We start from the raw sequence: 71730 nt of genomic DNA, 5'->3' as shown, positions 1-71730 counted from the left end.
AGTATTAATGAGCAACTTTGTATATTAATGTAGCCCATAAAACATGCTAAGGTTTGTTTCACACCTTTGAGCGCTGAAGCGTAAAGCACGACCAGTCCCGCCAAAGCGCAGCTCATCAGCAGTAATATAACGGACAGGCCGATCTCCACTACGGTCCAGTGATGCTTCCTCGGCTTGGTTGTTTTTTCCATTATATCCATTTGGCTCTCGGATTTTCCCATTCTGTGAGTTCTGAAAACCGCACAGTGGTCATATGTGTATTTGGTAAGATTAATTTGTACATTTGTGATAGAAGTCAGACTTACCTTGTTTTGTACGTTTATTGTATTGTAACTTAGCTACGGTTAGATTGAGGATGTGTCTGTCGCGTTAGCTAATGCTAACATTTTGTCATTTTTACCATCAGTCTGGCTTTACACTGTCCAAATAAAAGACTTAATGGCTGATCAATAGCTAGCTTAAATCATCAGCTGTATTTAAAACATCAAACCATTAAAAACAACATAAAACTGAGAAGATGACATGAAAGACAATGTGAAACAATAAATGCAAAATTTAAAATATTTTTAGATTTGTTAAGAATGCATATGACTTGGGTACAAACTGTTCTTAAATCTGGTGTATTTTTTTTTACATCAGATACATCAGATTTGATCTGATTCACCAGTATTTTTTTGCTGCCTGTCTGATGACAAGGTGGTGTGTTGGCAGGGTGGGAGGAGTCGTTAATGATACTGTTGGCCTTGCTGAGCCAGCGTGTTGCATACACAGCCTCTGCTGAAGGTAGGCTTGAGGTAGTCTTTTAGTTGTGAAGTGTGGTTTGGGACTTAGCCAGCGTGACCTACTTTTAGTTGATTTGTTTGCTCGCATGACCCTGTTGCTTACTGTTTTGTGGAGGTGGAATTGATGCGTCACAATTTTCACACCTGTCTACAAACCAAACCGTGTGGCTATGAATGTGTATAGTTGTGAAATGGGAGTGACTGCTACTATACGTCATCTAAATGATCTTAAAGGAGAAATCCACCTTGAACCAATGCATAATAATAATTCTGATAATTAAAATATGTTTTTCTTAGCTGACTTTTTTAAAACTTAATATTGGTAATTTATAGGTGATTCGCATTTATCAAAAAAAAAATCTGGAGGCAGTTTAGCTTACAAAAAAACATTTACACACAGCTTTACTAAATGATTAATACATGTTTTCGTAGGCTAAACTGACCTGATTTTCTGATTCTCTTCATACTCATGTGTCGATAAATGCCAAACAGCCAGAAGTTCTAAGTTCGTAGCATAGCTGAGTTACATTTAGCCACAACCAGAAAACTCCATAAAAGGCAAAGCACAAAGAGAGCTGACAAAATGGCGACTAAAGGGTGAAAGAGCGCCTCCTAAGCGTGATGTGCACAAAATCTTCCAGTAATGCAGCTCAGCCACTGCAACGTGTCGTCTACCACAGACACACACTAACGCTTCCTCCTTTTATAGGGTGCCATTATTGTTGTCCTAATGGAATGTCCAGTCTTATTTGTCTTATTTCATGCTTTATTTCAGATCGATAATATGAAATGGCTGCATTTTATAAAACGTCCGTTTGATTGGTGTGTAAAATTGAAATAAATTTTAAACTTGACAGCGTAATCTGTTTATAAAATCTCAGTCACACATCAACAATTATACCATTTGAAGCCAATCAAGGTTCACATTAATGAGTGTCCATATACATAACTTTACACAAACTCAGAAGCAAAATGAAGGATATAGGTTTTTCCCAACGAAGAGGAATTTCATAAACATCACGTTTCTTGTGTAAATGCTCCTGCAAACGATTTACGAATCATATCCTGCGAGACTAATGATGCCCAGTGTGTGTAGCTTGTTGTGTAATTTGACATATCACACACGAGCATTCAAATGAGATATACTTACTTCTTAATCGTAACCTTTTTACCGGTGTAATGGAGGCACGGAGCGTTTATATTTTATGTTAAATAGAAGCAGCATGCTTATGGCTCGGAGGTTTCGGGTGATAAAAATCAGGCAATGTGTGCCATCAGGTCTCGTTAACCCATGCTGATGAATACTCATGGACACGTATATACGTATCACACAGTGTGATGGATGTGTGTGTGTGTGTGTGTGTGTGTGTGTGGGGACTGTTGCTAGAAGATGCCAACACCAGCCAGCTGATAAACACAGTGCTGGCTTGGTCCCATGCCAGAATGTGACATCTAGCAATTTGTCTGATTTGTGTGTGTGTGTGTGTGTGTATGTGTGTCTCCTACTGACTCAAATTTAAAGGAAGACTTCATTTATCAAGAAAATCACATAATTCTCAACATAAATCTGAACAAAATACATAGTGACCCATGCTCTATATAGCGCTGATCTTAATTTATATTGAGCAATAGGAGAAAACACATTTGTATAAGAGTTCTCCGGGTTCTATGGTAAAAAACACGGTTGTATAAGAGTTCTACAGGTTCTACAGGAGAAAACATGGTTATATTAGTTTTCTAAGGGTCCTATAGGAGGAAACATGAGTGTATAAGTGTTCTACAGATTCTATAGGAGAAAAGGTGCTTGATGTTCATTTGAAATGTGTTAAATGGCATTGCGTGTCGACCGAAATACTTAAAGCTGGATGTGAAGGTCAAATAAATTTGTGGAAAGTATTTAAATCAAAATGAACTTAGATTAGATTAGGTTTAAAAATAGTAGCACGACCTCGTCAATCAATTCTAGGCTATGTAAATGCATACGACAGACATTAATATCTGAACTAAGCATTAAAAATGACAGAAGGAAAAACATGCATTGTGTGTTGCTTCATCTGTTCATTATGCAATCATTTTGTCAAATATATAATTAATGAAATATTTTCTTCTATAATAGAGAGAGAAAGAGAAAGAGAGAATCCTCTCGTGAGTATGAGTAACAGGTTATTCCGTTTAATCACCACGATGCCCTTCAGCATGACGACAAATCACATCTACTTCAGTCTGGGAAAAAAATGTTTGCAAACTAAAATCAGAAGCGTTCTTACCTCTGGGGTTTTTTTGGGGGTTGGGGGCCGACCCTCTCTGGACGCCTTTCAATTTCTCCAACACCCCTTCTAGGTTTTCACCCAGAGCTGGTGTGTGGAGAAATGAAGCAGCATGCAGACGGCTGGATGCCAGTGGGACTGTGTGTTCCTCTGAGGGAGGGAGCATAAAGTGAGGGAAGGATGGAGTGATGGGGAGGGGGGGGGGGGAGAGAGCGAGAGAGAGAGAGAGAGAGGGAGAGAGATCGAGGGAGGGATGCTGGTTGAGCCCCAGTGATAACATGTCATGATAGCCTCCCCTCGGCATGTAATATGTACAAAGCACTAAAATACTGCAATCGGAGTGAAGTCTTTCTCACATTACAGTAAAGCTCGGCTCATTAAGTCTGAGAACGAGAATCGAGTGCACTTTGCTGATGACTTTATTCAACTCTCGGCGAATGTGTAGCTCTAGGTTAATCTGTGTTGGCCTCATAAACCCGGCCAGGTGGAGCGACGATTGGCAGGAAGCGGCCTCAACTTGACGGGGGTGGAAACCTCGCTCTCGCCGGTGTCAGATTGAAATGGCATTGTGCCCAGGCTCATTCCCAGTCTGATTAACCGCTGTAATTAACGGATATTAGACGGATCAGGAGCTGGCGGTGCGGGGCCGGGCCAGGTGATCAGCGGTGATGCAGAACCGCCGCTTCACAGCCCAGCTGTCCACATCACTTAGTCCATCATAACACACACTGAAGCAGATAAATGCTACTGACTAAAATAGAAAGAGAACAATAGGGTATGTGGGTCAACGACTGCTAATCGTGCGAGTCCATTAACAAACCATTTCAGCAGACTAATGTGTATAAAAGCTCAGGCATGTACTGTATTGTTATTACTGAAGGTGTGAGTTCAAACACAATCCTAAGCACATAAATTCAGTTTTACAGAATAAAATGCATTTTAAAACCCTGCTCTGTGTGTGTCAAGGAATAATAACCATTTTGGAGAAATTAAAACACAGTAATGAACTCAAAAGGACCACTAAATGACACATCGTTGACATTTAGTCACATATTTGACAGCTAGCCTCCTGTGGAGGTTAGGCTATAAACATACAGAGTAATAATGCTTTATTTTGTGTTATAGCACAGTGCTGTTGAATTCTGGACTCTGATTGGTCAGAAAGTGTTGATTAATTCTCTATAACAGCAGCTCTGTCAGTAGTGCAGCTGCAAATCACAGGTTTATATTAATGCTCTTGTTCTTATAGGGTATCGTTTCTATAGCAACAGCTCATTCACAGGGACTTGTATGGTGAACAATCTACAACAGATTAAAAAATGTGTAAACACTGATATGGTGAGGTTTTCTGTGAGGACACCTTTTTTTAGCTTTTATGGAAGGAGTCTCCAGTGTCAGCACTTTGTAACAGTCAGAGGTAAAGCCATAACTTTTCGATTTTTCGGACATCTTCAGGACAGAGGATTTTATGCTTTTTGCGATTTCTCGGTAAAATGACTAGCTGTGGGTTGTTTTTTTTTTTGTCTTATTAACTTCGAGAGATAGAAAAAGAAACTGGTATAACGTAAGTGTGAACAGAAACTAACTTGTTCTGCAGATGTTCCAGAACATGTAACTATAAATGGATAAAAAGTATGTCATTCTTACTAAAAACTTGATTATAAAATTGTAGTTGTTGGCAAATTGCTGTGATAGGAATAAAACACTTGATTATTTTCCTATAACAGCACAACACCGTGTTTTACTTTGTCATATAAATGTGTTGTCCCTCATTAACAGACAAAAGAAAGGCAGAGTTTAAACAAGAACGTGTTTAATTTGTGTCCTACCGCATGAGGAATAAAATGATTAGAGATTTATTCGCTGTGCTTTGTATGACCTGATATATTTGCTCTGCGCAGACTCAAGTATATACTTTAGTGCCTCAGTGAAAACAAGCTGTAAAAGCTTTTTTAAATTAAGCTATTAAACTGGAACGTATTGTTAAAGGGCAAGTTTGTGCCGTTTTGCTAAAAGCCCATATTATGATTGTTACAGAAGATTAAATGTTCTGAGAAGAGCCGCTAGTCTGAGAGCCCTTTATAAATGAGTTTATTAATAATTATTCTCTAGGGTTGTTGTTTTGCTCTGTGTGTTTTCTCTGACAGATCATTTCCCCAGTTTGACTTGGCTAGAAAGATTGCCTTCTGATTATTCAAGAGCTGTATCATCATCGAGTCTAACAGCAAACACACAACAGCCTCTTAGGAAGACGGATTTTCACTTTCATTTGAGCTTTTTTTTTTTTAAGGAAATTAAGGAAATAAAGCATTATTTTATGGAACTATAGATTGAGCTTTATATTAGCAGAGGTGGCAACATTTACTGTTCGTGTGTAGAATTTACTCGATACTGAAGCTAGCTGAAAACGACACTTTTCTGCTTTTTCAGTTAAAGCAGCAGTCAGACCAAATACACAAACACAAAATAAAATTCACCGAGTGGAAAAGCCAAATCACTGAAGGGGAAAAATTGGCATTTGTTTCTGGTAGCTGTTACTTTCGCTTCATGTCAAATTTGACTCTTGAATTTGCGAAGCTAGGTTTTGTGAGCCAATAGAAAACGAGAAGGCGGGGCTGTGGTCTCTCGGGTGTCTCTGTCTGCCAACCAGAATGTCAATAATCTTTTATGTAAGAAATAAAACACTGTGTCATACTATTATAGGAAAATACTCAACATGGTGGTGGTGTGATGAAGCAGAGTTACTCCCCGAGTGTTTGACTCCTCTTATACCTCAGCAATTGGTCAATGATTACAATTTTATAAATTAATTACAGAATGTCATAATAGTCATAATACTCCTTCTATGAATGTTAAATAAACGTCTCCTTATAGCAAACGTCACCACATCAACAATTACACACGTTTCTGATCCGTTTATGTGGAGCTTCCCTCTACAACTCCCTGTGAAAGAGCTGTTGCTATAGAAACGATAATGTATTAGAAACTACAACTAATCTGCTCTTGCTATTGGTTCTTTTAGTCCACACGAGAAGCCTCCGAATCCACGACCATCCATTATCTCCAAAGAAGGCGCTACTCTACCCCTGCTCAGGCAGATACGGTTATGTAATCTAAAGTCAGGAACAAACCTCCGAAAGGTCAGCGTTTAAATAGAGAGGATGTTTCTCCATATCTGTCATGCGTTGTGATTTGTCCCTAACCAACTCTGTAGTTTTAATACACAAAAACCTGTCATTACTGTTTGTGTTACCAAGGCAATATGGAGACGTGACTGTGATTTCTCTGGACTGTGAGTTGACCCCTCTTCAGTAAACACCTACTGAGAAGACATTTTCCTCAGCACCGGTGTACTGTGTTAGTCTTAACGTTGGCTCATGTTTCCATTTCCGTTAGTATCAGAATAAAGGAATCAGAATGTCGCCTTACAGAAAAGTCATACAGATTTCACATGAGAATAATCGCATGAGGTTTGTAGACACTTGACATGTTACGTTTCACACATTTTCACATGCTGTGCATGTATTTTTATTTACACATGGCCTTTTTTCCCCCCATGTGATTCATTTATTTGGATATGTGATTTTTTTTTTTACATGCAGTTCATTTATTTATGTCATTTTTTTTTTTTTTTACATATGATTCATTTTTACACATGATTCATTTATGTACGTGTGATTTTTTTTTTTTACACACAATCCATTTTTAAATACAATTTTTTCCACATGATTCATTTTTTATGTGTTTTTTTTTACATGATTTTGTACACATATATTTACCCATGTGATTTTTTTGCATGCTTTGTTTATTTACACACATGATTGTTTACACATTTATTTACACATGTTTTATTCATACATAATTCAATGATTTGCACATAATTGTTTCAAATGATTCATTTATTTACATGTGATTTCACATAATTCATTTATCAATTATTTACTCATTTTCTTTATTACATTTTATTCACGTGTTTACTTGCGTTTACATGCAATTTCCAGGCACAACATGTTTAAATGCTGAGGCTTTCACATGTGCTCACACGTGCAAAACATATGATCACGTGTGAAATGCGTGTCAGTTTTCCGTTAGAATCAGAAAAATCAGCGCTGAGGTAAATGTTAAGATCTCCCGCCTCTGTAGGCCTGCTCATCCACTGTGTGTTCCCATTTCTCCATGTCCGGCTAATCTTCCTTATCTTAATAGCATCCCGACCCTATCAGCCACCAAGCAGGGAGCAATCGACCCAAAGTGTCTCTTTGTCAGCCGGCTCGATAGCAGTCTGTCTCCGGCAGCCATCCCCTCTCCTCAAATCGCTCGAAACCACCTGTACATCAATATTTTCTCATGTCGGTGTCATGGCAAACTTCTTTTCACGATTTCAACATTCACAAGGAGGCACTGACACTGTCGTTTGACTTACCTGACATGCCTTGCTCTTTAAAAAGTTACTGTGCCGGATTGAGCCACATTACATGGAAGACGTCATGCTGCAGTTTCTTGTCATTTTTGTATTTTTTTGTGTTACAGAACTGATGAGGGCTGCTATCAGTCACACTGCAGACCCTGCTGAGACCTTTCGAAATCTTGTTCCTCTCTCAAACCCCTTACATCCAAATCTTAGCCAAGAAATTGAATCAAAAGCCCTATTTGGATTGGATTAGTTTTACATAGGGAGGTAGGGTAATGAAGTTATCACTGGGATTTTAGTCCTGCCTGAATTTATCATATCAGTCATTTTTTATGGACTGTGAGTGTACACATCTGGAAGCATTACACTGTATTTTACCTTCTATAAAATGAACAGCTGAAATAACCCCTGACTGAATTGACATGCTGGTAAAGATTGTGTTATATCCTGTGCTTTTTCTTTGGTATAAAGACACTCCATGAAGGAATCGCTCATCTGCGAAGCAACAGGTATGGCCTAGAGATAAATGTTATGGTCATGTGACCTACTAACATTCAAGTGCAAGTTACATCGTCACACGCTCACAACAAACGTACTTGTTTTTTTTTTATCTATTAAAGAAAGGCACATCATATTTTAAATCCATTTATAGTTTGTTGAGAAGCAAATTATTTCCTGTTCTCACTTACGTTATAGCAGCTATAAATATAACCAGTCATTTCCTCACCAGCCTCTCTTTTTTTCCTCTCTTGAAGTTAATAAGACCAGCTTGTCATGTTACCGAGAAGCCACAAAGCGTAAACTCCTCTGACCTGAAGATGTCGGGAATCTTTACCTGACTGACTGTTACAAAGCACTAACAGTGGAGACTCCTTCCCTAAATGTTAAATAAACGTCTCCTTACAGAAAGCTTCACCATATCAACAATTACACGTTATTTAATCTGTTTATGTGGAACGTTCACTGTACGAGTCCCTGTGAATGAGCTGTTACTATAGAAACGATAACACATTAGGATGAGCTCATTGATATATACCTGTGCTACTGTCAGAGCTGCTGTTATAGATCATTAATCAACACTTTCTGACCAATCAGAATCCAGAAATCGACAGCGCTATGCTCTAATTTTACCTTTACTATATAAACAACATCATTACCCAGGGAAGCCCAATTCCAGTCAGTATTTTCACAGCACAGTTTTATGTTCTTCCTTCTCTAAACCCTGATTCAACTCACTAGTAAATTAACCAGGTTAACTAGTTAAAACTGTTGGAGCCCCTCATTCAGTTGGTCCTACTTGTTGCCAGATTGGTACTAATCCTCCATTTGGGTTTGTTTTAATCACTTTGGAATGAAAAGTGAAAGTACTGTAGTGATGGATTTAGTAGTGTCTTACATACAGTTTTGTTCCAGTCTGAGCTGTGTACAGGACAGTGTGCAGGTCTGAAACCCCAGAACTATTGATTAGTTAGGAAAACTCTGTCAGAAACATCTGGCAACCCTGCAGATTTACAAGAGTTACAAATATCGCCATCTGTTGGCTCAACATAGACAAGTTCAGGTTTCTACAGTGATCCTAAACCTCAAATCCATCCAGTCAGACATTATAAAGAAATATTCTATTCACCTGCTATTCTGCTAGCTGATATTCTCCAGTTTGATACTAAAATTTATTTAGAGAATAAAAACTATATAGCATGAATTTTTGGTATTATAGGACACTTACATTTTTTATTGTGTTTGGTCAGTGTCAGTATCATACTAGATGAAACAGTTCTAAAAATACTTACACTATGTAAAAGTCTGTCAGTTATTCAACTAAACCATTCCTGCTTTGTTTTGTGTGTGTGTATGTATGTATGTGTGTGTGTGTGTGTGTGTGTGTGTGTGTGTGTGTGTGTGTGTTTAAAAATGACATGTGTCCTTTGTTACATAGCTACATTTAGTAACAAGCTGAAAATGGATGTATAGTAAGTTTTTAGTCAATTTATTTGAAAATTTAGTTTTCTCTCTGCTTGGATGTTTGCCTCAATAAATTCTGACAAGTCCGACTTTCTTAATCGGATAAAGATTCAGTTATTGTGAATATTATGGCTTTAATGGCAAAATATTATATCCATAAGTGCAATTTTTGATCTTTCCTTAATCACTTCACTAATAAACACTTACAGACTGTTGTTAGTAAATAACACAAAAAGACAAAGAATTGTTCATGTTTAATATGAATGTCACATAATTGTTTTATTTTTCTTTTATAAATCTTTATGTAGTTACGCATGTTTTCATTTATTTCTTCCTTTTTTCTACTATTTGTAAATCCTTTTGTAAATAGCTATTTGTTGCATTTAATAGATAGATAGATAGATAGATAGTTGTTAGGATATGCTATATTACCTGAATTAATGTTGCATAATTTTTTACAAATTTTATTTCTTTATTTGAATCATTTTTTAGCTCCCCAGCTTAAGCTTGAATCATCAGCCTCTTTTATTTCTGAGCTATCAGTGTTGCCAAATGCCTCCTAATTACTCGTTGTGTTTTTCCACCGTGAATGCGACGTCTGATTATCTTCAGTAACACAGTGAAGTCTTCAGGCAGCAGGCAGTAAATTGTCTGAAGCACAACATGTTGTGGACAATAGACTAATTATGAGGATGGAAGATGAGGCTCAGTGAGTGCTGAGCAACAGAACACCAGCAGTGCAGTGTTTAGGCTTAATCACAGCACGCTTGTTTTTTCAGCGTCCACTGTGTAGGCCTAGTGAATAAGCAGTGACCATGCATGCACACGGAGATCCGCCTTTTGTGCATGCACAGTCATGTATATGATTACATTTAAGCAGTAAATGCACACTGATGTGATTATTGTCCACAAGGATGGAGCTGGGTCTGATGTCTGATGTTGATCTTTAAGCAGTGTAGTATTCTCACTCTCTCACCTTCAGTAACTGTTTTATCCTGGTCAGATTTACATACACAGATCTACACACACATTCACACCAATTTAACCTCTTAGGCATGTTTTTTAGGAGGTGGGAGGAAACTGGAGAACACAGAGGAAACCTGTCACAAACACAGAGAGAACATGCGAAACTCCACACAGACAGTAACCTAAACTCCAAGCCAGGACCCTGGAGCTGTGGAGCAGCAATGCTACCCTCTGTGCCAACATGCACAAGTCTAACTGCTTATTGCTTTGTAATCATTATGCCATAAATCCTAAGCTGTAGATTAATTAACAGAAAAGGAGAAAGGCACCTATTTTTTCATACTTTTATAGCTTTTAGCCTTTTTTTTCTTCACGCAGGTTAATATTGAGTAGAAAGACCATCCCAGGCCCTGCACAGTGTCACTACTCAAGACTGTTTTCATCACACTTCATGCCCTGCTCTACATTAACACAACCCAGATCAACGGTTTCAATTACATCAGTGTTAGAGAAACACTGAAGCCCCCAGAACGGATGTTTTTTCTTCTATAACCCAACAGTCATCTAGCTAAATGATTAACTTCGAGAAAAAATCCACCCTGAATGACTTGCATATTAAAGTGTGATTTCGACTGGCATCCATCCATAAGATTTACTTTAAAATGAAATTGCAGTAGTGCAAGAGTTAATGGCTGGTTTAGTTTAGGATTAAAAAAGTCAAAATTTCTTTGATCGAAATGTTGGTGTATTTTCACTTTAGCTTCACCTCAGAGCTGCTTAACGCTGGAATGTAAACTCCTACAGCAATTAAACTGATTCAGCAGACTGTTGTTTCACCATCTTGATGCCAGTAATCCTAAACTAAACCAGCCATTAACTCTTGCACCACTGCAATCCAGCCCCGTGAGAACGCTGTAGGAATTTGACTGATTTCCTTATAAGGCTAAAAGCTGTTAATGTCTGGCAACACCTGTCATGTACACTATATGGCCAAATGTTTGTGGACACCTGATCATAACTATGTGCTTGTTGAACATCTCATTCCAGATTTATTCCCCTCTGCTGTTATAATAAGCTCCACTCTTCTGCGAAGTCTTTCCACTAGATGTTGGAGCGTGGCTGTGGGGATTTGTGTTCATTCAGCTACAAGAGCATTAGTGAGATCAGGCGCTGATGTTGGGATGTCGAGGAGGTCTGGGGTTCAGTCGGTGTTCCAGTTCATCCCAAAGGTGTTCAGTGGGGTTGAGGTCAGGGCTCTGTGCAGGACACTCGAGTTCTTCCACTCCAACCTTCACACACCATGTCTTCATGGAGCTCGCTTTGTGCACAGGGGCATCGTCATGTTGGAACAGGTTTGAGCCTCTTAGTTCCAGTGAAGGGAAACTGTAATGCTACAGCACACAGAGACGTTCTATACAATTGTGTGCTTCAGACTTTGTGGCAACAGTTGGACGAAGAACCTCATATGAGTGTGATGGTCAGGGGAGCACCTACTTTTGGCCCTATAGTGTAGATTAACAAAAAAGGAGAAAAGTAGAATGAGCAGAGTGGGTTTTTTTTCTTCTTCATATGTTTATAACTTACATATATTAGCTTTTCTTTTTTTTACCCAAGGTTTATATCAAAGGCGCCAGTAGAGATCTTGTTAGAGAGATGATGAAGCCCCAGAAGGGATGAGCTTTCTTCTGTAAAGCAACATTCATCAAGCTAAATGTTTAACTTCAAGGAACGATATGCATATAAATCTTTATTAGCATGATCTTCTGTGGATTGATTTTTAATGAAAGTCTGAGTTTTAATTATTTCAGTTTAAACTTCTTTCATCCTCCATTAAACCAGACATTAACTCTTAGACCACTACTCCTTGAGGACGCTGTGGGAATCTGACGGATTTTCTTAAAAGGCTAAAAGCTGTTAATGGCTTAAATCAGCTGTAGTGTGTCTGTGTATTTGCATGTAGCCATGTTGTAGATTAAACTGAACAGAATTTAACTGGATATTTAGGCTATTATAGTCACAGGTGTGTAGATTTTAGGGTGAAGTTTGAAAGTAAACAGAAGTCTTTGTATAGCTTTACATTTTTCTGTTAATTCTTATATTTTATTGTCTTGTTACATTTCAGTTTTAACCTTTAAGAATTTTTTTTTGTTATTTGTAGTTAAAACAAAACAGTCACACATTATTTCCCTTCATACATTTTATTCAATCAAACATTGCAGTGCTTGCAAACGTTATATTTATATAAATAATTTATGCTACATCTGTCTCTTTAACAGAGAGGCCACAGGTGCATTGTGGGAAATCGCGTTAACCAATCAGAGACGTCGGCTAGGCGTTTTGGTCCCAAACTTAAAAAAAGCAAATGGATGCTGTTGTTCAATTTTTGATACGGAATCCAGTTTAACGATTTAAAAAAAAAATTGTTATTAAATCCGGACAAACTTTGTTGTATAACCCGAGGTTTGCTTTTATACTTTAAATTCAAATTGGGAACACTCGTCCGCGTCGTTGCAGCAGTTGCCATGGCAACCCGAGAGGCGACTTTAAATAGGCTAGCTCGGTAGTTAGCGGTCCAGTGTTAGCCAAACACAAGTCGTCAAGATGACGTCTTTTGAACACTTGGATGCTTTGCGAAGACAAAATAAGGAACTGTTGCAGAAACTGAAACATAAAAGCGAAAATCTACAGCGTTTAAATTTAGATTGTTCGAGAAAACAGCTAGAGTCCGTTTCTGGTGTTAGGAAAGAAATAAACACCAGCAGCGCACGCGACCGGACGCCTCTAACAGAGAGAAAGGAAAGTTTATTAAATGTCTCGGATGCTTTTATAAATCTGACTGTCAGCGGAAACCGTCCAAAAGTGGCCCGAAAAGCTTTGTGTAAACCGATAAACATCAAGAAAACCCCAAACCTGGCAGGTGAGAAACCGGAAACTGAGTTTATTTACATGGTTTACTTTGTCACTTCCGGTTTGTTATGTATTTGCATCTAGTGCTCCTTAAAGCAAAGTGAAGTTTCCGATTTGTATTTTTAATCCTGTGGTGAAAATCACAGCCCACATTACCTCAAAGCTCTTATATTAATTATTAAACTCTTATAGTTAATCTAAACTTCAAAAACAAGTAGCTTGTAAATAATATCTACCTGGAGCTCACGTGCTCTGTTGGTAGAAAGTTCAGAAAGAATTATAATAAAATAAAAACAAAAAAATCAATGGCCAAGATATTACTTTACACATTTAACCAATGAGCTTAATATTTATATGTTTATTTTTACAAATTACTGATAGCTTCACTGAGAGCCAGATCTCCTTTTCAAAAAAGACTTGTTACCAAAAAGATATAAAATTGTTATTGTAAAAAATGATAACAAAAAACAGACACGTCACAAGCACATGTGCATTCTGCAATAAAGAGCAAAAAAAAAAAACAAACGATCAAATAAAACATCTACAAAACATCACTAAGAAATAAAATCTTAGAAGGTATAGGTTTAGATGTTCGCGTGAAACTCGTAGTGGCCGGTCGAGGGGTGTTGAACGCCGTCTTCCGTTCATCCCCTTCGTGGATGCGGACCAGGTGACAGGCGTTCCTCAGGTCGAGCTTGGTGAAGATGGTGGCTCCCTGGAGTAGCTCGAAGGCAGAAGACATTAAAGGCAGTGGGTAGCGGTTCTTGACGGCGATAGCGTTGAGCCCTTGGTAGTCGATGCACGGGCGAAGAGACTTGTCCTTGTTCTCTACGAAGAAAAATCCCGCTCCGGCGGAGGAAGAAGTCGGGCGGATAATGTCTGCAGCGAGGGACTCCTGAATGTATGTGGGCATCGCCTCCCTCTCAGGTCCGATGAGGTGGTAAAGGCATCCACGTGGGGGCGGCGACGAAGCCTCGGCCTTGCTGAACACTTGTTTGTGGTCGTGGTAAACCAGCAGCACGGAGCTGAGGTCAGGGGATGGGTCTTTCACTGGGCTCCTGGCAGGGAAGGTTGGGCTGAGACAGCTCGTGTGGCAGGAAGTTCCCCGGTCCAGGATTCTGCCGCACGTCCAGTCCATGTGGGGATTGTTCCTGATCAACCATGTGAACGCAAAGATGATCGGCGCTTGTGGTGACGAAGAGAAAGGAAGGACAGCCACCCTTGGTGATGTTCAGCGATGGTCACCAGCAAGTCCTGCGTTGGGCTCGGTGCAGGATGTGGCCATCCAAGGCCCTTACCAGGAGATCTGAAGGAAGAGACTCAGTCTTGACGCCCAACTGCTCTGCTAGCTCCTCATCCATGAGCTCAGAGTCGGCGCCGGAATCAATGAACACGGCGAGGTAGTGGTCCTGGCTGCCCACCGTAATCCGAGCCTTTAACAGAGGTATCGAAGGGGCCGGAACGGGTCGGAACGGGTCGGCTCGCCACTGACTCCTCCTTCAATGACGAGCTTTCCCTTTCGATGGACGGACCTGTCCACTACGTGCTCTGAGCCACTGCAGTAGAGGCACAGGCCGGATGAGCGACGTCTCTCCCTCTCGGCGACGGATAGCTTGTGTCCACTGATCTTCATGGGTCCCGGTGCGTCCAGTGGGGATGCGGAGACGGGAGGCGTTTGAGTGGCGCTCCGAGTTCTGGATCGCCAAGTCGACTTCACCGGTCTGTCAGGACGACGCTCTCTGAGACGGCGATCGATACGGGAGGCCAGGTGGATCAGGCCATCGAAAAAAAGATCACATTTAGACATTTGCAATTTAAAAGCATTAAATGAGAACAGGATCCCGTTTCAGGGACTGTTGCGGGACTAACATGGGCAGGATTTAAAAGTATGTAATCCCAAGAGCTGTATTAACAGTACTGGTTTTAAAAGATATTAAAGATGAGAGAGTAAAAGGTGGTAAAATATACACTGCCCGGCCAAAAGAAAAGTCGCTGTTTAGATTTTAATAGGCAAATACATAAGAGTCTGTGAATGGATCATTATTAGAGTGATTATAATGTTTCTAGCATGTTATATGTTTGGCAACAGTTCTTTTTTTTTTAATCTTAAAAGATGAAGTGTGTAGATTTTTAGTTCTTTTATAACCATGTAGAAAGACACATCATGGCCATATTCCAGGATTCCACTGCCAAGATTCATCAGGGTTAAAACTGTGAAAGAATGGTTCAGAGAGCATAAAGAATCATTCTGACACATGAATTGGCGCCTCTGAGTCCTAAATGTTGTGATGTTATTTCCATCAAGAGGTGCATCAATTTTTTGGTCAAGATCTTGTACTGATAATGAAAGAGGTGAGCACTCTGTAAAGTCTCCTCCAGCACATTCCAAAGACTTTCACTGAGGTTAAGGTCACGACTCAGAGGCGCCAATTCATGTGTCAGAATGATTCTTTATGCTCTCTGAACCATTCTTTCACAATTTTAACCCTGATGAATCTTGGCAGTGTCGTCCTGGAATACGGCCATGATGCGTCTTTCTACATGGTTATTAAAGAACTAAAAAGCTACACACTTCATCTTTTAAGCCAAACATAGCATGCTAGAAACATTATAATCATTCTAATAATGACCCATTCATAGACTCTTATGTATTTGCCTATTAAAATCTAAACAGTGACCTTTTTTTTTTTTTTTTGGCAGTGTATAAAATTGTCTTATAAGTAAATAAAATACAACACAGTCCCATTCTAGTCGTTATACATTCACGAGGGCCAGACAGCGTTTTCTTGTAGAGCACAGTGGTAAGTTCTGAACAATTCATTGGTAGTAAAAATACTTATAAATGAATTTGTGCTGAATATTATTGTACCTGTGGATATTATTTTACAGTTCCCAGGCTGCAAAAAAAAACTTCTCACCCCATGTTTTTTCTTTTTTAAGCTCTAGAAAAAAGGAAATAGCTCTATATGAGTCTGTGAAGTCCAGTGTAATCGTTAGATGAAATCAAATCATGTGTTAAAGATGTGATGATTAATCTGAGTGTCTGAGTTTAGACATGTTTAGCTTGTCGTGGAAATTTACCTTTCACAAGGAAAGCTAGAAAAGATTCGATATTCATTTACATCTAAAATTTCCCTGCACTGAGTGACTACTATGTTAGACACACCTGTGCTTACCTGTAATCATTTACTTTTTTTCTGATGAAGTTGAAAACTGAAAATGGTGTGTTTTTAGTTGTAGGGGCACGTCAATGTTAACTGACTATCAAATGCAGGAACCGTTCAGATTTCTTTACCGATTCGATTCCACTGAAGTATTTCACACCATGGACGTTTGTGAGGTTGACTGAAGTTTTGCATAAGTGCAGCAGTCAGCTTGCTCACATTGAGGATGCTGGTTATCAACCGTAATCTGATTCTCAGAGCTCTGATGTGTGTTTTCGGTGTGTGTGTGTTATCAGAAATAACAGTAGGTGGGACACGTTGGTGATGTCAGCGTCCCTGCTGGGTTGAGAATTATCTAAAAGAAACAACACTGCTCCGGTCAGAAAGTATTCCCTAATTAAGTAAGGAATAAGACACTCCGTGTTGTGCTGTCATAGGAAAATAATCAACGATGGGGTGTGTGAAGAAGTGCAGTTACTGTTATGATTACTTTTTTTTTTTTTTAATTAACTCTGGCATTTTGCATTTTATCTGTTTGTAGTTCTATTTAAATGTGCAACATCCGGTAAACATGGTAGTTCCTGTTATCACTTTTCTGGACAGATAAAAGCAGTACAGGAAGTGAATACAGTGGTGAAAAAAAAAGTACACAGCATGCTTGAGGTATAGATGAATCCATTTCCTTAACAAAATCATGTAAACATAAACGGGGACTCTCCTGGATGTGATTCATATTTGCATGGAGTTGCCCAAGTGTGCTATGGATGTATACTCTAAACCCTCTAATAATGTTAGGGGGAATAACAGAGACAGTGGCATGTAAATCCTTACTTCAAGTCTGGACTTATGACAGCTTTGTTTATGAAGTGCTCTTTTTCTCAGAAGTGACGTCAGACTGTTTGACAGACGAAGAAGCAAAGCGTCCATCAGAAGACGCCACGTGTGAGGTCCTCCTCCAAGACCAAGGGAACAGTCGTCCACGTGTTCAGTTTAATCCTACAGGAACGATGCAGCCCAAGTCCGTTATCTCACAGGACAAGGGTCAAGTGAGTGGAAGTTTAATAAACATGCTCACGGAGATCTTCCTTCCTGCACAGTTCACTTCCAAACCTAATTTATACACTGCAAAAAAAAAAAAAAAAAAAAAAAAAAAAAAAAAAAAGATATCTAAGTGGAAATATCTTGAATGTGGGAAACATCTTGAAATATCTCATGTTTCTTATTATGAAATTATAATGAAACAAATATAAGATTATTCAGCCTGGTTTTTAGATGAATTTAACTCTTTCAAGCTTTACATTTTCATATTCTGTGGGCAGATATACAGTATTTGCTTCATTCTAGAAATAGAAAGAAACGCTTAAAATTAGAAAAATTATTAGAACAAGTCTGTTTCAGGTCTGACTATAGTAAAAATGTCTAGAAATAGGTTTAATAGTAATATATTTGCTTTATTATTTGAATCTTATAATAGGAAATACTTGATATATTTGACTATATTTAAGATATTTTCATTTTCTCTTTTTTACTTTTTCTTTTTTTTTTTTTTTTTTCAGGACAGAGTATTGTGTACTCGTAGTACATCACACTGCTATGAAATATATGAACCCACAGGAGCATGTTCCATGTCATTGTACGTCAAATCAAATTTGCTTTGCAAAAGTTAATCAGGAGTTTTTTTTCTTTTTTTTCCCCCCCTTTCCGTGGTTTGTAGACAAGAGGAAGAAACGCTAGTGTCCACGATATGAGCAATTTACTGGCCTAACTATAGGAAAAAAAAACCCGAACATGTAATCTGCTTGTCGCAGGTGGCCGGGCTAATCATTTAACTCTCCCTGCATAAGATTTTCCTATATTAAATAATAATCGCTTGACGTGGCAGTTCCATGCAGTCAGGAAAAAGTCATAAAACCTTGCCTACATGTTTATCCTCATTATGAAATCCACAGTAAATGAATATAAGAACTAACCCTACACCTCCCACCAACGTGCCACAGTAAACCAATGCTGCATGCCCCGCATTTGCATATTGGATCCTGATCGGAGTTTACATTTTATGATGCAATATCACTCAACTGCCACGTGTTCAACGTGTTCATTCATCAATAAGGTTCTCACATGTTATTGCACATAACACATTAGTGGCAAGACTAAACGAATGTCACCGATTAATAATTATAAAGATCGCTTTTTTATTTTACACTGATGATTCCATTAATGAGAAAAGTTGCAGCTATACAGTAGGTGATTTTGATTCTCGCGTGTGTTGTTACAGAGAGGTGCGGGCCGAGTCAGGTTTCCGCCTGCAGACGATGAGCTGGAGACTGTATCTGATTCGGAGAGACGACGTGTGCAGCCTTTACTGGGATATGACTGGATAGCTGGTAAGCTTGGAGGGAAAATCTTAATGGTTTTTTTTTTTTTTTTTCATCCAAAATTAACCCAGACTAATGATGCCTCATACCATAACTTTTTTTTTTATTGTGAATGTGGAAATCAGTAAGAAAAATACCCAAAATACCCAACATACATCCACCGCATCTGTAGCTTATTTGCGATTACGACATACAACATATGAACTAATAATATAATATAATATAACCTGGCTATACTACTGTATAAAGAGAATTCAAAAACTACAACCTGTTACCACACTAAAGTTGATTATTTTCTTATAATAGCACATAGCACATCCCGCTGTGTTTTATTCATTCACAGATATTTTTCCAAATATTATTATTCTGTACTTCTTTAAAGAACGTCCTCACTTGCGTTATAGCAGCTGTAAACAGTCGTACACTCACCACCCTCCCTTTTTCTCTCCCTGGAAGTTAATAGGAGAAAAAACAAACCACAGCTTGACATTTTACTGAGATAACACAAAGAGTAAACTCCTCTGTCCTAAAGACGTAAAGAAATAACTATAAACAGATTTGGCATTTCCTGTATAAAAACCGTTGAGTGAAGAATCTGTTCTACATGAACATGTTTTGCATAAACTGCCCTTAGGCTTTCACTGTAAGTGACTTTGGAGTAAACTTTACTGGGAAATGTGTCTAAATTCATGTTCAAGGTAATTAAGACATGCACTTCAGATGAAGTTGATGTAAAAACGGCGTGTTCATTTGAACAACCCTGCTCTTGATGTGTTTGTGTTTAGGCCTGCTTGATGCTGAGAGCTCTCTGACCGAGCGCTCTGAGCACTTCTTCAGCGAGCTTCGCACATTTCGCCAAGTCAATAAGGAGGAGTGTGTCCACAGCGTTTCCTCAGGGTCAGAAGGGAAACCACATGCTGCAACATTTTTCTGTTTTTAGATTTATTATATGGAAGTATTTACAGCCTGTTTTGTGTGACTTGTTGTCTGTGTGGGAGTGCGTGCGTGCTTGCGTGCGTGCTTGCGCGCGCGTGTGTGTGTGCATGTGTGCGTGCGTGTGTTGTCATTATCTTGCTGCGTGATTGAGTTGTATTTCACTTTCAGTTTACGGGCAGATAATTTCACATTGCCCAGAGAAATCCCTTCATCAGCCAACATGTGTCTATCAGTCATACGGGGAACTAGAGCTTGTGACTGAATTTTGTGGAAAACTATGTTTAGCATATTAGAAAGTATTTTTATATATACATTATGTAGTCAAAACTATGTGGACACCTAGCCTTCACACCCTTATGTGATTCTTTCCCAAACTGTTAGCACAAATTTTAAACCACACGTTTTCTAGAATATCTTTGCATGCTGTAACATTAAAAATCCCCCCTTACTGGAACAGCATGACAATGCCCCTGTGCACAAAGCGAGCTCCATGAAGACATGGTGTGTGAAGGTTGGAGTGGAAGAACTCGAGTGTCCTGCACAGAGCCCTGACCTCAACCCCACTGAACACCTTTGGGATGAACTGGAACACCGACTGAACCCCAGACCTCCTCGACATCCCAACATCAGCGCCTGACCTCACTAATGCTCTTGTAGCTGAATGAACACAAATCCCCACAGCCACACTCCAACATCTAGTGGAAAGACTTCGCACAAGAGTGGAGCTCATTATAACAGCAAACACAGGGGGAGTAACTCTGGAATGAGATGTTCAGCAAGCACATATGAGTGTGATAATCAGGTGTTCACATACTTTTGGCTGTATAATGTAGCGTAAACTGGCTTTGACTCAGCCATTATGATGTCAGATACTTTTTCTGAAAGACAGATTTAAAATCAGTGGAGAGGCCACGACACGTCAAAATAAAAATCTTCGATTGCCAACATTTACGGTTTTGTCGTAGTATTTACGATTTCCTACAGCAGTAAAGGAGACACATGAAAATTACGCTTCTTTAGCTAGAGAGGTGGTCAGGCCCAACGCAAATTAAATTCATCTGGCAGAAAAAGCCGATTCACTGAAGGGGAAATGACGCGTGGCCTGAAAGATGAACATTTGCTTCTGGTAAATGGAGGAGCTGCTATTCATTGAGCAGCTCTCACAGGCAGACTTTTTTGCCTCGGTTTTCTTCTTTCCATCAGAATACTTGAGGATTTTTTATGGTAAAATTCTGTTGTTTTTTTTGTTTTGTTTTTCTGCCTGCCAGGATTTCTGTGTCAATAATTCATGTGAAATTACTATAAAAGATTATGGCTGTTATTTAAGGCCCAGATTGACAAACTCGCTTGCTAATTAACCCAATATCTCTGGACTGAAATAAAAGAATTGAGTAGCAGCGATGCCCTAAAGACACACACACACACACAATGGGGCTAAAGAATTATTTTTATTTTCAAGACAGGAGTGGGGGAAAAAGTCCACAGGGTGAATTCCTAGAGTCATTTGAATCTTTGTTTTGTGCTTGACTGTGACAGGCTTCCTGTTGCAGCTGACCTCTGTGCATCTTCTGATGAAGACGATGTGACTAACCACGAGAGTACTCCAGACACTCACCAATGTGGGACTCTTTGGTGTTTGTTCATGAACCGATTTCAACAATATGTTCTCTTAGACCTGACAATGATCTGGTCATTTTAACGCTTTTTTTTAAATTTTTTTTTTTTAGGCACATTCTGCTACCGAATCAACAGTCGGCTTTTTGCAACACCTCTGGATCCTCAAGCTGCGTGTCCCGTTTGCAAGAAGCCCAAAGAGAAACATCCACATGCGCAGAACGAGCCTGCGTTTATTAGGTTGCAACTGAGATTACAGAGAAGTTGTGTTTCTTTTGTGAAAATGTACACGGTTAACTTTAACCTCGTGTATGTGACAGGGTCAGCATTCCTCGCTCGACACTTCTGCCAGCGTATCGATACAAAGCGCACCGCCGCGGCAGCTTCGATCCTTCAGACAGTCTCGGTCTGCCCTCTGTGAGTTCTCACTTGGAGTTTTGGTTTTTTATATAACTGTAAGAGATCAAGGTTTAATCAGTGGAGAAAAAGCTGTAGTTAGTGGTAAGGTGTGGTTGAACTACTGAGGAACGTACTTGTTTTAAGAGCGCTGTTTTGGTTCCTCATGCAGCACTGTCTGTCCGGATGGTCAAACATCTCGATGGGAGCAGGCTCCGAGATGAGCAGCCTAGATCTGAGAAGCTCCATGGAGATCCGGCCAAATACAGGAACAGTGCCTTCAGCCCAGCCTGAGAACCAGCTGGTGAGAACATAAAGATCCACGCTTTCATCCATCCATCCATCCACTCATCCGTCCATCCGTCCACCATCCACTCATCCATCCATCCGTCCACCATTCACTCATCTGTCCATCCATCTGTCCACCATCCACTTATCCGTCCATCCATCCACCATCCACTCATCCATCCATCCATCTGTCCACCATCCACTTATCCGTCCGTCCATCCATCCATCCATCCACCATCCACTTGTCCATTCGTCCACCATCCATCCATCCATCCGTCCATCATCCACTCATCCGTCCATCTGTCCACCATCCACTCATCCATCCATCCGCCATCCACTCATCCATCCATCTGTCCGTCCACCATCCACTCAACCATCCATCCATCCATCATCCTGTCATCTATCCATCTGTCCACCATCCACACATTCCACTCATCGATATATCCATCCATCAATTCAACATTCTCTTACTTATCATCCATGCATATGTGCATCCATCAATCAGCCCCTTCATCATTACTCATACACACACTGTGTACATCCAGTTATACATCTGTTCATAAATAGTTGAGGAACCGTTTGTGAATCTTTTGGAATTAGCTTGAATTCTGAATAAAAAGCTTGTAATCTAAGTCATAATAATAAGTTAAAGGTCATAAAACAACAAACACATTCTACATGTCCATGTCTTGACTGACCTGGTAATTTCATAATGATGGTTAAACTGACAGAAGCTTCTTTATAAACAACTTTAACTGAGCAGGAAATGAACAACAGATGCAGATGAGTCTGTCCATATAATCAGTATGAAACTGTTTGTGCAAATTTGTAATCAGGAATCTGAATGCAAGAACCATGAAAAAAAAATTATATTTATTTTATTATGTTATATTATTACAGGGTAGCTGTTCACAGACCAGTTCTTTTTACCCTTTTCTGTGAATCGTTAATGTGTAATTAGGTCACCGTGTCTGCACCCAACCAGCTGCCATCATCACCACGCAAGCAGAAAATTCCACTTCTGATACCATGCTGGATTGTGGAATTTCTGGAGTTTCCTGTATCCTCTTCCTCCTGAACGTATAAATAATCATTCAGTTGTTGGCGGCCTACCTGCCTACTGATGGGTAATTCCAGTGTTAGGGATGTAACATTTTATCTCTTATTGGCTGAGTATGCAAAGCTGATCATGTGACTGATCAGGAAGACAGGAGCCCAATACTGGAGAGATAAATGATCAATGAAAGATCATCATACAGATATGACTGTATTTAACAGTTTATCAGGATCATGTGTGACATCATATACAGTGAGTGGAAAATATGTATTCACTCCAAATTTACAGCTATAACGTCTTGACTTTAAATATAAATTTGATAATAAAAGTATGCATTCATAAGCATAAACAACATAAAGATATGTTTTAAAAATGAAATTGATAGGAAAGAGTATTCAGACACCACAAATGACCAACATTAGTACTTTGTTGCAAAGCTGTTGTTGGTAATTATAGCTTCAAGGAATCTGTTGTAAGAAGTAATTAGCTTTTTGCAGCAGCGTGGTTAAATTTTGGCCCGTTCCTCTTGGCAAATCATCTTCAGTTCCGCAAGGTTACGAGGGTCCCACTGATGGACTTGCAGTTTCAAAATCCTCCATACACTTTCAGTAGGATTCAGGTCAGGTCATGGCTAGGCCATGCAAGGCCTTCTTGAGTTATTGTGGCTGTATATTTGGGGTGGTTGTCTTGTTGAAACGTTCATCTTCTCCCCAGATTTAGTTTCATGGCTGACGAGGTTAAATCCTTCTCTAATATGTCCTGGGACACTGTTTCATTCATGTTTCCTTTGATGACATGTAATGCCCCAGTACCCCCCGCAGAGCCTCAGCCTCATATCATGATGCTCCCTGCTTTGTACTTCACTGTGTGTATGGTGTTCTTGGGATCATACGCACAACTATCCTAGAGAATATTGTTCCAAAAGAGTTCTGATTTGTCTAAGCGCATCTCTGCTCTTCTTTTCTAGCTGAGGAGTTGTAGTGTGAAGTGTGAGGTGTAGGAACGGAGATGATTGTGGTTCAGTGATTCAGTGCTTATTGTTCTCTTTGTAACTGTTGTCCTGCTGCTTTCAGGTTATCCTGCAACTGTTTTCAGTGACTGCTGCTTCTCTCTTACCTTCCTTATCTGAGAGCATGTTTTGATTAGTTAAACTGATATGCTTGCATATTTCCACTTTCCACATGCATATTGTCAAACCACTTGTACTGACAAGGATGTTTGTGGTCTTTGCTACAACTTTATAGCTTTTTCCATTCAAGTGTTATTAATGATGATGTTCCTGAGAACATCCTTCACCTTCACCATGACTGCTAGACTGCTAGTTCATTCTTCCTAACCGATGGCAACATCTTATATAATATAATCGCACCAGCTTCAATTTGAGAGCACCTAGATATAAATATTTAAAAAACTGACTATATTAAGTATATAGTCACACTTAGTATAAGGTCACACTGCTGCATCATGTGCTTAACTATATGGAAGTAACAGTAAAACTAAAAATGAACAAAGTTAAATGTATTTTTTTTTCTGTGCTGACTGTGCTGCTGATAGGGTAAAGTTGACATTTACTGACACAGTTTCCATGGTAAGGTTAACATTTGCATGGAACTCTTTCCACCAAGGTTGTGTCAAGTCCTATCCTTATGACGGTCTGATGGCGATCATTCAGTCAGGGTGGGACACGCAACGTTAACTGGTTTCAACACTATTTCACTGGAAAGCCAACGTCTGAGAGCCCTGCCTGGTTACATTGCCCATGTATAGAAGAATAAGGCAGTAAATCATACCACATCCTGACTTTGAAGAAATGTGATTCACTGGAAGAAAATGACGTACTGAAGTAAGGAATAAGGTACTTCAAGTCATATTGTTTTAGTAAAATAATGAGTGTCAGGGTGGTGTGATGAAGCGGAGTCACTGTTACCACCAATGACGGATTGCATTCCTAAAACAGCACGTCCCCAAGCCTTTTCCTTCTCTTATACCACAGCAATTTCCAAACTATTACAACTTTTTATTTATTAAAGCATGATGCTGTACTTTTTATCCATTTATAGTTACATTTACGTGTTGTAAAACATCCACGAAACAAGCGGTTCCTGTTATCACTTGCACCATAGCAGCTGTAAACAGTCGTTCCCTCACCAGTTTCTTTTGTAGTTAATAAGACAAAAAAAAAATAAAAAATACAGCATGCATAAACCCGTCTGTCCTAAAAATGTCGGAAAACCTTTTGTTTTTAAACAATAATTCGTGCATAGTGCATTGTGCTTTCTGATTTTGCATGGTTGTTTCACTTGTGAAGCAATACATCAAAATGTGTTCATTTTAAAATAATGAATCATTTAAAAATATACAGTATTAGGCAAGATAAATCAGCTGGCATTGCATGGAAAAAATATTGTGTACATGTTTTTAGTGCTTATTAGAGAAATACCTACTGCAAGTTGTTAACTATGTTTTTTATTTTCATCTCGTTACGTGTGCAAATCTGTAGGCTGTTTCTAGTGCAGCACTATGACATTTAAATGCTGGGATTTTCTGAAGTGTAGGAATGGTAGACAAAACCGTCTGATCTTTTTTTATTTTCGTGTTTGAAAATGTTTGTCTGTGACCTTTTTTTGAGTGCTCTTCAGATTGTTATCTTTCTTCTACTGTTTTGGAGATTGGTGCTGTATTTTATTTTTGTTGTGTTATACCTCATTTATAGGATCTCTCCGGGTCCAGGGCATCAGGATGCCAGCGCTCTGATCAGCTTTTGGACGTTTCTCGCCTGGCACGGTATCAGTTCCAGCACCTCGCCAGGACTAAACCGAATAAGAGCTCCTACCCACTTTACTGATTCTGTCACCGAATGCTGCTTTCTGCACACACTCTCCCTTAGAATAATGAATGATAGACATCACTGTCTTTCGTCTCTATGTAATCGGACTGTAATCGGAGGAATTCTGATCACACTAACTTCAGACAGCCTGATAGACGCGGGCGATGTTCTTACGATAACCTACATCCTAATCATCCTTTTCTGAGCATGTTATACATACTGTCTGGATTTTAGGATACAGACTGACTGTATGCTGCATAAATCATAGCAAGGCTATATAAAAAATTGCTAAATGTAAAACAATGGTTGAAAGGAAGTGTTTTATTCCTCTTATACCACAGCAAAACATTACATTTTTAAATTTATTAAAGAAAACACTAACCATTTTTTAAATCATACTTTTTATCTGTTTATAGTTACATTTAATGTTGCGGTATGTCTGTGAAACAAGTTAGTTCCTATTACTGCGTATGTACTAGTATTTATAAACATTCGTTCTCTCTCTTCGAGCAAACTCCTCTGTCCTGAAGAGTTCGAAATCTTTGGACTGGAGACTCCTTCCGTAAATGTTTTCTTTGTTAAATAACGACACTTTTTTTTTATACATTTATGATTACGCATAGATTATGACGAGCATCCGCCGTACAAGTTCCTGTGTAAGTTATTACTGTGGAAATGATGAAGTATTGGAATGAGTGCATGAATGCTGAAGTTAAAGCTGCACTACCATCAGAGTTGCTGTTGTAAGGAACTAATCAACACCTTCTGACTAAACAGAGTCCAGAATTCAACAGTGCTGTGGTATCAATTTTTTTTTTTTTTTTTTTTTTTTTTTTTAAACCACATCACCCACGCCTACAACTTATCATCCCTTTCTGATCACATACAGATCATTGTTCTTACTTCACACACTGACGTCCATGGCTTTTTTTTTTTTATGAAAAGATATAATCAAACGCTTTTGATCTTTTGGAAAAAGTTGACGTAGCCCTTTATCATGTTTCCGCTGTGGTTATAACAGAGGGGATAAAAACCTGCCTGATAAAAAGTCAGAGCAGAGGGTTAGCTGTGAAGCATACTGTAGTTTTTATCATATTGTTAAGTCAAATGTTGAGAAAATAATAAAAGCCTCTTGCTATGGGTTAATGATGGGGGCATTCCCCTCAGATGTTACAGTTTTTATTTTAAACTCAGTGCCATTTGGTCATTCATAAGCAAACCATGTTCTGGTATGACTGGATGAGATACAGTAGTGTTGTCCTGGGGATTTTAAACACTGCATTCATAGGTGACTTTTTAATAGCTTGTTGGTCACCTTGTAGCTATACAGTCATTCTCATTAGTGGGCGTTTCTGATCGCAGCACTGATGTCAGCTGGATATTTTTGGTTTTTGGAACCCAGCAAGGTTGCTGTGCCTGATGCATGATAAAAATGAATAAACAGTATATGTGAATAATATAACCAGAATCATATTGCTTCACAAGTTTCTCCTCTGTTGCTCCTCTGCCAGAAGATTAGAAGGTCCTGGAAATACTTCTGTCTTTCAGTTCAGAACAATTTTTCTTTTGGTTTTGCAGTGACTTTTGGATTATTGTACTGGCTTGTTGCAGTCTTGTTGCATGATGTATTCATTCCTTTATATTTATCAGTTTGGAATTCTTCTTCTTCTTTTTTTGGGGGGGTTAAATTGGGGCATGTTTGTTTTGTTTTTTTTTCATTCAAAAACCATAGGAGATGCAAAGTTTGCATTCAGCTGTAAGTATAAGGTAGGTGTATCAATAAAATTTGCAAAACTGTTCAGCACTATGTACTCTCAGGGGGGGAAAAGTACTAAATCGTACCTTTCCTTGTCACTGGAGTGGTGATTCTTTTTTTTGTACCGTTAGTCTGTATCTTTAATGTTGTAATGTGAATGTAGCGCACCTTCAAGGCAGTGGTTCTCAAAATAGGGTCTGTAAAGCATAGCTAGGGGGCCATGATTTTTTTTTTTTTTAATTTAAATTACAACTCATTATTATTAAAGTTATTTGTTATTGAGTTTCATAGTTATTAGCCTGTTTTTCAGGTCACTTGAATTAGGGTTTAATCCAAACCATAACAACTGAAAAACAATTTGGGCTATAAATAATGTCGGCTTGGACCTAATTTGTTTTGTCAGTGGAGGAATGTGCAGGAATATGATGCTCCAATAAATATTCAGAATATTACTGTACACACTGGAATAATGAGATCTGGTATGTAAAAAGGCTTTGTTTGTTTGTTTTTTGTTTGTTTTTTTTATAGTGTAAAGCTGCCAAAAGTTTGATGACAATTGATTTAAGGTACATAATTGGACCACTCTTGTGCATTTTAATTAGCTTCTAGAGTGATACTCAGAGCAAAGGTAAACTACACGCACATTATTTCCAGGTAAAGAAACACGCTGAAGGTGCTAAAGGTGTTCGCTAGAGGGTACCACAGCAGTTTCAAATAAAGGTCAAGGTATTTCCTGAGAGTCTGTGAGTCAAATGGGATAGTGACAGTGTAAAGTGACTTGTTGATTGCTGTGGATTTATATGAAATGTCCTTTTTAACTCAGTGCTGAGGGTAAAAGTGATGAGGTGACTAACCATAACAGGTTGAGGTATTAAATCTCAAGATGAAGCATATCCCTTGTTTTCTGAGTGTGTGTGTGTGTGTGTATGTTGATATGGGTAATGGCAGCTTAAATGGAATAATATTTAATGTAGCATTGTGTTGTATGGCCTGTAGTTTTACCTCAGTGCTTGGGTAGAAGTGCTGAGGTAACAAATCTTGAAATGAGAGATTTCTGAGTGTGTGTGTGAGAGCATGTGAGAATGTATGAAAGTGTGTGAGGGTGTATGAGAGGGTCTGAGAGGGTGTGAGGGTGTATGAGGGTGTGTGAGAGTGTATGAGCGGGTCTGTGATTCTGTATGAAAGTGTGTGAGAGGGTCTGAGAGGGTGTGAGAGTGTATCAGGGTGTATGAGAGGGTGTGAGAGTGTATGAAAGTGTGTGAGGGTGTATGAGAGGGTCTGAGAGGGTGTGAGGGTGTATGAGAGGGTCTGAGAGGGTGTGAGAGTGTATGAAAGTGTGTGAGGGTGTATGAGGGTGTGTGAGAGTGTATGAAAGTGTGTGAGGGTGTATGAGGGTGTGTGAGAGAGTGTGAGCGGGTGTGTGAGAGTGTATGAAAGTGTGTGAGAGTGTATGAGAGGGTGTGAGAGTGTATGAGAGGGTCTGAGAGGGTGTGAGGGTGTATGAGAGGGTGTGAGAGGGTGTGAGAGTGTATGAGAGGGTCTGAAAGTGTATGAGTGGGTCTGTGAGAGTGTATGAGGGTGTGTGAGAGTGTGTGAGCGGGTCTGTGAGACTGTATGAGGGTGTGTGAGAGTGTGTGAGCGGGTCTGAGAGCCTGTGAGACTGTATGAGGGTGTGTGAGAGGGTCTGTGAGACTGTGTGAGGGTGTGTGAGAGTGTGTGAGCGGGTCTGAGAGCCTGTGAGACTGTATGAGGGTGTGTGAGGGTGTGTGAGAGTGTGTGAGCGGGTCTGAGAGCCTGTGAGACTGTATGAGGGTGTGTGAGAGTGTGTGAGCGGGTCTGAGAGCCTGTGAGACTGTATGAGGGTGTGTGAGAGTGTGTGAGCGGGTCTGAGAGCCTGTGAGACTGTATGAGGGTGTGTAAGAGTGTGTGAGAGTGTGTGAGCGGGTCTGAGAGACTGTATGAGGGTGTGTGAGAGTGTGTGAGCGGGTCTGAGAGCCTGTGAGACTGTATGAGGGTGTGTGAGAGTGTGTGAGCAGGTCTGAGAGCCTGTGAGACTGTATGAGGGTGTGTGAGAGTGTGTGAGACTGTATGAGGGTGTGTGAGAGTGTGTGAGCGGGTCTGAGAGCCTGTGAGACTGTATGAGGGTGTGTGAGAGTGTGAGCGGGTCTGTGAGACTGTATGAGGGTGTGTGAGGGTGTGTGAGCGGGTCTGAGAGCCTGTGAGACTGTATGAGGGTGTGTGAGAGTGTGTGAGCGGGTCTGAGAGCCTGTGAGACTGTGTGAGGGTGTGTGAGGGTGTGTGAGAGTGTGTGAGCGGGTCTGAGAGACTGTGAGACTGTATGAGGGTGTGTGAGAGTGTGTGAGACTGTATGAGGGTGTGTGAGGGTGTGTGAGCGGGTCTGAGAGCCTGTGAGACTGTGTGAGGGTGTGTGAGGGTGTGTGAGAGTGTGTGAGCGGGTCTGAGAGCCTGTAAGACTGTATGAGGGTGTGTGAGAGTGTGTGAGCGGGTCTGAGAGCCTGTGAGACTGTATGAGGGTGTGTGAGAGTGTGTGAGCGGGTCTGAGAGCCTGTGAGACTGTATGAGGGTGTGTGAGAGTGTGTGAGACTGTATGAGGGTGTGTGAGAGTGTGTGAGAGTGTGTGAGAGTGTGTGAGCGGGTCTGAGAGCCTGTGAGACTGTATGAGGGTGTGTGAGAGTGTGTGAGAGTGTGTGAGCGGGTCTGAGAGCCTGTGAGACTGTATGAGGGTGTGTGAGAGTGTGTGAGTGGGTCTGAGAGCCTGTGAGACTGTATGAGGGTGTGTGAGAGTGTGTGAGCGGGTCTGAGAGCCTGTGAGACTGTATGAGGGTGTGTGAGAGTGTGTGAGCGGGTCTGAGAGCCTGTGAGACTGTATGAGGGTGTGTGAGAGTGTGTGAGCGGGTCTGAGAGCCTGTGAGACTGTATGATGTGTGAGAGTGTGTGAGAGTGTGTGAGAGTGTGTGAGCGGGTCTGCAGTGATTGTTGAGAGTGGATTTATGATTTGTGTACTTTACCTCAGTGCTGACGCGTCTAACCATAAGAGGCTGAGGTAATAATGAAACATGCCCTTTTATAAAGCATTACGTGTTTAAACGTTAACAGTTCATTTTGTCTTTTCTTCTGTGATCATGCAGTTCTGAGATGAGAAGTGTGTGTGTGTGTGTGTATATACGCGTGGACAACAGCACGTTATTTTTAGTTGGGATGAGCTGCTGGTGTCAGTTTTATAGGCAACGCTGCACCACGTGACCGCAAGAGCACGTTTTTATAGGCGGCAAACTTCGAACCAATGCATTTGAGTCGAGCGGATTTAGTTTTTATGAAGCGCCGGAATCAATCGAGCTCTAAAAATCCTTGCTCATCATGAAGAAATGGTTATCTTCACCAGGGCTGGTGCTTTTTATCCTGTTCTCTGCGGTAAGCTCGGAATTCTGCTGTCTTTTGCTCATAAAGAGTAGACTGATGCTCTGACATCTGGGATCTGCTGAATGAAGTGGAATGTATAGACTTGCTATTACTGCGTGTGTGTGTGTGTGTTTGTATATATGTATGCATATATATATATATATATATATATATATATATATATATATATATATATATATATATATATGCGCGCGGCTGTGTGTGTTATATATATATATACACAAACACACACGCGCGCATATATGTACATATATATATATACATATTTATGACATGTGTGTGCTGTGCATGGCTTTTAATCATGTTACTATGCTGAAAGGAAGGATGTGGAGCATCATTTTTCTGATGAATGACTGAACCTGCTGGCAGTGAAATTGTTCCTTGAGTTGCTGGAGTTTAACTCAGTTCCATTTTGCTGGCTTGATAGGTCATTTTCAGGTCCACATCATCTTATCTATTTCATGCTGAGCCATTTCTAAAAGTATGTAGGTTACCCCGAAGCATCAAAGAATTTCCAGGCATTTCAGAGATGATTCTATGTGACTGACGGTGCAATACAGACTTACTGGTAGGATTCACACTCATTTCTAGCCTTCAGCCCCTTGATCTGACCACATCGCTTGCTTTGTGTGATCTGCTGCCAGATACTCTAAAACAGATTAGTATCACAGACGCATATGGTGGACGCTTTTTTTGGTTTGAGTTGGGTTTTTTTTTTTTTTTTTTTTTTGCACAGCACACACACTTCACTGAAGTGAACCCTACCTCCTACCTTTGAGACTATGTCAAGGGTCAGAGCTTTGCATTTCGGATATGTTTAGTTGTGTGGTTTTACTCTGATCTGATAAGGCTTTTAAAGATTTTCACACGCATGTACAGCCTACAAAGTTTTGTGCATCATCTCCGAACATTCTGTGGAGTTTCTGAATCCATTCATTTTAAACACGCATTAGACAGTGATATGCCTTGTGCAAACTCGTCTGCATGTCTAATTTAGTGGAAGAGACAATCATTAACCAAAAGCTGTTCCTAGAGCTGTAGAAGACAGCAGCTCTGTCCCCCAACCCTTTAATTCATAAATGAATGCGGTTTCGTGGTGCATTTGTTGGAGTCTTGCCTGGACGAACTCCAAGAAACTGGTTGCAAAATTTACAACGCTGTCATTATGGTTTGTGTTAGTGGTTGAGTTTGTGGCAGTTTGTTGTAACTGACAGCATGACCTAAAGCCAGTGTAACAACAGTTTGTGCGAATTCCCAGAAATGACTGAAGACTCATGGTAGATGTTTTAGTAATTTGTGAATCCTCCTTTAGTCAGAATTGACTCAAAGCGGATCAGATGAACTGACTTTTCTGTTGTTTGCTCTTCTTCTTCCAGATACCTCCAGCAAAGCCAGGGGCCTGTCCGCAATGTGAAACTGGTAGGCTTTTCCAGAGAAATCTTGGATTATTCTGAAGTGTCACCATGAGCAATTAGCATGGCACTTTGTGTTTTCATTGTTGCTATAAACATTATGTTGAAAATGACAGCCCTCAAAAGGTTAAACAAGTGATATCATAATAAATATTTTGGTATTTTGGTATATTTGGTATTTTGTAGACTTCCACAGAAGAGTCATGCATATGAAGTCATGCTCCAAACTCAGCTTGTGTAGTTGTAGGTTATATGCAAAGTTAGTCACCTTTTTCCCGGGGCATGTGTTCATGAATAGAATGAGCTTGTGTACAGATCTACTTGCCCCCCCACCCCAGGTATTGCGTAAATAAAGGAAATATCACCAAGCATCAGCATGTGCATACACGCCTTTTATAGAAAATAACCCTGACCTTCAACAAAGAGCAAACCCTTTGCAATATCATAGGCTTTTCTTTTCGCACACGTCATGCTAACTTTACTCACACAACACAAGTGTATTGAAGATATAGATTTACACTAGACATTTATCTGTAACACCATCTGAGTGAGCCTTTTAAACTAGAAAAGGACGTGTGAGAGGGAACAGGGCGTTTGAACAGTTACTCATTTGTAATATAGTTGACCCACACCCATAGTTGGGGCTACAGCTTTCCTTTTGACTGACCAAGAGTTAAATTGTATATTACACCCATTCTGAGTCAGGAGCTGCTTGCTGAGCTCTCCAGCCTAATCTGTAAATCTTTTAATACTCATCTTGTTTACCAGCGGACTCCCATGTCAAAGAAGATGCTTGATTTTACTGTCAGCGTTGGCTTTCTGAGCTGGCCGTTTGTGTTTCTTGAAAAAGAAAAGTTTTGCTAGTCATTTCCAGACAAGGCGTACAGTCATTGTGTGGTGCAGGTGGCAGCCTCATGGCTAGTTGTGTTATGACAACTGAGTTAAGTTAGTAAGAAATAAAACATGAAGGTGCATACTGATACTGCTCTGAAGCTGTCATTTTCTATTAGCAGCATCACCTGATGTGTTTTATTCCTCTTATGTCACAGCAATGTTTTTATGTATCAAAGAAGTGACACCTCATACTTTCTTCTGCAAAACAAATTAGAGCTATAAATATTCGTTCCCTCACTAGCAACACTTTTTTTCTCTCTTGAAGTTAAGATAAGACAAAGAAACGCAGCTTGTCGGGTTACAGAAAAACCGCAACAAGAGTAAACCCCTCTGGCTGGAAGATGGCAGAGAAGTTACAGCTGCACCTCACTGACATCGGAGACTCCTTCCACAAATGTTAAACAAATGTCTCCTTACAGAAAACTTCACCATATGAACAGTTACACACTTTTTTTTAAAATTCATTGCGGCTGCATTACTGTCAGAACAGCTGTTAGGCAGAAAAACAAATTTAATTAACACCTCCTCATCAGAATCCAGTATTCAACAGCACTGTGGTATAAATATAGATAGAGTATACCCTAAAAAGGCTATACTGCGTTCTTCTTTCTCTCAGGCTCTGTCTTGAAATGTGAAGCCGGATATTACAAATTTCAGAGGAATGGACAGGCCAGGTGTAACAAGTGCACAACACCTTGCACTGGTAAGAAAAATGCAAAGTGTGTATTACAAAATAAATTGAGATTAGGTGTGTGCTCAATCACTATCTCGTTTGTGGACTCGCTCTGTGTGTGTGTGTGTGTGTGCGTGTGTGTGTGCGCGTGCGCAGAAAAGAAAAATCTGATCCAAGTAACCGCCTGCACGACTACAAGCGACCGCAGCTGCCAGTGCAAACCCGGCTACTACTGTCCAAGTCCAGTGGCCGTGACCTGCAGGAGGGACTGTGAGCCATGCACCAACGGCTTCACCAGCACATCTAATCTATACGAAGCCTGCAAGACGTACACCGAGTAAGTACCATGCTCTGTTTTGAGATAATAATTTCTATCTGATGACATTACTAAGCTATCGTGCAGGTGTGAATCAGGATTACAGTTTATTATTGTTATACATGTAAATGCTTTTCTTTGCATATATCAGCTTGGATAGGTTTTGTTCAAAGGCACAACAGCGGCAGCCAATCAGTAGGCCAGGACCTTAAGCACCACTGCCCACCACCCTCATGAATACATCTCTGAAATTCCCTGAGTATGGGAGTTTTTTCATAACTCATATGCTGCTCATTACATGAGTGCTCGGGTGTGCATAACCTGTCACACCCAACACTAGCTCTGTGTGCTTAACCTTGTGCTGTGTAAATACGAAATATGAACGGAAACAACTGCGTCAGGTGGATTTTAGTGTTTGTCTCGTTCTTCTGGACGCATGTGCTCGTTCATTTACATACTTACTCTGAGCAAGACTCAGTTTCAGTTCTGGGAGCGAGGGTGTGCAGCTTTTACTTTCCAGATGTGTGAAAAGAAGAGTAATCATTTGTGCTATCTGGATCCATCTTGTTTACAGTGAGGGGACATTTTAACCCCGTTGGAACTAATTTAACATTTCGTGAAATGATGTTGAGTTGAGTCAGATTTGATGAAACGAGCTGATGAATTGATGAAACCGCGTAGATATGAAGCTTGCAGGACGAAGAAAGGCCACGTTCATTAACATGGGAGCGTTAATGTCTATATTCATATTAAAGATATATCGTGTAATATCTAATATCTAATAAATCTGATATCTTTTGTAGGAATAGGACCAACTAATTTAATAATCTACAAAAAGAGTGATGACTGCGGGAGCAGGTGGGAGAAGGAAAACATTTCTACGTGTAGTGTGATGCGAACTTTGGCTCTTTTCAGAGAGTCAGATCATTCGACAGAGTGAACTTGGCTCAGTGCTATTTTTTTTTTTTTGTCTAAACCAGAGAGGTTGTGATTTTTTTGAACAATGATTGGTCGTCTTTGCCTATCTAAGACTGGAATCATTTAATGAATGCTTATTCTACCTTTAATTAACAAAATAACATTATCTTGTGTTGCATTTTATGAAATGTATTTAATAATTGTAAAAATCAACAATGTACTATAAATAAAATAAACGTCCCTAAAAAGATTCATTTTCATTTATCCTTATAGTTGAGGTTAACAGAACAGCATTGCATACATATACAAAAACATGGCTCATATATGGGAGGTGGCTCTTGAACAATCACCTAAATGATCTAACTCACAGAGTCGACTCATTCGCGGATGACGCATCACTAATAATGTAGGTTTCATTCAGCTATAGTGAAGACACACTTCTCATGGCAGCCAAACCACTGGAGGATGATTCGCTATACCTCATACCTTCCATAATCTTAAACACTTGGAATTACTGTCATGATATTTCAGACAGACGTTGCACTCTTGCGCCACCTTTTAACCGAAATGTTCTCTATTATAAAGGGAAAACAGTGAGATTTTGACCTCATCCAGTATTTTAGAGTTTCCCAGAGCATAAAAATTAAACCTTTAAGACTACAGAGAAGATATTTCAACCAATAATTCATAACAAAGACGACAGTGAAAATATTGTACTGAGGTCATCACTTTGATTACAGCTGTTGTTTGACACGATCATGAGACGGAAATCAGGCTTCTTGCGTCATGGCACGCAAGGTCTACAGTTCTTCTCCTAGTCTGCACTTTTGGTAAAAAGTAAAGACCTGTTGTGTACACGTCATTGAGCACGCATGAATTTAACAAAATAGCATTTGTGACACAGGATCTGTTTATGTGTCTATACTGACAGTCATCATTAAATATGGGTGTCTGTAACATTGTAGCCTATATTAGATGGGACCTTTGAAGTATACAAACAAATATCTAACAACCAAATGCAATCAAAACACAGTATTGAATGTTGATTCTGTAGCAGACGTGGGTTCAGCTGAATTTATGGCTTTTGTAGGTGGGCTCTGTGAAAACCCCAACACCTACCATGTGTGAAAATGATTTTACTTTCTACTCACATGCTCTGTGTTTATGTCTCTCTCAGCTGTGCCAGGTTAGGGATGGTGGTGATTAAAGAAGGATCTCGCACTGCGGACCGTGTGTGTGGAAATCCGACAACCCATCCTAACCTAAACCCCACGACCACACCGTCCACACCGTCCACCACAACCCAGAGGCTCCCGTCCTCTACCTCCAAGTCCTACAGCATGCCATTAGTCAATAGGTCAGTCCGCACGGCGCCTCTGTTCAGCTCTCAAAACCCAGTCACGTCATTATCCTCTGAGACTACAGCTCCTCCAGGCGTGAGTGCAGAATTCGCACTGACTACAGGAAGAAAAGGTACGTACAGTGATGTAATAACTTTTGTATTATTTTGTGAGTATTTTTCACATCCTTCCCGGCTTGTTCTATTTTAGTAGCTATTGTGAAAGTTATGTTTTCTGGTTTCATGAACTGCATGAGTGTTTTTCTCGTTTCTCCAACAGAGGTCCCTGTTCCGCCGTCTGAGCCCCTTTCAAAGACCACTTGGATCTTTTTGCTTCTGCTGCTCATGTCCCTGTGTCTGGTGTCATGTCTGTCCTTAAAGTGCAAAAGCAGGACCATCAAGAACAAACTCGAGTGGGCAGGTGTGTACCCACAATGCATTGCACACACTAATAAAAAAACATTTTTAGGTATTTTTGTTGCAGAATTTGCAAATAAATAGCATGAGTTCCACATGATTTAAAAGTAAATAAAACAAGAAGCACATTTTTTGTGTGTGTGTGTGTGTGTGTTTCCGGTGCCTGATCCTGACTCACTTTGGCTATGCTCACAAGTGACACAAATCCGAATTGCTGTCTCAACAAGATCCGTCGTTTGATCTGATCAGGATTGGGTATACATAAAAATCGATCTTTTCAAATCGATCTAGTCCAGAGCCACTTTCCTATGTGATCCTACATACAGACTGGATACATATCCAATACAAGGCCACGTGACATGAATGTGAACAGTCAGATTGGGAATTCATGCAGCTTTTTCCCAACGTGCATATGCATATCACCATCATCCAGTGCAGGCAGTACAGCAAAACAACAATGGAGGATAGCAACAGCTACAGCTGTGACGATATTCAGTGGAAGGATGGAGAAATTGTTGACTTACACAATATGGCCAAAAGTATGTGGACACCTTTCCATCAGAGCCATATGTGGTTCTTCCCCAAACTGTTACCATGAAGTTTGCAGCACACAATTATATAGAATGTCTCTGTATGCTGTAGCATTACAGTTTCCCTTCACTGGATTTAAGAAGCCCAAACCTGTTCCAGCATGACAATGCCCCTGTGCACAAAGCGAGCTCCATGAAGACATGGTGTGTGAAGGTTGGAGTGGAAGAACTCGAGTGTCCTGCACAGAGCCCTGACCTCAACCCCACCGGACTGGAACGCCGAATTTGCTTCAGACCATCTTGCCGAACATCAGTGTCTGACCTCACTAATGCTCTTAGCACAAGCCACGCTCCAACATCTAGTGAAAGGGAGCAAAGGAGGAACAACTCCATATTAAGGCACATGGTTTTGGAATGAGATGTGCAATACTCGGGTGTCCACCTACTTTTGGCCATGTAGTGTCCTTGATATTTGCGGAATCAATTCATGCAAAACCGAAAAAAGGAACCTACTGAAACCGAGTACTGTCTGAAAACAATTGCTTAAGAAATTGATGTGCACATGCGTGCCATGTTCTCGTTAAAGACAGATATGGATCGCTTGCGGTTCTGAACCTTCAAAAGACACAGAAAGGACCTGAGCAAAAAATCAGAACGAAGCTTGGAATGTGAACGTAGCCTTTGGCTCCTCTTGCATGCTGGACCTGATTCCTTCCTTTCGCTTGGAGCTTCTGCACTCATGACTCATTTTATGCTGCTGTGGACGGTCTGCTGTGGATACCCTAAATACTGCACTTGCTTTAGTGCTTAATCTCTGTAGATGCTGTAGATTTGTATCTAAGAGCTGCTGCTGTAATCATAACAGCTTTCCTGTGCTCATCCCAGGAATCTGCTCATATTCTACCAAACATCTTTAACACACTCAGTATTGTTTGTCTTTACTCATTTACAGTGTTTACCATAATGATTTATAACCGCACTGTTCATCACCCAGACAAAGATGGATTCCCTCTCAAGGTTTCTTCCTCATGTCGTCTCAGGAAGTGTTTCCTCGCCATTGCTGCCACTGGCTCATTCACTGTAGCTGCTATATGAGAATGTCTGTTGTTAACAACCGCTGTACAAATAGAATTGAATCGAATATTGAATATATATATGTATGCAGCACACAAACACGCTCACTTATCATTTATTTATGCCTCACGTTTGAACCGGCTGCATTCATTGGTGGATTGTTTGCAACATTTCCCAAGCTGACTCATGCAAATCAGTTCACTGTGTGTTTTTTTTTTTCCACTAGGTCTGCATCTTGCAAGACAACTTTCCGCTAATGCCCACGTTACTCTGACCAGCAGAAATGTGGACGTCTTTTTATTTTCGTGGAACTGCAAATTATGCAACAAAAATACCCCCATATGCGTAATATATTTTTGATGAACAAAAGACGACGTCCTGTCTGAAATGATATGTTTAGAATTTGTACTTCTATGATCTTTGGCACACCTATTTGCCTAAAATAAACCCAAATGTGAGATTATCAGCACTTGTACTGGAATCTCCCTCGGTCTGCCTCTTACTGTAAACCACATTGCCTCAGAACTCACGTGCTCTCTTTCCCATTAAAGCACACGATGATAGAGTTTCAGAATTACATCCTAGCAAAAGCTTGAGACAACCTGAGAAACCACTGGAGAGCTTTAAGTAGTGCATTTTACACATTTAACTTGGGCATATTGTAATGAACTTTCACTTTATGACAATGCAATATTTAAATCAATCATCGGGCATTTATAAGAATAGGACATGCTGAGGAGAATCTCATTATTATTCTCTTATTGTCTCTTTAGGTCTGGCATTTGGAAGACATGTGAGTGACTTTTTGCTTAGTATTGCACAAAAATTCGAAGTCTTTTTGATGACACACACACAATCATCTCAAGCTCATTTCTGCTTTGTCTTGCTCTTTGCAGCAGCCCGTGTTACCCACAGCCAGCCCCAACCCGAACATGGAGACTCTGTTACCTGTGAGCAAGGTCACAGACGCAGTCCAGGGTCAGGGGTCATTTCCGGGGAAAAACCAGCAGGTCACCATGGAGCACGTTGGGAAAGCGGACGGCATCAACAACACTGTCGGTGAGGGAAGCTTATAGATTAGCCCTGGAGTATTCAAATAAAATTAAAGAAGGTCCAGCTACATAAAATTCCTCGCTTATGAAAGTTCGGATAAGCGACTGACATGACTGACTGGTGACAAAGGTTACCTTTTAATGTTTAAACATGAACAATTAGTTTATGGCAAAAAATGAGACAGTTGGTAGCGGTTTTGTTTTTGTAGTGGCGCTCCATGTTAAGCATTTTGCCACAGACTCTGGATAGATTTTAAATCTGATTCAGGGATTATAAATACATACTTCTCTTGTCTGTTCTGTTTTTGTCATCAACTTTTTTAAGCCATGTCATCAGTTCATTAAAGGGTAAAAAAAAACAAAAAAAACACTTCTTCCCTTTCTGAGCTAATGTCTCTTACCATGTGGCTAGTCTCTAATCTGATACCTTCAGCTAAATAATTGACTTTAATGCATGTGATTGGCTGAAACAAGCTGGAACAGGCGATCTGCTACAGAAGACATGCTGATTCATGTTTAGAAAACTAAAAAAATTATATTTTAGCAAGTGAAAATATCTAGAATATGGACAAATGCAAGATTATCAGCCTGTTTTTAGATGCTTTTACTCATCTCTCTACTCATGCTTGTAATTTTCTTATTCTACTGGCAGATAATTTTGCTTCTTCCTAGGAATGTTCGAGAATGTAAAATCAGAAAAATGATCTGCCAATAGAACAAGGCTATTTCAAGATTGAAACTAGTAATAAACATCCAGAAACAGATTAATAATCATAGATTTGTTTTTTTGTAATCTTATAAAAGGCAATACTAGATATACACTATTTGACTATATTCAAGATATCTTCACTTGCTAAGATTTAACATTTTTTTAAATCTTGCTAAAAAAATTTTCAGTGTATGTCTATTTTTTTCACACATTAATTGGCTCTGCTCCAGTATTTCTTCAAGTACTCTGTTTGTCCTGCTGAAATAGAATTTCACTGTAAAACGCACAGTATATTTAAATCACCTCATTATTGAGCAGAATATTTATTGGAAAAGATATTTCAGACTTCTTCCTATTCCTGGGGATGCGAATGATGGCAGGTGTGTGTGTGTGTGTGTGTGTGTGTGAATGAGCATGTGCATAACTATTTGTGCACACAGGTGAGGTTAACAAAACAAAAGGCCCAGACGCATGCTTTGTCGTGGTGTGTGAACGTTTGGGACAGTGTGTTATTTCAGCTTCACAAAGAGTTAAATGTAACATACTTCATGAAAGTTCATTTACTTTATCCTGGCTATCCACTGCTTCCCATTCCCTGCATTTCTTTTGTTTTCATATCACTGTTTATTTTTTTAATCATACACTTTGGCCGCTGGACTTCCTGACAGAGAGCACCACCAAGGCGAAACAGCATTTCCTGTTGTATCAGCCAAAATCGAGCATGTTTTTTGAAGTCCTGTTTTTGTGGTTTGGGAACGAAACTACAAGGATCAAGTTACAGAAGTGAAAATTTGTAGTTCCCAACAAGCATTTCAGTAGTGACTAATGTACAGAAATGACAGCTTCTGCAGCTCTCACTGGATGTCTTTCCGTTCCATATCCAAAAAAGATTTAAATTGGTGCACCAGTCTCATTTTTCACATGCACGTCTGAGTATTCTTTAAACTATTACAATACTATTTGGTGTTTCCTTTCACTATGTGCATTTCTCTCCCCCTACATGCTTCACTGTAGCTTTAATAGTAAAATGTAAGGGTTTAGTTTCTGTGTCCCAGATTTTTATATACTGTTATGGATAGACTGTTAATCATGCAGGTTACGCACTGAATCACACTCAATGCTTCTTGTCGCCGTAGGGTCTATATTCATCTACTCCCCCGGGATGGTGATCCTCGGCTCGAACTCAAATGAGAAAAAAGAAGAGGCGGAGACGAGCGGGGAAGACGGCGGCGAGGACACCTGTCTCATGAGTGTGCCTCAGCAGGAATCCAGCTCCCAGGAAGACTTCATCAGATTGGCTACACAGGAAGAACTTGGCAAGGAGCTGAGTATCCCAGTCCCGGCCACAAGCAAATGAAATGTCTGGGCCTGAACACCAACGTCGGCTCAAGCAAAGGACTGTACGCATCAGGATGGGCCCCACGTGTCATAGAGCCTCTTGGCTGGCCCGTGGCGTGTAGAAAACCCATCCTGTTACAGCAGCGAGACCAACCTCTGGCTGTGAATAGGGCTGAGTTTGTTTGTATAGCACTGTGACTTTCAGGGTTTTTTTTTTTTTCTCAATGTGGGAGGCAGTGTGAAGACAGTGACGGTGTAAGAAAAACTCCCAGGTTGCTATAGCGATAAGATGTACAGTAAATATTAATATACTAGAATATATTATAATATAATGATATTAGAAATATCAGTCTATTTTTTTAACAGTCATTAGACACCTTTGTGTTTGGGTACAGCTTCACCTGTGAGTTGGCCAGACAGACAGGCAGACAGACGGGCAGACAGACAGGCAGACAGACAGGCAGGCCAGCAGGCCACGTTTTACTGACGAAGTGTGGGTGCACCAGCACGCAGAGCTAAAAATACCTCAATGTGGGATTAAAAAGACTGCTGAATGTCAGCGACGTTCACTTTAACCCGCATGTCTAAGTCACTTATTACTGTCCATGTCCTGGCAGAACAGATTACAGATTCTGCTTCTGTTCTGTATTACTGCTGTGCAGTTGTTGTTGTTTTCTTTTCACGCTGTTTGGATTGACATTGATTTGGTAGGGTTTTTTATTATCCAAAGCATCTTATATGTTGCACAGCATCCAGCTGAGCAGTTGAGGCTCAAGAGCCTTGCATTAGCTTTCTGGCAGGTCTGGAATTCACAGAAACTTCTCATCACTGAGACTCATCACTGAGTCATCAGCATCCCATCACATGGGCACGGATGGTAGACATTTCTTTAGAAGTAAATAGGAACTCATTTTCATTTTAATTGGAACTCTTTTCCAGGTCTTTCACATTTGTAGGCTATTTATCATGTTTTATTCCTATCTACTAATTAGGAAATAAAACAGACCACGTCACGCTGTTGTAGCAAAATAATCGACTACGACAGCACGTCCTGAAGTATTTTATTCCACGTACACCACAGCAACTTGCCAAACAATTTTTATCTATTGAAGAATGACACATTATACTTTTTATCCATTTTTAGTTACATTTAATGTTGTGGAACGTCCGTTCCCTCACCAACCAAGAAGCCGCAAAATGTAGACTCCTCTGTCCTGAAGACTTTCCTGTTACAGCTTTACCTCTGGCTGTTACAAAGTGCTGGCACTGGAGACTCCTTCCATAAATGTTAAATAAGCTCCTCCTTAGAGAAAAGTTCATCATATCAACAACTGTACTGTAAGGACTTTACAAATTTACAGACTATACAAATGCTATGACTTTGCTTGTTGTTGAACTGAGTGCAAAGGGGAAACATATTTCAGTTCGGGAAAGTCTGTAGTTTTCAGACCTAGTCAAAATTTCACCATGTGAAGGGTTTTCCCAAGTCACCACACACACATATTCTGGTGTTTCAGTGAGTGGTTCATTTGAAACACACCTTCTCTATGTGTAAAACTGAGTCGGGGAGCTTTACATATCAGCTCACTTTGCTACGTGAGCAAAAAAAAAAAAAGAGCACTTTGCACACATAAAGCTACATTAACATACTCGGATATTTAGTGCTGCAGAACCCGTGTGCTAAAGTAGCTAATTTATCTAATGTTCATGATGAATGAAAGTTTGTTTATTGTAACATATTTTCCGAAGCTTAGCTATTGTTAAATAAATCACTGAGAATATACTTATGCCACTTGAGACTGCAATCCCACTTGTGTTAACCTGTAACAAATGAGAGCTAGTTTACTAGTAGTTACCTAGCTGGCTAGTGAGACGGGTAGTTGGCTACTGTTCATGGTAAATCAGGTCCATAAATATTTGAACAGTGACATAATTTCCATACTTTTGCCTCTGTACACCACCACAATGGATTTGAAATGAAGCAATCAAGATGTGACTGAAAAGTGTAGACTTTCAGCTTTAATTCAAGGGGTTTAACAAAAATATTGCATTAACTTTTTTTTTTTTTTTTTTTTAGAGTCCCTCCATTTCCACAAGCTCAAAAGTAATTGGAAAATTGACTGATAAGCAGTGTAATGGCCAGGTGTGGCCTGTTTCCTTGTTATTTCATGAAATATGGAGATAAAAGGTCTGGAGTTGATTCCAAGCGTTGAATTTTTATTTGGTAGCTGTTCATGGGAACTCTGAATATGCCGTCCAAAGAGGTGTCGATGCAAGTGAAGGAGGCCATCACTAGGCTGAAAAAATAAAACAGATCTATCAGAGAGATAGCAGAAACTTTAGGAGGGCCAAATCTCCATTCTTCTACATTCTTAAAAAGAAAAACCCCTTCAAACATCTAGCCAAGTCAAGAACACTCTGGAGGAGGCAGGCGTATCATTATCTAAGTCTACAATCAGGAGACGCCTTCTTGAATGTAAATACAGAGGGTTTACTTCACGATGCAAACCGCTGGTAACACTCAAGAACAGAAAGAACAGATTAGATTTTACTCGGAAACAGTTCTTGAACAAGATTCTTTGGACAGATGAAACAAGATTAACTTGTACCAGAATGATGGGAAGAGAAGAATATGAAGAAAGACAGGCTCATGTTTCAAAGCATACTACATCAAAACATGTGGAGGCAGTGTTATGACATGGGCCAATGGAACTGGGTCACTGGTGTATTTGATGATGTGACTGCTGATAGAAGTAGCAGGAAGAATTCTGAAGCGTATAGAGCTGTACTTTCTGCTCAGATTCAGTCAAGTGCTGCAAAACTGATAGGACGGCGCTTCACAGGACAGATAGATAATGACACAAAACATAGCGCGAAAGCAACCCAAGAGCTTTTTAAGGCAAAGAAATTGAATGATCTTAAATGGCCGAGGCAGTCACCTGACCTCAACCCAGTTGAGCTGCTTTTCTCTTCCTGATGACAAAACCGAAGGCAGAAAGACCCACAAACAAGCAGCAACTGAAGGTGGCATCAGTAAAGACCTGGCAAAACATCTCAAGGGAGAAAACTCAGCATTTGGTGATGTCCATGGGGTCCAGACTTCAGGCAGTCATTGACTGCAAGTCCAAGTATTAAAAATAATCCTAATATTTATAATTATGTTAGTTTGTCCAATTACTAGAATACACTTTACCAGACTATCACATCTTGACTGCTTCATTTCAAATCCATTGTGGTGCTGTACAGAGGCAGAAGTATGAAACTTGTGTCACTGTCCAAATACTTATGGACCCGACTGTATATTTTGATGTTTTGGTTATGGATAATAAAGTCCAGTTCACACCAAACATGTTCTTGATGGGGTTTTTTTTAGTCGTCTTTTGGACAGAACAGAACATTCTTCATTTCAGTCATTGTTGTGAGGTTTGGGACTTATGTGTGGAGATATCTATCCTGCTGCATTTTTTTAATGTGCTGTGTCATTTCACGTGTGCACATGAATAAAGCCAAAGCGTTAACTCCATACAGACCACTGTTTCATTTACATTTTACATTTTACATTTATGGCATTTGGCAGACGCCCTTATCCAGAGCGACTTACAGAAGTGCTCTGAAGTCTATCAAAAATACATTCTGATACTGGCTCACTAGGTCACAAACTAGGAATACCATCAGTCCAAAACTCTGTTGGGGAGGAAATAGACAAGCGCTCAGACAATACATTCTTTTTGTTTTTTGGTTTTGGTTTTGTAAGTGCTAACTTAAGTACTTTAGGAGGAGGGAAGTCTTTAGATATCATTTGAAGACTACCAGTGACTCAGCTGTTCGGACGTCTAGGTGGAAGTTCTTTCCACCACCTCGGTGCCAGAACAGAGAAGAGTCTCCATGCATGCCTTCCTGACAGATAGTGAGACCAGTCGAACAGTGGTTTACTCATTTTACGTAAAAGAGTTCAAATTTATAACATACGACAAGATAACAGGTTGCTTGTTTACTACTATCTCATATTTTACTCATATATTACTACTATCTCATATCTCAAAGTGCTGTAACTACAAATTTACATGATCCAGATTCGACTGTTGCCACCGACCGCAAGCGCTTCTGAACTACGAACGCGTGTATGAAGCTGTGTGAATGGGATAGAACGCTGCCTTTATCTATGTTCACACTACGCAGACATTTCCGGTCGAATTCTAGTTAAGATCGAAACTCTGTTTTTTGAAAATCCCTGTCGTGTCTAATGTGTCAAATGCAAACTAGCTTACTAGTTATGTAACTGGTTAGCTATTTCGGATGACAGGAGGTGCGTAAGGGCGTGATCAGTTTAAATTTTTGAAGAGGGTAGAAGCTGTAGAAATGTTTCTACAAACTTTTTAGTAGTTTTTTTCCTTCTTTAAAAAAATCTACGTAAACTATTTTATTGTACGGAATAAAACACAATGATTATTTTCCAGTAGCGGCACACGCCGAAGTGTTTTATACCACAACGACTACAATTTTTTTTTATTTATTAAAGAACTACCCGTCATACTTTTTATCCTTTCATAGTTACATTTAGTTTTGTGAAGACAACTTAGTTCCTGTTCACTTATGTTACAGCAGCTATAAACAGTCATTCCTTCACCAACCTCTTTCTTCTTTCTCTTGAAGTTAATAAGACAAAATCACACAACTTGCTGGGTTACCAAGAAACCGCAACACGTGATCTCCTGTCCTGTCGGAAAAGTTGCAGCTTTACCTCTGTTAGAAAGCGCTGACACTGGAGACTCCTTACACAAAACGAAACCGTTTCCACAAGTCCCTGTGAATGGCTTGTTGCTATAGAAACAATCAAGTATTAAAAAGTATAGTATAAAGCTGTGAGCTGCAGCTGCATTACTGTCCGAGCTGCTGAAAAAGGAGTATTAAAAAAGCTTTTAGTAAGAATCATCATGCTCAGACAAGCTGCCTTTATTCTTCCTCTTATTTATATATATATTTTTTTTTAAGTTTCCTTCCTGCTTTGCACAGTCGGAGCTTTATGTAATCAGACACGTGACGCTGAGACGACAAGAAGTCAGCGTGTTTCCTGGTTCTGACCGAAACCTAAAAAAAAAAAAAAAAAAAAAAAAAGAAGAAGAAGTTAAAAAAAAGTGCGCGTTCACGCCCAGCGGGGCGGTGAAGGCGGGAGCGCGCTTTCACATGTCTCGGTACTGGTGTGAGCGCGCGCGCTTTCAGGGTCGCGTGAAAAAAGCTGGAAAATGAATACTGGGCTTCGATACTTGATCCTCGGCGTTGTCACGTCGCTTGCAAAAGCAAAGGTAGGAAAGTTCATATCTCTTTTTACTTTAGCTGAGTAATGTTTCGCGGTAATGAATGATTCATAACGGTAGTCGTGTCAGGTTTGAGACTCCTGAGGAAAAAAAAATCAGGACGCTTGATCAGAGGAGCTGTTCTGTATCACTGACAATAAAAAAGTTCAAAAAGGTAAGGGTTTTTAACAGAGAAACACACACACACACACACACACACACACACACACACAGTGTGCTCTGCTGTGTAAACACCTGTGTTGTTTCTCCTGTAAGAGATTTTATTTAAATATGAGGTTTACTGTCTTTCTATTCCTTCTTTTTATTATTATTTTTTCAATTTTTTGTTTATTTTATTTACTTGTTGCTGGTATCTGTTATAATTTCATCTGTAAACCCTTGAACTTCACCATGAAAGTGTGACTCACATGGTGTAATTTACCCACAAAATCCCAGATCAGCAGAACAGACTGTTGTGGTGAACTGAGAATGAAGGAAAGTGTTAAATGGTCCCAGGTTTAATTGCTGTAGTTGCTAAACCAGAAACTTCAGACTGTTAAACCATAATAACCAGCGCATGACTGTTCACTATGCTGCGAAGGAGTGCAGCAAGTTTCTGTTAACACAAACTTCACACTTGAAATGTGTTTATGCAGCGCTTCTTTACGGAGACAAAATGTTACAGCATGCACAAATGTTCAGGTTTTACATGACATAACAAATCAGAGTTCAGTTAACCAGGGCTTGTGCGCCGTTTTGAGTCTTAAGGCTCTTTTCCTAGTATCACACTAAAGGTCAGTATGATTCACCACAGTTCCAACTTTGGGTAAGGACAAGTTCTGGAGAAAGCAAATAATACTCAGAATTTCCAGGCAATTCTTGTAGAATGTCCAAGTTTCACCTCTTCTTCTTCTTCCTTTTTTTCTTTAGACTCATGAGGTGAATGGTTTGTGTAAATCCTGTAAATTGCATGCTGAAACAAGCTCACCTGCTTATTCTAACCATCATTCTGTGGCTTGGTCATATTAACAAATCCACACATGGAATAAAAATTAAGTGTTTTTCAGTTTAATCAAACCAAAACGACTGATTCCCTCATTAAAAAAATCAAGATTTCAATACACTCTTAGTAAAAAACAGTGTCCGGCCACCTAAAAGGTGTTGAACAGAAGGTCTGTCAGAACGTTTAGGAGTTCTTAATGAAATTAGGGATGCGTTGGCGCGCTTTCATTACTAAACCCTAGAGGATCTTTCATTTTGTTTCTGTGTATAGCAAAGGATTTCCTTTTCGGATACAGCTCCAGGTAGAAGCCATTTAGAAAGATTAAAAACCTCCTTACATTGTGAAAGATTAAAAAAAAAAAAACATTGAGGAATTTCCAGGCATTAGATTACATCTACAAAAAAAAAAAAAAAAAAGAATTAAAGCACTAATACACTTAACAAAGCACACAAAAGGTCCCCAAAGCCACGTCTGAAGGTTCCACCAGTGAGACACTAGAGGATCCTCCAGGAAACTTTGGTTTTCTGTCAGAAAATGACGGCTCCTCAGAGGTTTCTTGGATGATTAAGAACTACAGCTTTCTAAAGGGATTCCACTTAGATCCGTATCTGAAAGGAAACTGTCGGCTCTACATGGAGCTGCTTACGGGTTCTTGCGGCGCTGATGGAGAGGGAGTGCAGGCGAGCGACACTCACCCACTTTTGGTTTATGTGACTAAGCAGAGACGAGCTCTGGTACTGTAATTCAGTGGAAATGTAATTGTTGATACGGTGAGGTTTTCTGTAAGGAGATGTTTATGTAACATTTATAGAAGGAGTCTCCAGTGTCAGCGCCTTGTAACAGTCACAGCTCAAGCTTCAGGATGTGCTGTTATAGGAAAATAATCAACTTCGGTGTGGTAACAGTAACTTCACTTCATCACACCACGTTGTCGTGGATTAATTTACTACAACTGCATGACGCCGAGGGTTTTATTCATTACTTAACATCTTTTATGCAAATTTTCGTCAGTGGTTTGACCTGTGGGGAAATCCTTAAGGTTTTATGTAGAAGCCTATAACAGACAGTTTCTCTCACATTAAAGATACAACTCAATTAGAAAGCTAGGAATCCTTATCTGTATAAAAAGAAATGCTGAGGAACCCCTTTTAAAAGCGTAATCATCATGATCACTTTCTGATTACTGAGGGGAAATCATTTTAAAACACAATAAGAATTTATATTTTGGATGTTTTGAAGGTTTTTGAGCGAATGCACATGGCATATTGGCGGTAATGATGATGACAGTGATGTACAGTGTTATATTTTATTCTTGTTTTATAGGAAAAAAAAAGGATTTCAGGGAACTGCTGTGCGAATACATTTGATTATTAAACCGAAATGTGTTCGTGTCAGGAGTTGAAATGGATTACTGTATCATGTATGTGTGCCAGAAATTTTATTTTTTTTCATTTATAATGCCAAATCTGACAAACAAGGAAACACTGAAGGTGTGAAACCTGATGATAGTCTTTTTTTTTTTTTTTTTTTTTTTAACAAATAAGAGCTTATCACTAGATATTGATGTATTGAAAACTTGCTTTAGTCACATTATTATGAACTGAAGTTCAGAATTCTATAAAATAACAGAATATATTAAAGTGTGATGGTTTAATATTGTAAAAAAAAATCCAGCTGAAGCCCTGAACATGTGCCACTGGAGGTCATGTGCATGATGGCATGTGAACTAGTGCAAAGCAAAGGCTGCACAAGTCGGACACCAAGCATGTCTCTGCAGGTGGTTTACGTTGAAGGTGATTATCAGTGTGTGTGAGAGTGTGTGTGTGTGTAAAAGAATATATGTCAGCGTTTAAGCGCTTGTCTTGTGCATGATTGCGGTTGATGCATCGCACAGCGCGCCGCTCTTCCGGAAGCAGCATGTCCTTTTCCCTCACCGCGTCTATAAACATCTAACCAATCATGGCGCAGGGGGGCGGGCGCTGTGCGAAAGCTAGAGGAATGCATTCCGGAAGCGATTAGCTTCAGAATGTAGCGTGTTTCCTGGCAACCCGTTATGCGTTTCTCAGAAAGGGCGTTTGTGTCTGTCTGAGGAGAGACGTGATGATTATCATGGGATGGATTTCTAATCTTCAAACTTGTGCAACTGCACCGTAATGCATCTGTCTAAATGTTAAACTATGAAGCTGTTAGAGGATTTGTTTTTTTTTTTTTTTGTTGTTGTTGTTGTTGTTGTTGCTAAGCTACATGGGTCTGAATAAAACATCATAAATAAAATTCTTCTCTTATACGTTAGAAGAAGTGTTTTATTCCTCTTATACCACAGCAGTTTACAATGATTAAAGCTTTTTATTAAAGTCTGACACATACCTTTATTTATGTTTACAGTTATGCTTACTGTAATGTTTGTGAAACATGTTAGTTCCTGTTATCACTTCTGTTATAGCAGCTGTAAACAGCCCCTCTCTCTCTCTCTCTCCCTCTCTCGCTTGATAAGACAAAAACGCAGCTTGTCATGTTACCGAGAAATCGCAAAAAGCGTAAATCCCTCTGTCCTGAAGATGTCGGAAAACCTAAAGTTGCAGCTTTACCTCAGACTGTTACGAAACGCTCACACTGGGGATTCCTTCCCGAAATGTTAGATAAACATCTCCTTATCAACCAGAAAGCATCGCATCATTATATCACCAATTACATTACACCATGTTTTAATCTGGATGTTTCCAGACATTTCACACACAGTCCACAACATTAAAAGGAACTATTAACAGCTGAAAAGTATGATGTGAGATTTTTTTTAAATAAATAAAACATTTTAATCATGAACAAAATTGCTGAGGTATAAGAATAAGAATAAAAGACTGTTGTGCCGTTATTGGAAAATAATCAGCTTTGGAGTGGTAAAAGTACCTGTACTTCACTATCACCATCCTGCCCAAGCTGTGCTGAATGCCTACTGTGTTATTAAACTTCCGTTTTTCTTTCTTTTTTTAAAAAAATATTGCTTAAACATGCTTGATGCCTCATTGATTACTCAACAGGTCTGCTGATAGTCATGAACATTTCCAAGTTGTGCAACGATACCACGTACACTCCGTACTATAGGGAAGATTTGATGCTGTAGTGTATAAAAATATACCAGTGACTGGAATTTGCTGCTCTTTAGTTGGGGCCTGTTCAGTGGTGTCAGTTCCTGGATGTGGGTCTGTCTGAATGTCAGTGAGTAGTCTCTGGTTAATGCTGTTTTTCCATCTGCAGCCGTATCAGACGGATAATGCGTGCAGGAACAGCGCTACTGAATACCTGTTCGGCAACCTCTGCTGCACCAAATGCCGTCCTGGTAAGATGAGACGTCGATGCATGACGTGATGATGTCTACTCAGGTGTGTTTCAATGTGGAAATGTTTTGGTGCTTATCATGTGGCATGTGTTAATAATGATGCAGGTACCCGAAAGGTGAGTGATTGTACCAGCGAGAAAGATACGGTGTGCGAGGTGTGTCCGGCTGGAATGTACTCCGATAACATGAATTATTTCCCAAACTGCTTCTCATGCAGCAAATGCCAGGAAGGTAGGACTCCTTTTATAATGATCATAATCTGCTATTTCCTAACATCATACCTATGTATATTTATATTTATACCACTGTGGATTTGAATTCTCAGTTCTGATTGGTTGGAAGGTGTTGACTAATTTTCCAGAGCAGCAGCTCTGACTGTAGTGCAGCTGCAAATCACAGGTTTATTGTAATGCGCTCTTTCTAATACGTTATCGTTTCTATAGTAACAGCTCATTCACACAGACTCATATGGCAGACGCTAAATATATCCTAAGATTAATAATAAATGGAACAAAAAAAAAAAAGCATGTCAGGGTGGTCAGGCTGCATCACACCGCCTCCTTGTTGATTGCTTTCCTGTAATAGCCCACCCTGTTGTTATTTATTGCTTACATATTTAGAACCATAGACTCAACCGTTTTTATATTTTTATTGTAATACTATTTACTGTAATGATCAAAAGCCTGCTACTGGGTGTCACCCAGAGGAGAGTGAGTTCCTTTTTGAGTCTGCTTCCTGTCAAGTTTTCTTCCTTTTCCTGTGTCATAGACATTTTTTTTTCTCACTCCTGTCACCTGTGCTTGCTTATTAGGGATCCAGATTTAGACCTGGATTTCCGCTTTGCTGCTTTGCGACGATGTCTCTCCTTAAAAGTGCTATACAAAAGGAACTGAATTAAATGCTACACATGCTGCACATTCATAGTTCATAGTTCATCCCTTAATATATATCCTTCGCTGAGACTGCTATTTGTAATTCTATGCGCATGAGCTGCTTAGAACTAAAGATGCAGTTAAAGTGAACAAAATGTAATTGTTCCTTGCCTGTAATAATCACATAATTACACAGATACTTAAAAAAACTATGATGCATATTATATATGATTCATAGGATGAATATTTTCATGCACTGCCTGTAATTAGTTTCTACATTTCAAGCTTCGAGTTATGTTTTTCCCTGCCCTGGAAATTAATCTCACCCCAGAACAGAACTCCGCAGTGTCGCTCACTTTTCAGTAAAAGGCGACTTACAACACAAGCATAGTTTCAACACTGGTAGGAAGAGGAAGGATTTCAATGCACCGCTTTCAGTGCAATTGTATTGCATCTTGCAGGCCTCTAAAGTTGACAAACTGCCCCTTTAATGCTGTTTGACTTCTCAACTCTTTTGGCAGACAGGGGCATGGAATACGCCAAGCAGTGCTCCAAAAACAGTGACGCAGTGTGTGTGTGTAAGCCTGGGTGGTTCTGCGTTTTTCCCGAGGAATCTTCGTGTAGTACTTGTGAAAAGCATAAGACATGTGGTCCTGGCAAAGGAGCTGTTTCACCAGGTAGGAGGGAAAGTTCGATAAAACAAAACGTAATTTATTGCGTTATTCTATGACGGCGCTTTTGAGGACTCAATTCTGATTGGTCAGAAGATGCTGATTACTTTTCTATAACAGCAGCTCTGGCAGTAGCTAGCATTTCCTGGACTTGTTCTAATACATTATCATTTGTACAATAAAAACCTACACATGGATTTGCATGGAAGACACTTTACATAAAGATAAGCAGATTTTAGTGTGTGTGTGTGTGTGTGTGAGTGATGGATGTGTATTTGGGGTCAGCTGGTGACAAACCTTTAATTCAGTAGTAACCAACTTGTGTTTGTTTTGAACGTGTGTGACCTGATCTTCTGTTGTTTCATCATGGGGATGACTAATAAGGATAATAAGGATGTAATATAAGGATATAATAAGGATGCTGAGTAATTCAAGATCTTCATAACACATGGCTCCTTTCTCAAGGACAAACAAATAGACCTAAGGTACAGATACTAACAGTTCAGATTTGAACCAGTTTTTACTTCCTCACCCATCATCATCATCATCATCATTATCATCATACACTCGTGTGGGGGATAGACAATGATTTCAGATCCATCAGTGTGTAATCATGTAGTCAAGACGTCTATTTAACATTTACGGAATGAGTCTCCAGTGTCAAAGCTTGCTGTTGATTATTTTCCTATTTTCCACTACTGCTCTATGATTTACTTGAACATATTTGCATGTGTCTGTTGCAGGAACGCCAACAACAAACGTCAAGTGTGCTCACTGTCCTCCAGGAACATTCTCTAATGAAACCAGTTCGCAGCCATGCCGGCCACACACTCGGTAACGATAATAAACTTTATTTATGTATCAGTTCTTGTACACCGATAATAATTAAACAGAGCCTTTGGGACCCAAAACTGTAAAATAATTCCATGCAAGTTAATGAGTGCCACTTTCCATCGTGTGTCTCCGTCCTCTTCCAGAACACAAAGGCCGCCTGGCTAATTGTCACCTAATAGTTAGTCGGTTGTTAGCTAGCATGCTAACGATCTTGGCTAGTGTTTACAATATGAAACCCTAATGTTAGCTAGCAAACAGGTTACTGGTTTTAATGATATCATATAAGTTTGCTAACTTGTCAGCTAGGTTCCTAGCTGACCATTCTACTTAATATTGTATATATTAGAGTTCATGTTCACTTTCTTGCTAGCTTCTTCTGGATTTATGTACAAAATATAACACTTAATCTAACAAAAGCTAGCTTGTAGTGAACTCAGCTAACATTTAACTCAAAACAACACTATTTGACATTTAACACAAAACAACACTATTGATTTGGCTGCTGGTTTTAGTTAGCTTAATGTTAGCTAGCTTGCTAGCGAGCATGACTAACGGTTACTACAAAACAATAGGCAGTTTGCGCTCTAGCGCTTGCAATCTTGGCAGCTGGTTTTAGTTAGCCTGGTGTTCGTTAGCTTGCTGGTGAACTTAGTTGCTAGGTTTAATTAGCTTAATATCAGCTAGTTTGATAGTGACCATGGCTACTGCTTTACACAGTTTAATAGGCTAATGTGAGCTAGCTTGCTATCAGATCTTGTTAGCCTTAAAGTTCATATCATTTGCGAAGCAGGAACAATTATTAATTTTCCTTTCAAATAAGTTTCAAAGTAGAACTCTTAAATCATCCAGATAACCGGTAAGGAACCTCTTTGTGTAACCTTGTGAGTGAAAACTCAGTAGCTGACTCACTTCTCAAGAGGAGCTTTGCTGAATGTAGCTTGAAGTTCTTTGCTTTTATTATGACATTTTTCTCTCCACCTGCATTTTCAGCACTTATCTGGCACTTTAAACACTTCCAGTGAGTTTTGAACACTTTGAACTAACAGGGCTTTTTGTTTTCAGGTGTGATTTGCAGGGCAGGAGTGTACTGAGTCAGGGCACTCCCAAAACCGACACGGTGTGTGGTCCGATTCTGAGCATAATCCCAAGCCGTGTTTCCATTCATCACCATCCCACCACAACCAAGGCTACTTCTTCACCCCCAGAGACCTCCACGAAGCCTCCAATCCTGGTTCCTCAAGACACATCACAGAGCACGTCCGCTGTGTTTTCAGCACGCCGTCCTGACAACATCGGCTTATGGATCGGTAAAGCAAGAATTTTTATAGTGAGGGTACAAGCTAAAAGCTGATTCCTGTAGGTAGACTGTTCTTTGTATTTATCAGGAGACACACTATGTTTGACTTGGCAGTTATTGAACTTTTTAATGAGATAAGTAGGCAACCTCTTGGTGTGATGGTGTTAAAGTATTTTGTATTTTTTTGTCCCTCCCTTCCTTGCCCTATTTGACGTTTCCTTCTTCACTTCCGTTCTGGCTGTGTTCTCTGTTGTTTCTTCTCTCTCTCTCTCTCTCTCTCTCTCTCTCTCTCTCTATCTTTCCTGCTATCTCTTTATATCTATCTCCCAATCTTGCACCGTCAGGTCTGCCTGTCGCTGTGTTGCTGGTGGTTTTGCTGATAGCAACTTTCTGTATTTGTCACAGGAAAGGTAATGTGTGCAAGATCTTGTATGTGTGAGATGTCAGAATCAGCGTAGATCAAAGTACAGCACTGACAGACTTTTCATTCTTTTTTTTGAGCTTGAATCATCATCTTTCATTGTACTGACTGATTCTGATGTAATATAAACTGTGATCCTTGTAGATACCCTTTCTTTTCTGGTGTTTCATGGCCAGCATTACGTATTGGAGTGTGATAATAAGACTTGGATTTCATGTGTTCAATACTAACACACAAGAGCTTTTCACTTCTTTGAAGAAAGTGGCAAAAGCAGTTTTTGTATATTTTTTACATATTTTTGTCTGTTTACTCAAATGAATTTCAATAAGTGATAAAATGGTAAGATCGTTTTATAAAGATTGTTGTTCTAATCTTTTTTCCACTTTTTTCTTTGCAGATCTAGTTAAACCTGCAGTCCATGATGGCATTGAAGTAAGTATCTGAATGGACATACAGTGTACTATACAGGGTGTCCGAAAAGTCAGGAAGCAATGGGAATATGTTGAGCAAAATCTGCAAAAAACATGATTCAGCGGCTGAGAAAAGTGTGTAGAGCGTAAGGGTGAACATGTAGAGCATATGTTGTAAAATAATAAATACAAAACTGTATAGTTTTAATGTCTGTGTTTTCTGACTTTTTGGACACCCTGTAGATTACATCCATCTCTAAATGCCTCAGCATACTTTGATTGGCTTTCACGACAGTATGGCGTGATTGCGGCGCAAAACGGAGGCTTTGTTCAGTGTGTCGTGCACATGGCTGCTGAACGAGCTCTGTGGATGAACGTGAACAAGCCTGTGACTGGCCTTTACAAACAAATTGTGCCCAAGCATATTCATTCTAAAAATGGATGACGTTGAGATGCACCATCGCATCTTGTTGTAGTGGAAATTGTAGTAGCCACACGCGGTACAGGAGCACACAAGAGTATGTGAGCTTGTAAGGATGATTTGGTCGTCATGCCACAGTCATCATCGTCTCAGTGTTAAGTACGCTGAGGCCTTAACAGTCCAGCTAATATTCTCATCTCTCTTGTTTTTAGGCAGGACAGTGTTCAAACTCAGTCCACTCCAGCCCGACAGAAAACCAGGGACTGTTAGCGGATAGCAGCGACCCGTCCACTTCATCGTCCTCTGACAGCCACAGCCAGGGCACGGGAGTGAGTCAGGACTGCCTCCATGTCGAGCCACCCCCTGTCTCCAGCCCTGTCGTTAACGTCAGCATCACGGCCACGTTTAATTGCCAGGTGACCCCAACCACAGGCTCCTGCTCCATTCCCATCAGCCCCAGCGTGCCCCCGCCGGAGCCCGAGTTTCCGCTTTCTCAGGAGGAAGAGCTGTGCGTGTCCTGTGAGCAAGAGGACAGCAAAGACGCGATACAGTCAGTGCAAGAGAGTGGGATGACTAAGTACTGAAGACAAGGGGGAAATCCGCTAGCTTCTCTTGCATGTTAGCAGTGAATGTTTAATCTCAGGCTGAGTGTGTTTGTGTGTGAAAGTGTGTGTGTGTGTGTGTGTGTATGCGTGTGTGTGGTGGGGTTTGGTGCTGTAGTGGATCATCTTCCAGCATCTCTAGTCATGTGTAGATTTTATTTCACATGCAAACCCTGTTTTAGAGTCCACTAGACAACAGAAAAGGCACAAATGCACCCACACACTTACCATCAAAACACATATATATGAATATGCAAATGAAAACCCTACACACGTCCACCAACACACTTCCCCTCATACACTGGTGTTGAATGCAAGGACACAAAGTAGACAGGGGGCTAAGGGAAACCCCCCCTGGAATGAAATTTGTCCGAGGGCAGTGTGGAGGAAGAAGGCCATGCATTAGCCGGGCAGCGTTCATTTGCATGTTTTAACCTAACAGGCTCTTAAATTTTATGACGCAAAAACATTTGCATACAGAGAAAAGTTCTGCACTGTGACTTGTCTGTACAATCGACCAAATTCCCCTGAAGTGAGAAAATCATTTGTGTTATTGTGCTAAAGCTTTAACACGGTATTTGACTGAGCCCCCGGTGTTTGCGTGGGTTTCCTGCAGGCTTTCAGGGTTCCTCCCACCTCTCAGAAACATGCGGGTAGGTGGACTGCCTCTGCTGAATTGTCTCTAGGTGGGAACAAGTGTGAGATTTATACATGTAGTGCTCCGCGATGGTCTGGTGTCCCATTCAGCGTGTATTTCCTCCTCATATAGGCTCCATGATCTAAGAGCTTACAGAATGGGATGGATGTGCGAACCCTTGTTTTTTTCTCTTCCTTGGGAAAAGGCCAAATGGACTGGATATACGATGTGCAGTTAAAAACAGAGCTCAGGGGAGAATGCTCTAGGCTATCATCAGAACAATCACATCATTCATTAGTTTAGCTAAGGAAGGCTCAGGTGTTCCAGACTCTCCTTCTTTCCTTCCTTTTTGGCAAACATTAATGCTTTAAAGTGATAATGTTCTCCTGAATGTATAGCCTAGACAGAATTCAAAAGGAAACTGAATGCCTTTGTTTGAGTGGCAAATGTCAAACAACAAGTAGGCGAGTTGCACTTTACCCACTCATTTGCTCTGAGGAAGTATTGTGGTCTTGCACTGTACATAAATAAGAAATGGAAACTACATGTGGATCACTGACGCCCCCCAGTGGTATTTAAAACAAATGACTTCAGTGCAGAATGTAATGTTACTTACCTAATGTGTCCAGCTTTTGTAATTAGCTCATCTCTTCCTGCAAATATGGAACATTTAACCCCCTGAACTCTCAGTTACACATCATTCCATTGGTCTGAGTGTAAATTTAGAGTAGTTACAGAGTAATATACTTTAAAATAAATAACTGAACTGTAACCCAATCATTTAAGGGGATAAAATTAAACAAATTTTTTTATGCTTGTTTATTTTTGTACAGAGAAACATTTTTTTATAAAGTATATGTGTGTGTGTGTGTGTGTGTGTGTGTGTGTGTGTGTGTATACATGTATAGAGAGAGAAAGAGAGAGGAGGAATGAATAAATGTTAAAACTATTTGTCTTATATTTGCTGTGCAGCTGTGTGTTATATTGATTTTGTTTTTTTTTAATTTACACATTGTTTAACAAATCATCTTTGTAAATACATTTCGTGCTTCCCTCATGTCTCACATGCTGCTGCTGTTGTCTGGAAAAATTACAGCTCGCAATAACTTTATTTATGTCCTTTGCATCACTTAGGAGGGCTGTGTGAGAACATGGGACTCTCACTTGTAGCTACCTCCAAAGTCTTTCATTTAACTTTGACCTCGTCTTTAATCCTAAAGCTCATTGATGCTATCTGGTGTTTCTCACAAGCCTGTTACATTAGTGAACACACACACACACACACACAGAGAGGATTTTGATCAGATCTTGGCAGGAATGCCACTCAATCACATCCAGGTATGGATTGATGGAGTTAAAGAATCATACAGAAGGATCTTTTTAGTAAAGTATGAAGTATTGATTGCATCTTCTGAGGCTTCGCACCTTAAATGTTTAAGTTGGCGATGGGAATTCTGGCTCTTTTCACTGAGTCAGATCATTTGGCGCAGCTCACCAATAAGAGTCAATAAGGGTCAACTCTTTCACCTCACAAACCTTGCAATGTTACTGCCAATGATTTTTTTTTTTTGCCTAACCATGGCTGAAATTGTTTCATTCTCAATTTTTAACAAAAATAAATTTTCTTTGCATTGCATTTAAATAATTGTCAAATCAGGCAAGGCACTACAAATGTGCACTGCCAAACAGTAAGTATCAGTGCATTAATGTTATTGTTCCTGCAGTGTCTGTGATACTCATATAGCATATGTGTGAGTCAACTCGTAACATTCACCTGAAAGAACTGACACATCACTAAAGTAAGCATTCGCTCCAGTTTAGTTATCATGCATTTCATTCTTCTGTACATTGAGCAACACAGTGAATATAAAGTAATCTAATAACTCCAGAACCAGCCGTAAAGCCGTATGCATGCTTCAGCGAGATTAGGATGAAGTTCAGTCACAAATATAAGGTCAGTGGCATGTGTCAGTTGTGTCTTGGTGAGAATTTGCACACCTTTCCCTGAACTGCAGCACTGCAAAACGGAAGTTTCTGAGTAATCACAAAAACCTTAGAACAGTTTGTAGGAAATGGTTAGTTTGTACATGATGACAGGAAATGAACTGTCTTAAGTCAGCACTTTGTTTAGGTACGACGCTGAGGTGAAAACCACCGTCACCCAAAATGATTGAAATCAGAAGTTGTGAAACGTTTTGCAACAAGAAACCACTTCCATTAAAAAAAAAAAAAAAAAAAACGCCCACTTATTATTGTGGCACAAGAGAATTTTATTATCATAGTCCAAATCTTCACAGATAGGCACTATACACCATTTTGTTTATCTACTGTGGCTGTTAAAGATTTTTATTCCTGAACTTTCTATTAAAATAAATAAATAAATAAATAACCACAAACCCACAAATTGGACAGTGTTAAAATGTAAATTGAAAAAATGTACATGTTTGCAAATGTTTCATCCTCCTTCATTTCTGGGTAGAAAAAAGTTACAAATTTACTTGCATTTTACCATTATCTACAAAACTAGAAACTAGAATCCATGTTCATTTACTCTGGGTGGAAAAGTTAATTTGCTGGTATATGCCCGATTTAGGTGTTTAATAACGTGGTTATGTCTTATTTAAGACCTAAAAACAGTTTATTATAAGCTCTTATATCACACTGAGAAATACACTCACTGGCCGATTATCTGATCAGCCAATCATGTGGCAGCTGCACAATGCATAATCATGTAGATCCAGATCAAAAGCTTCAGTTAACGTTCACATCAAACATCATGATGGGGAAATGTGATCTCAGTAACCATGGCATGGTTGTTGGTGCCAGACTGAGTGTTTCAGTAACTGCTAATCTTCTGGGATTTTCACACACATGTCTCTAGAGTTTACACAGAATGATGTGGAAAGCAAAAAACCCCCAGTGAGAGGTCAGAGGAGAATGGCCAGACTGGTTTGAGCTGACAGGAAGGCTACAGCAACTCAAATAACCACTCTTTACAACCATGGTGAGCTGAAAAGCATCACAAACCACACACCACACTAGACTTCGAGGCGGATGGCCTACAAATGCAGAAGACCACATCGGGTTCCACTCCTGTCAGTCAAGAACAGGAAGCTGAGGCTATTGCGGGAACAGGCTTACCCAAACTGGCCAGTTGAAGACGTGAAAATTCCAGGAGATCAGCAGTTTCTGAACTACACAAACTGGCACCAACAGCCACGCCATGGTGAAAGTCATTCCGATGTTTGACGTGAACATGAACTGAAACTCGTGACCCGTATTGTTTTTATGCATAGCGCTCCTGTGACGTAATTGACTGACTGGAAACAACGCATGAGTGAGCAGGTGTACAGGTGTTCCTATTAAAGTGGCCAGTGTTTCACTATTAATATCTTAACATACTGTTTTTGACCAAACCGCAATTTAGCTTTAATGTCTTGCACGTCTTGAATGGTATGCAAATTCATCTGAAGCTAAATTATATCTAAATAATAACTGCAATAACTACTTTGATAGTAGCTGATAGTGACCTTACACAAAGGTACCACCATAAAACTGCCTGTCTGCTAAGAGTGTAACTGAAGATGAATATATTATTCATAACGAATAGATAGCGTGTTCTAAACACATACAAATAGGAGGCCTACTATTCATTTTTTTCCCATCAGTGGTTTGCTCCAATAGTTCGATCTAAACACTGGTTTACTACCATCTGATATAAAAACCACATCATATTTTCATACAAACTGAGTTTCCATGGGTATAGAGGTAGGGTTCACACTTATTTAATTAAAAAAAATAATAATAACACGCCCCCTTCTGGCATGGTCGTCCAAATACAGATGCAGATATTTGGAGCTCTACACAGGTACAAATACAGAGAGATAGTGGCTTTGCATTTTCCCCCCACTAACCGCACATCACAGACCCCTGCAAGTCACAAATTTAACCACAGATTAAAATCTTCAGTGAAACTGAAAGACCTTGCTGTAGTGCTGCTAAAGCATATATTTAAAAAGCTGTGATTTTGGATTTGCATCATCTGAACTTTTAGGCTGATTCTCGTTCTCTTCAGGGACTCAGTTGTTGTTTTAATGCCAGCGAGTCAGTCAGACTGAAACCCACCACTGCACTTGAGGTGGTGGGTAGTAGCAGCAATTTTCAGTCTCATTACCATATTCTTAACCACATAGGCTGTGTAGATTTAAGTCAGATGAAAGTGAAAAAGTCTGGTGTACTGGTGTGAATTTCACACCTAAAAATCTGCCAGATGTTATTTAAGGCAATCTCCGAGGAAAATAGGTTGCATCAGCAACTCTTCTGACCTATCCTGTAAGCAATCTTGTCAAAGCTGGTTAAAATAAATCTTGGTGTGAAAATGGAGCAAGGCCACTTGGAAGGCATCACAGTGGCCCAGTTTATAGCTTTAACATAACGGATTTATATTTATATTTTTAAAAGCATCTCCTGGACTTACACAACTGCAGAGCTGCTGAAAAATGCTTACTTCATAACCTTTTCTATCAAGCACAATATGTTCGGATTGCTTTTAATAACACTGTACAATGTGACGTAAGTGGCATAATGTGAGGAAGTAAGGAAATACTTCCCTACATCACATCACATGTGTGCAAAATGTATGTGACAAATAAAGAACCTTGAACCTTGACATTTGTAGAATCGAGTCTAAGTCTGTTCAGGATGCCTCTCAGAGTAGCTTTTTTATTTTAGACCCTGTGTATGTGGATGATTAGAACAAACCCATTATCTTATTTGGGAGTTTGACTTTGAGGAGATGAAATTAAAATTAATGCACATGCTTGGTGCTTGATGGTGTTGAAATAAAGTACTTCAAATATGCTAAAGTGGAAAATAATCATGTTCAATTTACGGTTCAACGGACCGTTCAACGGACCTAAAATAATCTACATATTTTCTCTACAGACGTATCACTCTTTTTATGTGTGATTTGCCTTCCATGTAAAAAGAATATAAAAATAACAAAATGGCTTGCATTGTTAAAATCCAGGTCTCAGTGACAAAATCAAATGCAACAATATCACCCTGAAATTTATGCTTACGTCATTTTAGGGAGACAAATTTAAGCGAAAAAAAAAAGTTACAGATTTGTTAGAGTTACAGAAATCTACAGTTAGAAATTAATGCTGCTAAAAGTCGAGACTTCGAGAAACACCAAAGAAACCCCCCCTCAACTCAGAATTCCTACTCGGGACCTCGGAATGGTCTCCTCAACTCCGAGTTCAGCAAGTGACGTCAAATCAACATGGCTGCTCACGGCATCAACAGTAAACAAAGTATAGTTTTAAATGAGTTATACTGTATATACAAGTATCTGCTTTAGATCAGTCAACATACAGACATTTCACTTGTTAAATCTATAACACTGACTCTACAGTTCACTGTTTTGAGGAGGAAAATGTACATCACTAGTCACAGTTAGCTGGCTAGCTTGTTGCTAGCAAAAGACGAGCATGGAGGCGTCCATGTTTTTTTTCCCATGTTGGAGCTCGGACACATGAAGGTCGAAAAAATGACTTCCAGCTCCTGAGGTAAGTCGAATGCAGCATAGTGACAGGCAAGTACTGCACATTGCATCACAAAATATAACAGCCTATCATATTCTAATATGCAAATGAACCAAGGGAAGAGGGCGGGCACTTATTACGTTTGGAGGCGTGTCTAATTTGCATATTCATAAGGATTTCCTGATGAGGGTAAATGTGTTGAACTGTTTCTGCACCTTTTCACAAGCTATGTCTAGCAAATTATTATTCATTAAACCAAATAAATAAATAAATAAATAAATAAATAAATAATAAAAACCTGATGGTCCTGAAAAGATGTTTTTGGTGTCTTTATTATAATATTATAATAACCATGTAGTGTAAATTTATTTTCTTGCTTTGAAGGTCAAGGACTGAAAATGGGATGAAAATGGGTTTTATATGTCAAATTAAAAAGTGTAAATTATATATATACACATATATATATATATATATATATATATATATATATATATATAGACATAGACATACATATTTTAAATTGGGAAAGGAAAATTATTTGCAATATATATATATATATATATATATATATATATATATATATATATATATATAATAACAACAAAAAACCACCCTATTCATATTTTCCTTTGGTGTGGATTGTGTCTAATTTATGCCCAACATGATGAAGCATGAGCCATACCACAGGGTGAATCACAGGGTGATCCATCTCTCACTGCGTTCGCGTTCGGGCAATTTCCGACCATAAAGTCAGAACGAAACATTAAATCATGACAGAAAGTACAAGCCTTAGTCATATGATCACGTATAAAATTTGAACGTACCAGCAGAAAATATGATATTTCTTTTTTTTTCCTTTTTTTTTAATCCCTCCCCCCCTCAATTGTGCTGGAAGTGGATCGTTCCGTTGCTGTGCTCCGCTCGCTCACAGCCAGTCTCGCGCATTCAGGGATCAGGTATAGCTGGGCAGCGTGGAGGTGCACGAGCTTCACCCTTAACGACGAGAAAATTAAAAAAGTTGGACAAAATTAATTAATTAAATGAAGGACTTCACTGTACGACCACATGGAAAGGCGCGTCTTCGAGGCTGAGAGGAATCAGGACGAGTCAGAGTAAGAGAAACAAGCTGTTGACTGCGGGGAATTTAAAGCGGTTGTACTAGCTAGCACTGTTTACACATTAGCCAGCTTGGCTAGCTACTCTAATTAGTTAGCTAGCTTTTTGTGCATGATGATGATTAAAAATAAAAATAATGCACGATGTGACAGTCGCTTTAAATCACTCATACACTTATGCTTAAACTTCTCAAGCTCTTATTAGTTATCAGGTAGATAGAAAATGTAATGAAATGCAATCATATGTATATGTATGTATATATGTTTATATGTATGTGTGTATATATATATATATATATATAGAGAGAGAGAGAGATAGAGAGAGAGGCTGGTTATGTAAATTGGCTTTCTGGCGTTAAACCCCAGCTTCTTCTTTTATTATAATTATTATTAATATTTGGAAAAGCTCTTCCTCTTTTGTCACTGAGCACCCTGGCATTATTTCTCCAGAAATGCCACCCTTCCACGGAACTAACATTTATCTTCTGTAATGATTGCCATCATCAAGTGATTGTGTCTTGCAGCAGAAATTAAAACTGAAACCTGTCCCAAATGCAAACATCTCAATAGTCCTGTGGATGTATAATATAAAATCTGCAGTATAGCCTGCATTTTATACTCCATGCGATACTTCTACAGGGATAAGAGAGTCATCTGGGATTTCAGAGCTTGTTATAGATGATAGATTTGACCTCCTTCGTCCTCCTTCGACATAGTCCGAGGTTTAGGGGTCAAAAAAAATGCCCCTGTTTTACAAAATAGAGCCAGAAGGCTTAGGGTCAGGACTTTGGAGGAAAAAATATGACTTTTAACAGAGTTTAGAAGTTAGGAGATTGAAAATCAGAGTGAAAACAGAGACGTAAAAAGAGAAAGTGGCTAAATTTATACCTGAGACAGACTGAAATCTGGTCAGAGGATATGAAACAGAGGTTAAAGGAAGTTAAAAATAGACGAGACGCAAACTTATGCACCAGTGTAATTTTGCTGATCGATTTCACACTAATAATTATATTTTTTTGCAATGGAAATGATTAATATATGATTTCCGCCTTGAACACATTTAAAAGATATGTGTTAAAAATATCGACACCCCTAAAGAGGACTGTTTAAAAACACATATTTGTTAAAAAAAAAATGTACGTTTAAAGAATTGAAATCTCTCGATCTTAGTGCGCAAGAACAAATCTTAAGAATAAAGGAGCTTGAGAAAACATGGAAGATGTAAGAAGGATTTAAAAGTTTAAAGGATTTGTTAAAAAATATTTATCACCTTCAGTAAGAGGAGCCGATGCAATGGACTGATGTAATTTTGAGGAAACTGAGACAGATTGAGACTTTAACTGTGAACGCTTATACATTGTCAGGCTGAGAGACGTTTATAAAACAGAATTTTGACATTTTTACAAGAACAAATATAGAGGTAACTGTTTGTTGTTGTTTTTTTATTTTATTTTATTTATTTATTTGGGGCGGGGCGGGTGCCAATAATTTTGCTACAGGCTTTAAGGAGGACGGTGCTTAGTGTAATAATTTTGAAAAAAGTTACAAGACAGGTAAATTTCTCATTGTGTACATCTTAATCGTAATTATTTAATTAAATGATATTTTCTGTCTGTTGCATCTAACCAGAATGTTTTCCCTTTTTTTTTTCTTTTCATTTCTTTTTTAAAAAAAAAAAAAAAATTTTTTTTATTTATTTTTTTTTTTAAATCAGAACAACTGAAGGATCAATCCTGAGGAGCAGCTTGGAATTTCATTCAAACTAAAGACCCCCCCCCCAAAAAAAAAAAAAAAAAAAAACTACAAATTTGGTAAATCTATAAATCTCGGGATCACGAGGCTCTCGGTTCTCTCGGCGCGTGTCACGTTTTCCGACGTCTCCCCGCACATGCAAATGGCGTGTTGTCTGAAGGACGAGCTCCTGTGTTCCATCTGCCTGAGCATTTACCAAGACCCGGTGAGTTTCGGCTGCGAGCACTACTTCTGCCGCAAGTGCATCACGGAGCACTGGAGCAGGCAGGAGCACCACGGCACGCGCGACTGCCCCGAGTGCAGGAGGACCTTCACCGACCCGCTGCTCTCGCCCAGCCTCAAGCTCTCCAACATCGTGGAGAGGTACTCGGCCTTCCCGCTCGACGCCATCCTCAACGCCCAGAGGAACACCTACCCGTGCAAGGACCACGAGAAGGTCAAGCTGTTCTGCCTCAGCGACAAGAGCCTGGTGTGCTTCTTCTGCGACGAGCCCGCGTTACACGAGCAGCACCAGGTCACCACCATCGACGAGGCTTATGAGGAAATACAGGTCAGGTTTCTTTTATTTGTTTATTTGTTTGTTTGTTTTCAGGTTTATTTCAACACGACACGGTGCTCACGATATTCAGACTTTCGCTCAGGATTTATTCTTCATGATGTTCAGGAAGCTTTGAGTTACAATCGGGGAAAAAAAAAAAAACCTTCCTTTCCTCAAACAGTTAGAGACTCATTCTCAGAGTTACATTTTAAAAATATTCATTTTAAAAAATTATATTTCTCTGCTTAAAAACATACGTGGATAAATGACTAGCACACCTAAAATCTTAAAAAAAAAAAAAAATCATCCCTATAAATAACAATTTTAAATAATAATTACATATTTATTATTAATAATATTTTTAATGTTAATTTAAAAAAATTATATTTCTCTGCTTAAAAAATATGTGGGTAAATGACTAGCACTCCTAAAATCTAAAAAAAAAAAAATTCATTTTCATCCTTATAAATAACAATTTTAATTATTAATTACATATTTATTATTAATAATATTTTCAGTATTTTTTTAAAAGAAGTTTAAAATAGTTTTAGTTTTAAATATCTTGTGAGCAATAATAAAAATGTCTTTAAAACTGTACTGTCAAAAATATTGTAATTAAATTAAACATATTTATTATTTTATATTTAGTATTAGTCTACTTTTCAATTAATGAATAAAATAGTAAATAATTTATTAAATAAAATTTAAAAATATACGTTATATTTAAATAATAAGAATGTGTATTATTATATTTAGTAATATTTTTATTTTTATTATGTTACGTTTTTAAAATAATTAAATATTTATATGTATTTTTTATATAGTCTGTAAACGGTAATAATGATGAGTTTATACTTAAATGTTCATTACAGTAAAACCCCCGTATCTGCTGTTTCGGTTACCACGGTTTCACGTAACCGCGCCTGACCGTGATCCGTGAAAATTAAACAGAAAATACGGTAAAGATTGATCATTTAAATTGCGCGCCGTTCTGAGTAACGTGCTGAAATCTCGCGAGGTCTCGCCCGGGACGTTAATCATCCCTTTGTCCAGCGGATCCACGCTGTAGACGCGACTCGGCCGTTAGTCGCTCAGTAGCCGTCTCGCTTATCAGATCAACTCTCACGGTATCGCAGCGCTTGTGTTCAACTGACCCTTATTTTGCTTAATAATGGCCACAAAGCGCAAGAGTAGTGACGCTGGCAGATCAGATGCACCACAGAGAAGTCGTAAAGCGCTTCCTTTAAGCGAAGAACGAAGAAGAAGAAGAAGAAGAAGAAGAAGAAGAAGAAGAAGAGTGAGTACAGTACAATAAATATTAAAGAGAGAGAGAGAGAGAGAGAGACCACATTCACATAACTTTTAATATTATATTCTTTCTATTTTATTATTAGTTATTGATGTTAATGTCTTTATTGTGCAGATACGGGGGTCTTACTGTATATTAAAATTATACAAATATTGATTATATGTTATATTTCATTATTTTGCGTATTTTAAAAATTAATAAATAAAATAGTAAAATAAAAGTAATTTCCTAAACAATTATCTAAAACAATTACATATGTTTACATATATATGTACACACACACACACACACACACACACAAGCCATATAACGCCACATACACACTGAAGACGCTACACACACTGAATCTTCTTTCACCTCAGTAACATCAGCTGTGAGAATGAAGCTTCGTGACTTTAAAGAACTCCATAATTATAGTCTTTGTTTTCTCATAAATCTCTCTGCTGTAACTCTAAACCAGACCACACGCACCCGAAAAGCTCGCAATAATCTCACTTTTCTCACGTTTTCCCTGAATGTTTTTCACATCTCCATCGTCTAGCAGAGCAGCGCCTCCTTTTTCACACGTGGTTTACTGAGTTAGAGGGAGTGAAGTGTTGACGATTTCACCGTGAGTTTGTCTGTTTTCAAAGCAGAAATCGGAATTGTAAGTTTTTACATCTTCGAACGAACTAAAACCGGCTACATTTTGGTGTTTTTGTGCTCCGTCGTAAAGAAAACGTGTCCACGATGAACTAAAGGAACTAAACAAACAGCTGACGGCGTAGCTGAAGTGGATGTGATACGTGAAAAGTGAGTTATGGATAGACGTTTTTAGATTTTTAGCGTGATTTTTTTTTAAATCGAATCATATCGTATCGTAGCAGATTCAGTGGAATTGAAAGACTCGAACTTGTACGTCGTAACACTAAGGTGTGCGAGGTCACATGGTACAGTGTGTATGCTCATTGGTCACAGCAAATTAGGAGGAACAGTGACGCTCTGTCAGAATCAGCACCGTTCTTGAAGCGAATTGTGTTGAGAAGCGAATCGTGATTTTAACACGTTTATGTTTTGACTCGGTTTCTGCTCTCAGTATATCACACAGGAGCACACAGTTATCTCAAGACAACTCAATCCGGCTAAATCCACGTCTAAGGTGAGTTTGGAAAACCCATTTGGATTAGATAGATAGATAAATAGATAGATAGATAGATAGATAGATAGATAGAACTTTATTGTCATTGCACAGTACTCAGCAGTGAAATGCAGTTTAGCATCTGTTTATCAGAAGTGCAAATTAACAGAGTGCAGGCTGAATATATATTATATGTATATGGCTATGGACAGTGAATATGTGCAGTGGAATATTATATGGAATGATGGAATGATCATATGATCATAAGTAGTAAATCTGCGTGTTATTCGTTTTTTATTTGTTAAGCGAGGTACAAAGACTTTGACTCTGTCCTTCTTGTACTGAGTGAAGCTCTGGCTTGTCACGCTGGTGGTGCTACAGAAGCAAGGTTTGATAAGAAACTTTTAATTTTGTATCTGATGCAGTCTTCGGTGTTATTCTTATTAAAAAGTTCTCTAAGAGAAATCCGAGACATTTCAGTGGACGAAGCAGACGCCTCAGGCACGTTGACTCATTTAATAAATGCACATACCCGGGTGTAGGATTGCTTTCAAAACAAAACCACATTTTCCGGTAATTCATCTTAGAAGCGAAATATAGACCTCATCTGCTCCTTCGTGATTGATAGCTGATTTGGAAAATTAAGATTCACTTTTGTAATGTGAAAGTAGCGGTTGTGGGAACACTTTTGATCATCAGGTCTGCTAACCACATGTAATTAAGAAAGTAGGAAATATCAGTGTCTGTCTCTGTATTTTTTATTTTTTTTAAATGTATGTATTTATTAAGACAGTGGTGTGGTGATTAGTGACCTTGGCATGAGGTTCAAATGATGCTAAAGCTCAGATGACATTTCCAGCCTTCTCAGTTTCTCTCAGCATGATCAAAACCTCGCAAAACAAAGCAAGTGATCAGCTGCTGTTATGCTGTTCAAACATGTAGGTGTGTTTGCCTTCGTATATTATTCAAATGACAAGGGTGGATGAAGTGTTTCAAATTAAATGCGTGACCTGGATCGCAGTGCAGTAAAACCAAACTGGTGAAAGCCTCATGTGTCAGGATTAAAGTCTGGTCGTGATTAAAGAGGAGAAAGCTCACCGAACGTAGCAGTGCTCGTTAGGGTTGGGCGATATGACAGAAAAAAACATCATAATGTTTGAAAAATATCATTTTTTCTGTTAATATACAGGTTTGAGAACAAACATCCAGTAAAACAGTAGTAGTAGTGGAAAAAAACATATATAATGTCTGCAGAAATAAATTAACACTGAAAAAAAAATTCTGTAATTCATTTTCAACATTTTAAATATTCAGTACCAAATTAGAAACTAATCTTATTGAACTTCTCATGATCTAAAAATACATTAAGAACCTAAGAATTGAGGTGGAGTTAAAGTGAATTGAAACATTAATAAACAGTAATAAAGAGTAAACAAACCTTAATTCCAGTCCGTCATAGCTATCTGCTATTTAAAGATGTCTTGCTTTGAAGTCCCAATGATTCTTCCATCCAAATACTACAAAGTGTGCCAATATTTTTGCAAATATCTCAGTGCAGACAATCTGAAAAGTCACCGTAGGTGCATTAATCTCGGGCCCCGTCCACATGTATACGGATAGTTTTGAAAATGTAGGCTTTTTTTTTTGTTTTTGGTCTTTCATCATGAATATGGAGGTTTGGGTCAATGAAAACGAGGTTTTGTTGTTTTCAGAAACATCCTGAAAGGTGGAGAAATTTGACAACTACGTCTTCAAAGTTTCCGTGTGAACGTAAAAAATGTACAATTTTGAAAAACACTGATGTGCGCATACAAGTTTTGCGTGTTATGAATGCGCTAGGACTCCGTTTATCACGGCTGCTGATCGGGTTGCTACTTTGTCAGATGGTGTGTTTGTAGTTTAACTTGTTTTATTTTACTAGTACACTTTTGTGCCGAGGAGATGGAATATGATCAGTGCTGTATTGCTCCTGATTTTGGGCTCGGACGAACCTTTTTTATTTAAACAATGCCTTAATCAGGAGTTCAACCTCATCGTCAGTCTGCATTAATGAATCCTTGTGTTTTTCTGCATTTCGCCATCTCTACGGCTCAGTACGTACCTTGACGTAACAGGGTGTGACGTACACTCGTTGCCTACTGGGCTGGTGTTTTCGTTTGGACGGAGATATGTTTTCGAAAACGCTTTTTGTGTGGACGAAAATATGACGTTTTCCGGTAAAAAAGACGTCTTTAAAAATATCCTTGTACGTGTGGACAGGGTTTGAAGCAGCATCTAGGTTTTGTGTATCTATGGCAGGAATGCTTTGTTTCAAAGGTAACAAGTAAGTAACAAAGGCGCAACGTTTCATTTCATTTAATCAATAAAAGATTTTTCTTTGAAGCTTAAGGCAAGCGAGCCTCCCAGCTTGCCCGATTTTCCCAGTAGCACTTTCAAGTGCACGATTTTGACACCAGATGAGGTCACCTGATGTCTGAACGCGTGTAAACCTCAGTGTAGAGGTAATTGGATCAACATGCCGCGGTTGTCAGACAATTTGCGATGGTCTCTTTGGAGACACCCTCCACAGGGAGAGTTACAGAGCTTGTGTTTCCTTTGCTCAGGTTTTGAAGCTCCTTCCCAGCACTTCAGAAGGCCCTGAGGTAGGCAAAGCCGAGGCCCTTCATTGGAATCGAAGCGATCCCTGTGAGGAAACGGACACGCCGTATCGCCAAGCGTGTACTTCAAACCACA

The 71730-nt window shown here is 39.4% G+C and overlaps 4 protein-coding genes across 9 annotated transcripts in view; 3 read left to right on the top strand and 1 right to left on the bottom strand.

Annotated features, from left to right (window-relative positions):
• mmel1 (membrane metallo-endopeptidase-like 1) overlaps positions 1 to 3196 on the bottom strand; it is a 23170-nt gene extending 19974 nt beyond the window's left edge. The window contains exons 1-2 of the mRNA XM_026932696.3: positions 3050 to 3196; positions 65 to 231 (exon numbers count right to left, since the gene is read on the bottom strand). Coding sequence (XP_026788497.2) covers positions 65 to 221 — 157 coding nt within the window. The 5' untranslated portion in view covers positions 222 to 231; positions 3050 to 3196. The remainder of the gene's footprint in view (positions 1 to 64; positions 232 to 3049) is intronic.
• A 9489-nt stretch (positions 3197 to 12685) lies between these two features.
• Positions 12686 to 45326, top strand: LOC113537836 (tumor necrosis factor receptor superfamily member 8). 5 transcript variants are annotated; one of them, XM_034314110.2, is made up of 16 exons: positions 12687 to 13305; positions 17345 to 17505; positions 18735 to 18843; positions 19620 to 19731; positions 21307 to 21389; positions 21498 to 21624; positions 21705 to 21801; positions 21953 to 22084; positions 32526 to 32568; positions 34072 to 34158; positions 34285 to 34465; positions 36540 to 36835; positions 36982 to 37122; positions 39496 to 39515; positions 39619 to 39781; positions 41620 to 45326. In XM_034314110.2, exons 1-16 carry the CDS (start codon positions 12990 to 12992, stop codon positions 41838 to 41840), a joined length of 2289 nt encoding a protein of 762 aa, XP_034170001.2. In that variant the 5' UTR covers positions 12687 to 12989; the 3' UTR covers positions 41841 to 45326. The 5 variants fall into 5 exon arrangements, 4 of the variants coding, with proteins under 4 accessions (XP_034170001.2, XP_034169999.2, XP_034170000.2 ...); XM_034314108.2 differs by having other exon boundaries at positions 17327 to 17505; XM_034314109.2 differs by having other exon boundaries at positions 12692 to 13305; positions 17342 to 17505.
• A 1626-nt stretch (positions 45327 to 46952) lies between these two features.
• tnfrsf1b (tumor necrosis factor receptor superfamily, member 1B) lies at positions 46953 to 59025 on the top strand. Of its 2 annotated transcripts, none has more exons than XM_026932724.3 (9): positions 46953 to 47124; positions 51374 to 51455; positions 51561 to 51686; positions 52849 to 53004; positions 53742 to 53832; positions 54895 to 55139; positions 55474 to 55539; positions 55948 to 55982; positions 56594 to 59025. In XM_026932724.3, exons 1-9 carry the CDS (start codon positions 47065 to 47067, stop codon positions 56963 to 56965), a joined length of 1233 nt encoding a protein of 410 aa, XP_026788525.3. In that variant the 5' UTR covers positions 46953 to 47064; the 3' UTR covers positions 56966 to 59025. The 2 variants fall into 2 exon arrangements, with proteins under 2 accessions (XP_026788525.3, XP_034170239.2); XM_034314348.2 differs by lacking the exon at positions 46953 to 47124 and adding an exon at positions 47144 to 47290.
• Positions 59026 to 64094: 5069 nt separating this feature from the next.
• trim62.1 (tripartite motif containing 62, tandem duplicate 1) overlaps positions 64095 to 71730 on the top strand; it is a 44189-nt gene continuing 36553 nt past the window's right edge. The window contains exons 1-2 of the mRNA XM_026932979.3: positions 64095 to 64278; positions 65996 to 66583. Of these exons, the coding sequence (XP_026788780.1) occupies positions 66170 to 66583 (414 nt within the window). The 5' untranslated portion in view covers positions 64095 to 64278; positions 65996 to 66169. The remainder of the gene's footprint in view (positions 64279 to 65995; positions 66584 to 71730) is intronic.

Source organism: Pangasianodon hypophthalmus, chromosome 20 (assembly GCF_027358585.1).
Source record: "Pangasianodon hypophthalmus isolate fPanHyp1 chromosome 20, fPanHyp1.pri, whole genome shotgun sequence".
Lineage (NCBI taxonomy): Eukaryota > Metazoa > Chordata > Actinopteri > Siluriformes > Pangasiidae > Pangasianodon > Pangasianodon hypophthalmus.
This window is presented reverse-complemented; position numbering and strand designations above follow the sequence as displayed.

What these genes read in the sequence shown, in the direction of transcription:
- LOC113537836 (XM_034314108.2), top strand. Translation starts at nt 12,990, where the DNA reads ATGACGTCTTTTGAACACTTGGATGCTTTGCGAAGACAAAATAAGGAA. An exon ending in ACTGACTACAGGAAGAAAAG is followed by an intron (nt 36,836 to 36,981) that starts GTACGTACAGTG and finishes TTTCTCCAACAG; the next exon opens with AGGTCCCTGTTCCGCCGTCT. An exon ending in CGGCATCAACAACACTGTCG is followed by an intron (nt 39,782 to 41,619) that starts GTGAGGGAAGCT and finishes TTGTCGCCGTAG; the next exon opens with GGTCTATATTCATCTACTCC.
- tnfrsf1b (XM_034314348.2), top strand. Translation starts at nt 47,180, where the DNA reads ATGATTCATAACGGTAGTCGTGTCAGGTTTGAGACTCCTGAGGAAAAA. An exon ending in CAAAGGAGCTGTTTCACCAG is followed by an intron (nt 53,005 to 53,741) that starts GTAGGAGGGAAA and finishes TGTCTGTTGCAG; the next exon opens with GAACGCCAACAACAAACGTC. An exon ending in CCATGCCGGCCACACACTCG is followed by an intron (nt 53,833 to 54,894) that starts GTAACGATAATA and finishes TTTTGTTTTCAG; the next exon opens with GTGTGATTTGCAGGGCAGGA.